This window comes from Protopterus annectens, chromosome 5.part0 (assembly GCF_019279795.1).
Source record: "Protopterus annectens isolate FY-2018-M chromosome 5.part0, PAN1.0, whole genome shotgun sequence".
NCBI classification, from domain to species: Eukaryota; Metazoa; Chordata; order Ceratodontiformes; family Protopteridae; genus Protopterus; species Protopterus annectens.
The window spans coordinates 1,398,996,000-1,399,068,088 of record NC_056735.1 but is presented as its reverse complement, the minus strand read 5'-3'; positions in this window follow the sequence as shown (position 1 = coordinate 1,399,068,088).

Below are 72,089 nucleotides of genomic sequence, written 5' to 3'. Positions count from 1 at the left end.
TTCTTTTGCTCCCTTCTATACATACTTACTACATCTGTAAGCAGATCTTACTCCCCTTGTAAAACTATCTCAAACTGTATCTTTTGTCCTGCAAAATCCAGGTAACTACTGGAAGCCAAACTCTGAAAAAATATTTGTCTAAACCCATTCACTGAACCCTTGTACTATTTCTCAAAACTGCATCTTAGTCTTGCGCTGCAAGTTTAACTATAGTTAACAAAGTAAGAATAACTCTACTTGTAAATACATTTTTCACTACTACCTGTTTTTTATGAATATCTCAAATTGTATAAATATATGTATATCTGTAATTGTATAAATGTCTTTTTAATTGTGGAGCTTTTCTCCCCGGGCCTCCACTGAAAATAGACCTGGTCCCGCTGGATTTTCCCGGTTAACAAATGTAAAATAAAATAAAAAATAAATAAAATAAAGATAAAATGAAAACTAAAATATGTTTTGGACCCTTACTGTGTTGTTATCCCACCTGTTAAAGATATTCCCTGGGATTCATTAAACAAAAATTTCTATGCAGAAACAGTGTAACCGCTCCTGCATGGAATATGGCCGCCGAGCAATTCAGGAAAGAGCTGATCTGATGGGCACGAGCCTGCTGACACTGTTTCTGCATGGAAAGCCATGCAGAATGCTAATTACCTCATTTGCTGGTGAAAACTATCCAAATGAGGTGAATTAGCAGTTTAGGAAGCAGACAGGCATCCATGCAGGAACAGTGCTAGTTGCAGAAATGTGTTCAGTTACTAACCGAACACATTTCTGCAAATAAAACGGAGGCATGACTGCTCAAATAAAAGCATGTATTATACATTTTTGGCATGCCAATGGCCAAATATATGGCCATTGGCATGGGAAAGTGTTTAAGTTAATAAAAAATCAAAGTATTTTATTTTGGCCTATCTTAGCCGTTTAAGCACACAGCAGTGGCTCGCAAACAGGATCTTGCTGAAAATAAAAAAAAAATATTAAAACACAATTTTAGGGTAAATATGCATGTTGCTATTATAGTCAATGGCATGCAGAATCAAAACATTACCAGGGAACACTGGCTGTCAAGGTGAAAGGCTCTATTTCAGAGCAGTAACTATGGACTAAAGCAGTGGGGTACACAAATGAGGAGAAATTTACTGAATCACAAAATATTCTAAGTCCACACACTGTACCTAACCATGTAGGTGCTAGAACAGGATAGTGTAGGCAGGAGGAGCAGTGAACATTAAATGGGGGTGTGACATGCTTGCTGTAAGCACATTGGAGCTCCATTGCCTGGGTATGCACTTAGCTAAGCACAGTTAAGCAAGGGTGTGTTTGAGGATATAATGTCTTACACCATGAAATGAAGTCAGTGTTTGCATCCAGGAGAGGGCCATTTCTGCTAAAATGTGTTTGCCTTAGCTAAATGGGTGTGTGCAGCATGCACTGGGACTTAAAAAAATGGAAATAGCAGCACTGTTTACATTTAGGCAGTGGGTTTGTGTGCCGTGCATTGGGGCTTAAAAGGGGTAGAAATGGGAAGGGGGAAAAGAAAAAAAAGGGAAATAACAAAATACAGCCACTTAAATACAAGTAAAATAGTTGGCAGGTGGAATGTTTCAAAGTCAGCCAATCACACAGGCAGCAGCTGCAGCACACCACTATAAACTATCCAAACACCTTCCAGTCTGTTTTTTTCCGACAAACTCTGCACCATAGGTGTATACATATGGGGGAATTTTAACTGACAAAACTAGCAAAAAATGTTAGGGGTTGCTGTCACTTTGATCTATCAGTATGTGCAAGAAACCAAGGGTGCTGAGGAGGATAATGCTGACCACTGACTCAGACCAAAGAGGAGGAGAAGAGTGATACAAGGTGGATAGGGACATACTTTTGCAACTCATTAAGCTGTGCTGGCCTTGGCTCAGACCCAGGACCAACAGAGGGAAGCTTATCCCAGTGAATATCAAGGTATGTGTAGCTTTAAGTATACTAGCTACAGGTACTTTCCAAAGAAAAACTGGGGGTATCATGGGGGTCTCACAGGCATCTGCATCCAGGATACTGCATGAGTTCCTGGATGCCATGCAACCGCATGCCGCTGAGCACATATACTTCCCTAGCACCCGTGAAGAGAGGACCAGCGATATGCATCTCTTCCACCATTTAGCAGAATACCCAGAGGTAATGGGTGCCATAGACTGCACGCACATCCACATCAAAACACTACCCGGTGACCAGAGTAGGGTCTACCAAAACCACAAGGCATTCCATTCCATCAACTGCCAGGTCATGTGCGATGCCCAGGGCATTACCATGAATGTGTGTGCTGGCAGCCCTGGAAGCTATCATAACTCCCACATCTGGCATTTGTCACAGCTGTACCAGGCATTTGCTAGTGGGGACATCCCATATGGCCATCTGGTGGAGGATGCTGGCTAAGCACTGGAGCCATGGCTGATGACACCCATCAGAAATGCACAAACGCCCACACAAGAATGCCATAATGAGGCACACGCACAAACCAGGATCATTATAGAGCATGTGTTTGGGAAGCTCAAGTCACAGTTCCACTGCCTTGACATATCCGGTGGAGCCTTGCAGTACTCTCCAGCCACATGTGCACACATGTCCATAGTATTTGCCATGCTACACAATATGATCCCGTGAAAACAGCTGCAGCAGGAACAAAATGGGGAAGGGCCACACAGCCCCCCCAACATTGCCAAGGTCTCCACAGGCACAGAGGGACTCGGAGGAGGAACATCCTGAGCCTGCCCCTGTAGGCAGATGGAGGCATGCCCAGTATACCCTGTCCTTAGCAAAGAGGCAATGCATAGCACATACACTGACACTGTAGGGTCTGAGGGACTGATATATCTCTCTGTCTCACACACACAAAGTAAAATGGATGACAGACATCACTCCACCTTTACCTTACCATGTAGAGGCAGTGTACTGCATGCATCCGACATAGTCAGCCATCAAACACTATCCTCACAACTGCCTCAGGCACAAGGTAAGTCAGTCTTCTTAACAATAAATGGAGTAGAATGTTCTGATAGCATAGCTATGGTATTGATGCAAGCATACAAGGAAATGGGGTGGCTTACTGGGATAGCAGCAGACAACTGACAGCTATGTGGGACAGCAGGAAGTGTATGCCCAGTACTGGCTTATCCACACTATGCAGTATCACCCTAGTTGACAAATGCCACTGCAGTATATGTGGTGAACCAAATAACTGGGGGGTCATAGGTCACATGCATGGATGTCAAAATGGGGGTCCCATACTCACCCCTAACCTCACCCAGCTGATTAGCTGTAGAAAACCATACAGAAATGTCTGGCAAAGGCCTCCACATGGCAACATCCATGAAATTCCCACCTACAGACTTACACAGTGATATCACAGCAGGTCTGGTAGTGGCATTATGCCTCTGAGAGGTAAGAAGTCTGAAACTAAAACTGTCTATGTTAGAACAATCTGACCTGTGGCCGATACTGTTATGCCTGTAGTCTCAAAGATAGGGCACACCACTATAATAAATGAGACAAAAATGTTAAGCAAATATCAGCACAGTCTGTGCAAATGTGTATTGTATACAGGTGTGTCACCCCTCACCCATAGTCCCATAGAAATGTAGTAACATGTCCCTAGCCTTAAGCAGAATCCAGCTGTCAACTAGAGTAATGGCTCAACATGAACAGAAAGCAATTGTCAGTAACACCCAGTCAACTCACTGGTGCCATCCCAGGGGTGTCCACTGCCTGGCAGCCTGGGAACATATGATCATCAGAATGCACTGCCTTGCTACAGTTGGCCTGCATTTGTCACAGCTGGCCTATAGGCCTCTGGCAAATGCCCATGGCTCATCCACACTGCCCTGTTAGTGAGTGTCATGGGGTCCATAAGACCAACATAACACAGTGTACAAAATGCAAAGAAAGGCCACACTGCTAACTGCTAGGAGCAAAGCTGCCAAACTCAGAGAGCCAGAAATCTGGACAAAGCCATGAATAATGGGGTGATAAAGGTCCAAAGAGATGGACACCTTTGAAATAGTGCTCTAAGAATGTTAGAAAGTTGATGGAATGTCTGAAGGGTATGAAGTCTGAAACTGCAATATCAACTGTGAGTAATATCGGACTTCAACCCTGAGTTACTTGCAAAACAATTTTCCTTGAAAGCCACACTCATTTGGGTAACCAGCCAGATATATCAGTCATGAATCTGGACATTCTGTGATACTCTGTACAGTTGACAGGCAGGGCTAGGAGGTTAAACATGGGAATGCACTCATTGCAGGCAGTTCAAGATGGTGACATATCTGCACCCACAGAACCCTGGCCCACAGCCATGAGGTGTAACACACCCTTCCATGATCACTCATCCTATGCAACATCCTGACCCCAAACTGTGGCCAGCCAATCCAAATGAGGTGGGCCATACATATATATATATATATAGATATATAGATATATATATATATATATATATATATATGACACACACACACACACACACACACACACACACACACACATACACACACACACACGCACACACACACACACACACACACACCTCCAGGCTGGTCAAACAGTCAGACACATGCAAGACCATCCAAGTGCAGTCAACCTTTGAGAAGACCCCTATGCAAAGTACTGGTAGCTATAGGCCAACATATCTGACCCAGGACACCCACACCCCACATATCTTATCCTCTACAAATCTATCTGGAGTCTGCCTGTCACCCTGATCCTGCCTGACTTATATTACCCAACCATGGACTGGAAATCAGACCATGCCAGAACAGAAATGCACAGAGATTCCATCATTGTAATATATCACCAAGGTGTGAACCATTTTCACAGCTCCAGCAGTCAATTGGTTGTAGGCACACCTTTCAACAGGCTGGATTGTGCAAGAATGCCTAGCATTTGGCCCATAATATCGGTGTGTACATCATCCATCCTGTAGTCCTCTGGTAAATCACTGTGATGATCTGAGGAGGTATGTCATGAGGTACTGAAACAATACATGACAGTGTCAAACATCATATATTTCAGATGTCTGCTAAAACCAACATTGTAACCCTAGCAACCCATACATTACTAAAGACAATAGTCACAATCATCGTATGGCCCATTGTCTCTCCATTTAGATATCCTGCACCAACAGGTTGAGAGGTATGGCTGTAGCACAAAACAAATCAGACTGGAGTACAACAATCCCTGGAATGGAGTCCCACATTTACTATAGAAGGTCACACTGGACATGCTCATACACTTAGAGAATTATCAGTAAGATCTAGGAATTAACAGGCCTTTCCCACCCAGTGCACTTCCCATTGCTCTACTATAGAAGTCTTGAAGATGTCTGTCACCATAGAAGTACCTTTCATTGGGCTTCAGCCCTATAAGCTCTGTGGTGCATGTGATAACTGTGTAACATTATAGTAAAAATAACTAGCTAGGTAGGAGCTCTAATCTGAGTTCTGGCAAATGTAAAAGTGTGTGTGCATGTGTGTCTATAAGTTAAAGATTTTGGGACCATTCGAACCCAGTACACTCCCCATTGCCCTACTTTAGCAGTCCTGAAGATGTCTGTCACCATAGAAGCCCCTTTCATCAAACCTCAGCCTTATACGCTCTGTGGCATGTGCGATAACTGTGTAACGCTATAGTGCAACACTACAATTAACTAGCTAGATAGGAGTTCTAATCTCATTCCTGGTAAATGTCCTCAGCCCTATAAGCTCTGTGGCATGTGTTATAACTGTGTAACACTGTAGCACAAAAAATAGTTAGGTAGGCATTCTAATTTCAATCCTGGCAAATGTAAAAGTGTGTGTGCATTCATAAGTTAAAGTGTTTGGGTCCATTCAAACCCAGTACACTTCCCATTGCCCAACTTTAACAGTCCTGCAGATATCAGTCACCTTAGATGTCCCTTTCATCAGGCCTCAGCCCTGTAAGCTCTGTGGCATGTGTGATAACTGCATAACACTATGCTACCAACATCTACTTAGGTCCTGGCAAATGTAAAAGTGTGTGTGTGTTTATAAGTTAAAGATAGTGGGTCCATTCAAACCCAGTACACTTCCCATTGCCCAACTTTAGCAGTACTGCAGATATCAGTCACCTTAGAAGTCCTTTTCATCAGGCCTCAGCCCTATAAGCTCTATGGTGTGTGCGATAACTGCATAACATTATAGTTATAAGTTACTAGTTAGGTAGGAGTTCTAATCTCAATCCTGGTAAAAGTGTATGTGTTAATAAGTTAAAGATTTTGGATCCATTCAAACCTAGTACACTCTCCATTGCCCTACTTTAGCAGTCCTGCCGATATTAGTCATCTTAGAAGTCCCTTTCCTCAGGTCTCAGCCCTATAAACTCTGTGACATGTGTGATAACTGCATAGTGCTATAGTTATAAGAACTAGTTAGGTAGGAGTTCTAATCCCAGTTCTGGTAAATGTGTGTATATGTGTAGTGTAAAGTATTTTGTGGCCTCTCTCACCCAGTACATCACCCATTGCCATACTTTACAATAGCTGGAGATGTTCCTCACATTAGAAGTACCTTTGGACAGCCTTCACCCTATAAGCTCTGTGGTGCTTGTGATAAATGTATAACACTGTAATAACAATAAATAGACTGGTAGAGGTCCTAATATCAGTCCTAGCAAGTATGTGTGTGTGTGTGTGTGGGTGTGTGGGTGTGTGTGTGTGTGTGTGTGTGTGTGTGTGTGTGTGTGTGTGTGTGTGTGTGTGTGTGTGTATGTGTGTGTGTGTAAGAACAGTATCTGTGGGTGGTTGTTGTGCTTGTGTAAGAACCATATCCATTGAGGCTAGGTTTTGCTACTTTTTTCTATTGCCCACCCTGTACATGTCCCAGTGTCCACATTACAAGGCCCACAGTTGTCATCTGTTGTAGATGTACCTATAGACACTCTGCAGCTCTATAAGCATTGTGCCATGTGCAATAACTATGTGACAGTATGGAATAGATAAGATAGGCAGCCCATCTAATCATTGCATATCACTCTCCACTCAGGAATCATACACAAACCACTCAGGTAGGCAGCCATACCTACTTCAGTAGATGGCCTGCAAACTGGCTAACAGATAGAACCCACAGTGTGAAAGCAGCAGAGTAAATGTCAGACTGCTGAACAGTCACAATTGGAGTTTCACAGGTTGTGGACCTGGGTCCTCTCATGTTTGGGGTCCACACCTCTGAGGACCAGCCCAGTATGAAGGCACCCTGGCTGACATGTTTGCAGATGACTACAAGGTGGGTGCTATTATTACCCCCCCCCCACGTGAGGTTGACATTCTTCACAAAGGCCTCTCTGAGACCTATGACTGTTGTCAGAACCCTGGACATAATCTCAATGCCAGATGATGTGCTGCCATCCCCTTTGGGTATGACATGGTTCCCATAAAGCAATATATTGATGGTAGTCCACTGAACACTGATGTTGGTAGAAGGGAACTGGGAGCACAGGCTGACAGTGAGCTCTCTGATGACCACCACAGTGCCACTGTCTTCTGAAAGTCCTTCCATGTGTCACTTTTCCTGACTAAGAGTGTTGAATCCTGGAAGTAAAAGGACAGTATTTCCCTGTACTATTCCCTCAGTATGCCAATCAATGTGTACTATGGCCAATTTGCCATGTACCCCACTGGACACCTGCAACAACAGGAGAGGCTGCAAATGTACCTCACAAAGAAGATCTTAGTTACTACACACTTGCCCCATATGGACTGACTCCAACAACCCCACCGAATCTCTGTCTCATATTAGCTATTTTGGTGTGATCTCTGCCTGAAATACACAATCATGTCTGACCCAACCCTGTCAGGAATGTGACATCCAAGGACACCAATCTGTCCACACAACATGCCCCGGATACCTCAACCCCATCATCACAATCAACAGGATATGCTGGAGAGACAGGTTCACAACCCAGAGACTGATCATGCTATGGAATAGACATCACATACATGTCAAGCAGACCACATCACTGGCCCTCTTCAAGAGAAATCTGGAGGCGTGGATGGTGAATAGAATACCCACCCTGGGGATCACTTCAGTGACTATACTCAGTAGACACACTGGGGAGTATCGTCAGGTGGCATGATGCCAGTGTATTCCCATTGGCTAGCTTTGTAAAGCCTCCATGGCCATTTGCCAAGTACACATATATGAATCTTTGAACCTATGGATCTGAGTATTGTCAAATGTGTGTGCATTAGTGTATATAAAAGTGTGTGTGAGTGTGTAAACATGTGGGTGAAAGTACTTAGTGCACCGTGTCACCCAGTACAACTACCATTGCCATACCTTACAAGTGCTGTAGATGTTATTCACTATATAGGTATCTTGGGACACTCCCCAACCTATAAGCTCTGTGGTGTGTGCGGTAACTGTATAACACTATAATACCAATAACTACATAGCTAGGGGTTCTAATATGAGTCCTGGTAAATGTGCATGTGTGTATATGTGTAGGTTACAGTAGTTTGTGGCCTCTCTCACCCAGTACATCATCCAGTGTCATAATTTGCAAGGCTTGATGATGTCCCTCACCTTAGAAGTACCTTTGGACAAGTGTCGTACCATAACCTCCGTGGCACATGCGATAAATGTGTAGCAATGTAGTAACAATAAATAGTTGGGTTCTAATCTCAGTTCTGGCAAATGTGTGTGAGAGAAGAGTATCTTGTGTGTGTGTGTGCTTGTGTGAGAATGACATTCATTGGATGGGCATGATTTCATATTTTATGCCATGATACTCACATTACACATTCCTACATCTACTGTATGTGGTCCACTGTTTACATCAACCATAGTGGTATCTGTAGACACTCTTCAGCCCTTTAAGCCTCATGCAACAGTATGAAATGGTATGGTACAAATCAGATAGGTTGGTCTGCTAATGTCAGTACTGACAAGTGTGTGTGTGTGTGTGTGTGTGTGTGTGTGTGTGTGTGTGTGTGTGTGTGTGTGTGTGTGTGTGTGTGTGTGTGTCTATGCATTGGTGTATATAACAGTGGTTGTGAGTGTGTAGACTTGTATGTGACACTATTACGAGTACTCTCACTACCAGTACACCCACCATTGCCATACCTCACAAGGCCAAGTGATGTTATTCACCTTACAGCTACCTTGTAGTACTCATCACACTAGTAGTCTTGTGCCACTTGCAATAACCACATAATAGTGTGGTACCACAACTTGATGAGTAGGGGTTCCAAACACAACACTGGCAGCTATGATCCTGTGTGTGTGTGTGTGTGTGTGTGTGTGTGTGTGTGTGTGTGTGTGTGTGTGTGTGTGTGTGTGTGTGTGTGTGTGTGTGTGTGTGTGTGTGTATGTGTGTGTTTGTGTGTGAAGAGTATTCTCTGTGTGTTTGGTCGATACAATATCCTCTGCGGTAGACGACATTAGCAATCTGAGTTGTGTTCCACCCACCACACTTACCATTGTCCACTCTACAAGATACAACCCCTCAGCCCTATAAGCTGTGAGGCACATACAAAATCTGTTACACACACCAGGGAAATGTGTGCTGATACAGCTGTACCTCAGCTATGACATGGTCGATGTGTTACAACACTGCCATACTCCTCGTTGGTGATGTCTGCAAGACCACATCCTGCTGATACACAGAAGCCTGGAACACAAACAGAATACAGCATGTGAGAACACATTCACTTAGAGTTACTAACACCAATAATGCATCATGGCTGAAAAGGTAGATGCACACTCTGATGTATACCCATTACAAATTCCAGATGACAGCACCTTACACAGTATTAAATAGCTGCACTCTACTAAAGTCATCCTGTGCATCAGACCCATATTAGCATGCCCCTGCATCAATGGTATGGATGGCAGGAATGTGACACAGGTATCATCATAATATGCATAGGGTTTTGTGTGGGTTTGCTAGAAGCCTAGGCTGGGCCATACAGTTGACATCATGTGTGTGTGTTTGGGGGGTGTTGATTAAATGGCTGTGCAGGGGTGGTATGTGAGTGCACGTGTGTGTGTGTGTGTGTGTGTGTGTGTGTGTGTGTGTGTGTGTGTGTGTGTGTGTGTGTGTGGAGATGACTTGACTGATGGTGATGTGTGTGTGTGTTTGTATGCACACAGTCATGTGCCCTACACAGAGGTATTTTAGACAGCTGTGGGGTGTACATGGCAGGCTGTACAGTTCACTATTTTCAGCCACAGATTCAGTAACTGGGCCTGCCAGGGGAATCACTGGCACAACCAGGGCTAAGTCCAGATGCAGTACTACTCACTGATGGTGACTGCTGGATCTGCATCCCTGTTGGGACCAGCCAGGACCACGTGCACATGGCCTGCTGCATCATGGCATGAACAGCACACCCCCCTCAGTATTGCAGGTGGTACTGCCAGTACAGGAATTTGATAGTGCATGGCCACATAGACCCTCAGCTGATCGTGGTGCTGCCCTATGTCTAAGTGGCTGCTGGCCATTGTCCGGCAAATGCTTAAGCACAGATATTCCACAGTTGAGGAGTGCCAAGGTCTCCCTCACCATATATCCATAACTTCAGTACGCTCACAGATTGTCACAGTGAATTCATGAATATCACCAAAGACACCAGGGATGTACTCATCCACAACCCTGCATATATGTCTGGTGTTATATTCATTATGTGCCTGTGCCTCCATGACAGCCCAAGACATGCATCTGGTGACTGGTGCTGTGGCACTTGCAACAGTGGCATGATGGGCTGCAATCTTCCTCTGAGCATCCCTGCCCATCTGCCTGTGTGAGACCTCACCAGCACTCTGGCTATGGCTAGTGTCTGCACCCTCACTTGCCATAGTTACCACAGTAGCCTGTTCCATGCCACCACCTGCCAACTGTCCATTATCTGTGGCCACTGGTGACAGGGTATGTGTGGGTATTGTGACTGTGTGCGGGGATGGGGTTGACAATAGTGGGATGCCAACTGATGGCACAGATTCAGCCCCTGACAACCCCACCTGTGCTTCAATATGAGTATCATCATGGTAAGAGTCTGCAGAGACACTGACATCAGAATCAGAGTGGGAGGGACCGCAGCCACCATGTTCACCTGTGAGGAAAAAACACATATGTAAATTACTACCTGCACAATACAGATTGCTGGTACAGACACACACACACACACACACACACACACACACACACACACACACACACACACACACACACACACACACACACACACAGGTGGGGTGCCTCAAAGGCATTACACAGACCTGACATTAGCCAACTGGGGACAGTCACGACACACAGTCAGACAATAACATACGCACTCTGGACAGACCCTCAGCATCATGCAGTGCAGCCCTTTCCAATTACTGTTACTACTGATATACACATCTGGGAATACATGAGTCATGCTGGTAGGTGATAGCCCTTCACCTAGCACACACTGCACCCATGTAAATTATTGTCATTCATCTGTATAGCACTGTGGCAACTCCTACAGAACATACCTCCGAACTGAACAGGTTTTGCTGAATGTGTAGATGTGTTTGTCTGATACATTACTGGGTTATTTTGTGGATTGGTGCTACTAATTAATGTCTTAATTTGAGGTGCAGACTGTATAGCCTGTAGTACATGTATGTTAAAACAAAGTCAGTTACTCAAACAACCTCCCAAGCTTACATTGGATATAATAAGTGTACACACACCTGTTACCATGCCAGGTTTTGTGATATATCACATGAGACCTCAGAAATCAGGTCATAACACTGCCATCATTTCATATGACATATAACATGCGCAATTGAACTGAAGAACATACACATCAGTTACAGGTAACATATGGTAAATGAAATAGGTACAATAGGATGGTTGCATGAGTGTGCACACCCTAAAAGGAATACTGTTAAAGCACCTTTTGATTTAATCATAGCATTCAGTCCTCTTGGGAAGATGTCTATCAGCATGGCACATCTTGACTTGCCAATGTTTGCACACTGTCCCTTGAAAAACACCTCCAACTATGTCAGATTGCAAGGGCATCCCCTGTGCACTGCCCTCTTCAGGTCACCCTGCATATATCCTATTGGATGTAAGTGTGGGCTCTGGTTGGGCCAGTGACAAAACATTGCATGTGTTCTGGTGAAGCCACCCTTTTGTTGATTTGGATGTATGGATTGGGCCATTCCTCACCATTCACAGCTATGTGGCAGACACCAGAAGGATTGGAGCCACAAGGGACCAGTGTTTGGAACTGTTTATAATCCCCTCCAACTTGGTTACAGCCCCAGTTCCAGCTTGTGAACAGCAACCCCAAAGCAGGACACTGCCGTCAACATGCTTCACAGTGGGGGTGGTGTTGTTGTGGTGATGTGCAGTGGTCTTATTGTGCCAAACAAACCTGTCAGAATTGTGGCCAAAGAGTTCAACCGTGATCCCATATTACCGTAACATATTTTCCCACTTGCTTTTGGAGACCTGATGTATTGTTTTCAGACTTTCTCCAGGCCTGGATATTGTTTGGTGTGAGGAACTGCTGCCATCTTCCAACTCTACCCTATAGGCAAGACATATGGAGATTATGGATTGTTTTGACATGTAGTACACACCCAGCACTTGCTGGAGATTCCTGCTACTCATTCACTGTTGCTGTAAGACTCCTGGCAGCCTCCCTGGCCAGTTATGGTCTTGTATTTTCATATAATTTGGTGGGATGTCCACTCCTTCACAATGTCACTATAGCCCCATATTTTCACCAACGTTTGATGACTGTTTGCACTGTGTTCCATGGTATGTGCAATGCTGTGGAAATGTTTTGGTACCCTTCTCCAGACTGCTACATCTCAAACATGTAGTCCCTTAGCAGCTTTGTCAGCTCTATACAAACCATGGATGTTGCTGTAGCAGGCAACTGGGTATATGTTGTAGTAGTAGAACACCTAACCATTATTTGCTGTTAATCAAAGGGTCTCTGTAATTGATGGCAGGTGTGTACCCAATAAGATGTACTGCTGTAGTTATATCGAAAGCTGCCTCAACACAGTAGTAGCTTCAGGCTGTGCACACATATGCATCTAGGTTGTTGTACTATTGTTATGTGTCATTATTGTTCCCCTAATAAACTGGTGTTACAATTGAATTGTGAAGCACAAAATAAACCAGAATGAAACTGTACAAGCAAAAACAATGTTGCAGGCTCCAAACCTTCTTTAATGATGCACAGTGTAAAAATACTGTTAAAATGCCACGAGCACAATAGTTACAAAGTTAAGCGCTTTCACTTAGGTCAATCCCAAGCTTCATCAGAAGATGTAACAAAGTAAATTAACCATTTTTATACAATTTCAAAAATTGTCATCTCATGCATAATTAATTAAATTGATTACCCTACCATTATTTAAGGCAATAGTAAAACATGTGCTGTAACTAGTCCTAAATGTTTAAAATCAATAACAAGTAAAAAATTGAATATACTTAATCCTTGCCCTTCTAAAGTTTAGCTGCTCCTAATTTAAGGACACTATTAATACTTACATGGTCATTAAGACTCTGTTTTTAGTTTAATCCAGCCTCAGCTGCCAGTAAAGTTCATTGTATTCTAAGTTGGCTTCCCATAAACCACCCCTTATATCTGGTTTCACTTGTTCAAGTACAGAGAACTTGAAAACACCATTCATACAATGTTTCTTGTGTCTAAATAAAGCGTTTGTTTCTTTTTTAGGGCTACCTCTCTCTATAAAAAGCACAGGTAGACCCCAAAAGAAAAGGGGGAACATATAGGTGCGGTTTTTGTTAACAATGCAGTAGTATGCTAGAACAGGAAAGTATTAGCATTCCATCTAGAAAATTTAAAATGAAGTTTAAAGACCACTTCAACTGCAACAGCAAAGGGGTGGTGTATATCAGCATTTGCCAAACATGTCTTAGCTTTTATATAGGCAAGACAGAAAGACTATTGAAAAGAAGAATATATGAACATTTACATGAGATCTCCCAGAAAAAGAAACAAATGGTTTATTTAGACACAAGAAACATTGTATGAATGATGTTTTCAAGTTCACTGTACTTGAACAAGTGAAACCGGATATAAGGGGTGGGTTCTGGGAAGCCCGCTTAGAATACAAAAAACTTTACTGGCAGCTGAGGCTGGATTCAACTAAAAAAAAAATGGGTCTTAATGACCATGTAAGTATTAATAATGGCCTTAAATTAAGGGCAGCTAAACTTTAGAAGGGCAAGGATTAAGTACTTTGATTTTTTTATTTGTTATTGGTTTTAAACATTTAGGACTAGTTACAGCACATGTTTTACTATTGCCTTAAATAATGGTAGGGAAATCAATTAAATTAATTATGCATGAGATGGTACTATTGGCTGACAATTTTTGAAATTGTATAAAAATGGTTAATTGACTTACATGTTCTGATGAAGCTTGGGACTGACCTAAGTGAAAGCGCTTAACTTTGTTTGTAACTATTGTGCTCATGGCATTTTAACAGTATTTTTTACACTGTGCATCATTAAATAAGGTTTGGAGCCTGCAATGGTGTTTTTGCTTTTACAATTGAATTGTACATGTTATAAGTCACATGAAAGGTTGGCAGTATTTCGAAATTGTCTATTGTACTTTCATTTTTGTATATCACAGATACCTGGCATTCTAACAGGTGTGCACACCATTTATATGCACTATATACCACTAATTTATACAATATGACCCTAGGTTTGGCCCATTGTTCCCCCATTTTGTCAGTCTTTGTCCAGATGTCCTGCAGTGACAGGTTGTGAGGTATGCTACAGATATTTGACATCTCCTGCAAATAGGCCCCTGTGATGGCCACCGTGATGCAATGCAGTCAACACCACCACAAGTGAACATGCAGATATTGCCAAATGGCTGAGTGTAACCATTGTGTGCATGGTCAAATGCATTAACTTTAGTTTGCCTGGGGTACTTGTGAGCCACAACACGAAAATCCCATACTTACTGGCTTCAGGTTGCTGTCCCCAGACAGACCAGAGGGACCTATGTAGTTGTGAGAGAGAGGTATTGTCAGCAGATTTACATTAAGCATTGGTACAAGATGAATGCTATGTTTCTGCACAGGTACAGTACACACTATGATATTACACAATTTGCTGTCCTTCACCAGAGATGCGCACTTGTGTGCATTACTAAACCCCAACAACTAATCCATTTTGCACTGACATATGCATCTAGAGACTCTATAGAAGACAGTTTAAATTCTACTTCATTACATTGATGTGCACTTTGGCCATACCTTGATGCTCCTTACCTTTTTCCTGGGTGCCACCCACCTCCATGACTGCTGTTTCCTCTGTTTGAGGTTGTGTGGGGGCTACCCCACGGTTGGCAAGGAGCTCCTCTGTCACTGTAAGTGGGGCCTGTCTGGCTGGCCACCGACCAGTAGCAGTACGGTCCCTCGCTACAGCAGCAGCCCTTTTTAGGGCATGACATATCAGGTCAGTTGCTCTATGCCTGACCTGATTGTATGTGTGTCCATGGTGGCCCAAGATGTTCACACTGTGGACAATCTCATCCCAAAGGGCAGTCCACTCCCATAGATTTTGCCGGCTACGTCAAAAAAGGATGACATAGTTTAAGATTACAGCTTCTGTGATGGCTGCTGTGTCCGCATTGGTGTAAGGTGGTTGCAACTGCATGGCACCTGGAAGATATAAACAGGAAAACACATCACAGGACCTCAGACATTGCCCAGAGTTCTTAACAGAGCCAGCACATGAATATTGACTATCATTAGCCGCCACTTACAACCACATCATACCCCTGTCATCCATCAGCACAGTATGAACCTGCATTATACTCCTAGTCCTGATGTGTCCTGTTCCCCCCAATGAGGGTCTGTACATTGCATAAACCACGATTCATCATTCACGTTTGTGCAGAGGGATGACAGTGGCCATGTTCCTTGCAGATGGGATGTCAATGATGCTCAGGCTTTGCTTGCATACAGTGTGTAATGGAGCTGGAAGCATATGCCTGGGTTCATGTAGGATGCAGACAGGAATGTTATTAGGCCCCAAGGGGACTTTCTTTTTTAACTTTGATTAGACAGTTTGCACCTGATCCATGATAATGAGGGGAGGAATGCATCTTCTGTGCATATCCACCTATACTGATGGTGAGTCAGGGGAATGATGTTTGCCCTAAACCTGTCTGCAGCAAGTTGGCTGTAGCTATGGTGTGTGTATATGTGCTGTGATTGACCACCATTACAGGGTGGGTTAGGTTGTTGCCTCTGAGACTGCAGACATATGGGAAGATGGCCTTGTGATTGCCCTTAGTGGATGTGTCCAATTTGTACTCATAGTTAGCCTTACAGTAATCCACCTGTGACCTAATATGCTCATTCAGATAAAGGTTGACATGCTTGCCAGTTGGTGCATGATCCTACTTTGCCCTGTACAGCCAATATAACATCCCATTATGTGCTTTGTGCATTGCTGCTGTCTAGTGAAGGGGATTACTCTACTTTGGTGGAGACAGGTTTTACAAGTCAGGTATTGCTGAGGCCATACAGCTATGTGGGTCATCATATATCTGTTTGTAGTAGGCATAGACACAAGGTCATAACACTGTAAGACACCTCTCCACTTTCAACATGGTACTCATGAATATTCTAGTACCCATGTCTATGTCAGGGCGATGCAACAAAAATTAGCTGTAGAAGTGTAACTCTGTTGGATGCACAGAAACTAAGATTGCACATGTGTACAACATGTACAGCTTATTTACCTGACGTTTTGCATTCCATGTCAGTTGTTATGAGGCAGCCAGGTACACCTACCCATACATACATATGCACAGGTAACACCTGCTATACATTTCTTTTGTATGTCAGTATGGCACACTGTAATTACAGTCTTGCTGCTCAGTCAGTCATGTCAACCTGTTAGGATATAACATACTAAGGCTTGACCGTACTAAACGCAAAGGTGGTGGAGTTGCAATTCTGTTTAAAAATCACCTCAACATCTCTACCCTGTCTGCCTGTCCAACCCAGGACAGTAAAGTGGAAGCCGTCATTAGTAAACTCCAACTAAATGCAAAAAAAGCCCTTTATATCATCTGTATGTATATACCTCCTGGTAACAATATACCTACCTTAGAAAACTTTCTTAGCTGGGTCTCCATCAACTACCCCCAGGAAACTATAATTCTCGGTGACTTTAATATAGACTGGAATACCATCAACAGTGAAAATCCCTCACATCAACCTAAATGGTTTCACTCAAACCATTACCTCCACTACCAGGCTTAACAAACCAAGTAAAAGCAAACCATTTTAGACTGGATACTAATAAATAAACTTAACATCACATATAATGTAGGTACTTTGCCTGATGACCTCAGTGATCATTGCCTAACCTTTATCACAAGAGAAGACTGACTTTCCTCACCTCCTAATATTAGAAATATCGATCCACCAAACACTTTAAAACAGACCTATTTCAAAAACTCAGAGCTTGTAACTGGAACCCCTTAAAAATACTTCCATAACGAAGCAGTAGCATTCTTCAATTCTACTTTTCTTTCCATTCTGAATAAACATGCTGAGCATCCATTAGAATGAGGTTAAATACAGCCCCATGGCTCTCAAATGAAACTAAAAAAACTTATCCTCTCTAGAAACAAAGTCTGGGCCAAATGGAGGCACCTTAGAATAAACTCTGATTTCCTTCACTTTCGTCAACTAAGAAACTTGACCAAAAAAGCTATATTAAATGACAAAAGAAAGTTTTACTGTGAACTACAAGAAACCCATTTTAATAAACCAAAACAATTTTGGTCTTCCGTCAATAAACTCCTTTCCCCAGGTTCACTCAAAACTCCCTCCCCACTCAATGCTGACCCAGACACCTGACCAAACTGCCAATGCTTTCAACTCCTTCTTTACTGAAACCATTCAATCTCTTGCAAGTCAACTGAACACTAATAACTTCTACCCTCCAAATATTTTATCAAGCCCTCCCTACAACTTCTCTCTACAACCAGTCTCTACCTCCTTCATCCATCGACTTCTCCTCAAACTGAAACCTTGTACACCCTCTGCTGACAAGCTTCCCTCCCTCTTTCTGCAAAAGGCTGCCAAAGAAATTGCCCCAATTTCTATACTTATTAATAGAACCATCCAAGATGGATCTTTCCCTCACATCTGGAAAGTTTCTCTTATTATCCCACTACACAAAGCCGGTAACTCTATCGAGTATTCTAACTTTAGGCCAATTGCACTTCTCTCACCTTTAGCAAAGATTATGGAGAAGTGTATTCATCAACAACTTGTTCAATATCTGTCCCTACACAATATCTTAGCTAACTGTCAACATGGTTTTAGACCCCACCATAGCACTACTGCCCTCCTTTCCTTTGTAGATACTATCAATAGCAATCGCAATAATAACCTTCTCTCTTCTGCACTATTCATTGACCTTTCAAAAGCTTTTGACATGGTTAACCACTCTTCTTTAATTAAGATCCTGGAATCCCTCTCATTTGACAAACTTTCCATAAAATGGTTTAGTTCATATCTCTGCAACAGACAACAAGCCGTTCTCTGGGATAACCACATCTCCTCCTTATTGCCCATATCTATTGGAGTCCCTCAGGGCTCTATTCTTGGCCCACTTCTCTTCTCCTCTTTATTAATGATCTCCACTCTGTTATCCCACAAGCCACCTGCATTCAATACGCTGACTCCACAATTATTTGTTCAGCAACCTCATCTTCCGACCTAATTACACTAACCCAAACTATCTTCAACACAGTAGAAACATGGTTTACTAGACGATACCTCCTCCTTAATGCTAAAAAAACTAAACTTCTTCTCTTCACCCCCACCACACCTCCCACTACATTTTACCATCCTCTCTAACAATAATACTGTCATCTCCAGACTCTACAACTAAACTGCTTGGAATAACCATTGATAACAATCTCTCTTTTGATCAACACATTAACAACACTATCAAATCTGTAAACAGAAAAATGGGATCCTTATACGGATCAAACCATTTCTCACCCCATCAGCAAGAGCCACTATCGCCCACTCTCATCTTATATCCACTCTCTTTTATGCCTCTCCTATCTTCACTAACCTCAAAATCTAACAAACAAACTAGCAACTTGCTACAATAACATTGCCAGCCACTGGCAACCCCTTTAGAACCCATCACTGCCTTAATTTGAAACTTCTAGGCTGGCTAGAACTACAAAACTATCTTACACTGACACAACTCTCTATTGCACACAAAATTTTGTACCAACCCAATAACACTCCAATTCTTTCACAGCTTTTACCCGTTATAACAATCTTACCTCTTCGCTCCTCTTCTAAACTCTTGACCAAACCTATAAAAGCTCACAACTTAGCTGGTGACTCACTATTCACTAATACCACAGGCCAAGTATGGAATTCTCTACCTAGGGATATAACACTAATCACATCCCTACCCCTCTTCAAACAACAAATCAAACTGTACTTCCAAAATCACTGGCTTTGCTCTTGTAATACTCCTGACTAACTTTTACACCTCTCCTGACCTTTAACCTCTCCTGGTGCTTTATATCTAGCATGTACCTTTCCTCTCACTTCAATTCACTCGTTGTTCTGACCTATTTTTCTTACCTTTCCCATATCCTCTTGTTAGTCCCTCTTTTTCTCTCATCTCTTGACTACTATCTCATTCCTTTCCTCTCACATTACTTAATTCCTCCTCCTTCTCTTTCCATTCTTTTTTTATTATTGTAGTAGGAGCCTTATGGTATAGCCTGTATGGAATGTATTAAGTAACCCTTGAAACTGTCCTATCTCTAGTCAGGACTTTTTATTGATAATGTACCTTCTTTTGTTAATTTGATTCGCCTAGTTTATTATTAGCAATTTGTACTCATTCTTGTTTTTCTGATTGTTGTCTTACTTGTATTCTTTGTGTTTATTAAAAGTATGTCTCACTGTTATGTTCTATGTGGAGCTTTTCTCCCCGGGCCTCTACTGAAAATGGAGATATATCCAGCTAGACTAGCCCGGTTAACAAATGTAAAATAAAATAAATAAATAAATAAAATCTGGAGGATACCGCACATACATGGTGGACCATGAAACAAAATGAGTGACACTTTCTTCATATTGCTGTAGCACATGTATGTCATTTGATAGTGCAGTAGCCTTGGCATTCACAGACATACCCTAGAGGATGTTTGACACTCATATGGCAGGCAGAAAGGAGATAGACTAGGAATGTGGTAGTGAGGGTAGGAAATGTTAATGTTGTGAGTAAGACTGGTATGGGGACAGAGCTAGCTGATATGATGGACAAAGGAAAGGTGGATATATTGTGTGTTCCAAAGGCCAGATGGAAGGAGTGTACAGCTGTGTGTATCAGAGTTGGGTACAAATACTTCTATCATGGTGTGTATGGGAGGGGAACTGGTGTAGGGGTTAACCTGAAGAAAAAATTGCCAAGAGTGTTTGTGAAGGTGATAAGACTGTCAGGTAGAGTGATGTTTAGGAGGCTGGGAATTGATGGTGTAATGATGACAGTTGTTAGTGCATATTCTCCGCTAACTGCATGTGTAATGGATGAGACAGATGTACTTTGGTGTGGTTGAATGAAGTGGTGATGAGTGTACCCAAGGGTGAGAGAGTAGTGATTGGAGCAGATTTCAATGGGCATGTTGGTTTAGAGGACAGAGGGGATGCAGAAGTGCTGGGTAGGTATGGTATTAAGCAAAGGAATGGAGAAGGTGAGATGGTGGTGGAGTTTGCAAAAGAGGTTGGACATGGCTGTGGTGAATATGTAGTTTTAGAAGACCGAGGGGCAATAGGGTGACATACAAGAATGGAGGAAGATGCACACAGGTGGATTATCTCCTATGCAGTTGGGCCTGTTTGAAGGGGATTGGTAACTGTAAACTGGTGAAAGGGAAAGTGTAGTTAGGCAGCATGAAATGCTGGTCTGTGGGAAGATGTTGGTGATCAAGAAGAGGAGGAGGAGTGTGAGGGCAGCACCATGGATCAAATGGTGGATAGTGAGAAAGGGTGATTGTGAGGCTGAGTTCAGGGAAGAGTTAAGACAGGCAGTGGGTGGCAGTGAAGTGTTAGCAGATATCTGGGTAACTACATCTGAGCTAGTAAGAGAGATGAGTAGAACAGGTCTTGGTGTGACATCTGCACAGAGGAAGGAGGACAAGGAGACCTGGGGGTGGAATGAGGAAGTACAGGGGAGTATACAGAGAAAGAGGTTGGCCAAGGAGAAGTGTGATTGTCAGTGAGATGAAGAAAGTAGACAAGTGTATAGGGAGATGGGGTGCATGGCAAAGAGAGTAGTGGCAAAGGCTGAAGATGGGGCATCTGAAGGGTTGCATGTAAGGTTGGAAACCAAGGATGGAGAATAGGACCTGTACCAATTGGATAGACAGAGGCACATAGCTAGGAAGGATGTGCAGCAAATAAGGCTGACAAAGGATAATGGTGGAAGTGTACTCACAAGTAAGGAGAGTGTGTCGAGCTGGTGGAAACAGTACTTTGATGGGCTGTTGAATGAAGAGAATGAGAGAGAGAGAAAGTTGCATGATGTGGGTATGGTGAATCAGGATGTACAACAGATTATCAAGGATGAAGAAAGGACAGCTATGAAGTAGTTTAAGAATGGAAAGGCTATTGGTCCAGATGACATACCTGTGGAGGCATGGAGGTGTTTAGGACAAATGGCAGTGGCCTTTTTAACCAGGATTCTTTACTGTAATCTTGGAAAGTGAGAGGATGCATGAGGAGTGGATAAAATGAGTTTGTGTACTGATTATGAGAATAAGTGTGGTGTGCAGAGCTGTAGTAACTACAGAGGGATTACACTGATCAGTCACAGCATAAAGTAATGGTAAAGGGTGGTGGAAGCTAGGTTAAGAAGGGAGGTGAGGATTACTGATCAGCAGTATGGTTTCAGGCCAGGAAGGAGCAGTACAGATGCAATGTTTTCTATGAGAGTGTTGATGGAGACGTACACAGAAGGTTGGAAGTAGCTGAATTGTGTCTTTGTGGACTTTAATGACAGCCTATGACAGGATTCCTAGAGAGGAGTTGTGGTACTGTTTGAGGAGGTCAGGAGTGGCGGAGGAATCCGCAAGAATGCTACAGGATATGTGCAAGGCTAGTGTGACAGTGGTGAATTCTGCACTGGGAGTGACTGGTGGAGGTCGGAGTACATCAGGGATCAGCTATGAGCCCTTCCTTATTTGCAGTGGCGATGGACAGGTTGACAGACATGATCAGACACGTGTCACCATAGACTGTGCTGTTTGCAGATGACATTGTGGTCTGTAGTGAGAGTAGGGAACAGGTTGAGGAGACCCTGGACAGGTGGAGGTATGGTCTAGAAAGGGGAGGAATGATGGCCAGCAGGACTAAGAGAGAATATATATGTGTGTGTGAATGGGCGGGAGGATATAGGAATGGTGAGGATATAGGAAGTACAGTTTGCAAAGGTGAAGATGAACAACAATTCAGAGTAATGGCAAGTGTGGGGGAGAGGTGAAAACAAGAGTACAGGCAGGATGTGGGTGGTAGAGAAGAGTGTCAGGAGTGATTTGTGACAGACGAGTACCATTAAGAGTTATAGGGAAGGTCTAGAAGAGGGTAGTGAGACCAGCTATGATATATGGGTTGGAGACATTAACAATGAAAAAGAAAGGCATGAGTCAGAGCTGGACATAGCAGAGTTAATGATGTTAAAATTTGCACTGGGTGTGATGAGGGTGGATAGAATTAGGAATATGTATGTTAGGGGGTCAGCCCAGGTTGTGCAGCTTAGGTACAAAGCCAGAAAGTGGCAGGATTATGTTGGTTTGGACATGTGATGAGGAGGTTTGCTGAGTATAGTTGGGAAAGGATGAGGCTGCCAGGTAAGAGGAAAAGAGGAACGCCTGAGATAAGGTGTATGTATGTGGTGATAGCGGACATGCAGCTGGTTGGTGTGACAGAGCAAGATGCAGAGGACTGGAAGACATGGAGACAGATGATCTGGTGTGGCGACCCCTAATGGTTACAACCAAAAGAAAAAAGGTGATGTTGTAATGTCAGAGTTCACAGGTTTACAATTATTTGCAAGACATAACACAACTCTTGATGACATATCTCAACTATGAGGCACACATATAGTCAGTGTGCATTACACTGGACAGTTGAATGTTATGAGCTCAGTATATCACATGCAGTTCAACACACACACAGCTGCAACAGTATTTCAGTATGCAAATACCCTGTATAGGTCCATCACATGTCTGATACAAACATGTATATCATATTTGTATTCACAATTAACATGGATATCTGCAACATCCCAATAACTGACCTAGCAGTGTCACAGTCAGAATTGTGAAACACACTCCTGTAGTGATCCTATGCTTTCCTGGGGTGACTCAGGGCTCTGAGCTGTGTTCTATGTAACTGCAGACAGACACAGATGCTATGGCCATAGGTTCTGCTCAGCAATATATCAGTACAGCATGTGTTGTTGAGATATAATATTTTTTGAACTTCCTATTTTACACGTTTACATTCCCCCTTCTACATTCCATTACATGCGTAATTGTTTGACATACCTGTGTTTTTTTTTTTTCGGTTCAGTTGGTATATTCCATCAGTTTCAGTGTGTGTGTGTGTGTGTGTGTGTGTGTGTGTGTGTGTGTGTGTGTGTGTGTGTGTGTGTCTGTTTGTTTGCTTGTTTCTCTCTCTCTCTCTCTCTCCCACTCTCTGAAACAGATATAGGATATACATCTGTTTTGTATATGCAGCAGCTTGCCTTGTGTAGGTAATGCTCATGAGCAGCTGATGGCCTGTGCACCACTTGGAGTCCCCTACTTGCTAATTGCACATAGAACAGTTGTGGTATCATTCCCATACCCAATAGCATGGAAACACACTCCTATAACTGAGTACTTCATGTGGGCATTGCCCCTTTTCCTTGGCTGTGGGGAGGACTTCATGGATGTGTGTGACAAACAGCATGACAGAGAGCAGTTGGAAATACCTCTTACAACAAACACTGGGAAGACAGTCCAACAAACTGGGGGAGAAAGTTCCAGACATAGGGGCAGAATGCAAGTATTGCTGTGACACAGTTGAAGTAATGCTAGTTTGATAGGGTTTGTGTGGATATGGCTGTTCTGCATGAATTTAAATCTGATAGTGTTATGTGGTTGACATAACTTTCAACTGTAGGGATATCTGCAGACTGATCAGAGTTTGGTGTGTTACTCACACATTTTTTGCCCTTGGAAATTCAGTAGCATACTCTGAGGAATGCAGTCAGTAAATGGTAACATCCATGTGTGTTTCTGACTTCATATCCTTAACAGATATGTTACAACAACTCTGTTACACTATCAACTTTCTCAGTTTATAACAGCAATATGTCAATAATGCCCCTGTGTTTGCACGTTTGACCCCCAAGTATGTCAGGCTTTGTCCAGATGTCATACAGTAAGAGGTGGATAAGTATAGTATATCATTATATAGTGACTTAATTCCTGATATCATCCCAGTGATGTATTAGACTGCCAGACATGTTATGTGTAGCAGCCCTTATATATGAGGACAAAGCCTGGACTTTCTGTGGGACTCTATGCAGTTGAGAAGAGTGTCCCCTGGATTTACTAATCTTCTGTGCAGGAGTAGTCCAGTCCTGCATGGAAGCAGCCGTTTAGGAGGAGGATGGCAGCATGCCATGCATATTAATGAAGGCGCTGCCTGAACTCCTAATCCTACACAGAGCATGTACAAGTGCAGGGGGCGTGTCTGAGAGCAGACCTCTCAGAATAAACACTCCCCTGCAAAGTAGAACAGCAGAAAGTGGAGATACATGAGCGAGGCCACTCATAGGTTTCCACATATCCCCACCAACAGTCCACCATGTGTACAACAGCAACAGTACATATAAATACACCGAAGAAAACCTTTAATATTTTTTTTAAATTTGAGTACAGCTAACCATAGGTATGCAGGTGTACCCATGGCTTAGCTACGGTTAAAGCAGTTTAAAAGGCTGAAAAAGATAACAAGGAAGATATATGCAAATGAAGCAGCACAGCGATAGTGTAGTGGGCAGAGCATCTGCCTACTGAGCAGGCATTCCCGGTTCAAGTCCCACTACAGCACATACCATTTTGCATGTGAAATATGAATATGAACATTTGTTTTCATTTATTTGCTGTATAACCTAGTAAATAACATTTAAATGTGAACTGGCGTACTGCATTAAATGCACATGTGAAGCGTCAGTGTCATAATGAATAAGGCACTAGTAAGCAGATTTAAGCACAAATAAGCAGTAGTAAGCACATATAAACACTAGTAAGTGTGTTTAAGTGTGTTTGCATGGCAGTAAGCACTGCCTACACAGATTAAGCAAAGTAGAAGCTAACTGAATGTAAGAAACTGTAACCAGAGGTTAGCAGTGCTTAACTCTGCGCAAACCCGCTCAAACCCACTTACAACTGCCTTAAAGTGCTTTAATCACTCTGTACCCAACAGCTTGTGTTCTGCCAAGCAACAAAATAAACAGCTTCTGCAAGGCTCAAACGCAGGACCCTGTACACTACAGTCACAGTAGTTAACCACTAAGCCATCATAACCATACATATAAATGAGATATCAGCAAACTAATCCTCACCACAGTAAAATCAAACCAAACATCTGAACTGAATCTATGTACAGTGTGATGTTGTATAACCTGCTACAGAACATAAAGGTGTGAACTGGAGTACTGCAGTAGGCATAGATTTGGGGTGTTATCGTAATAAAGTGTAGAAGTCCCCAGGACCTCATACAGTGTATGTACACATGAATCATGGATACCAGACACATATATAACCTGGAATGAATAATAAATCACTGCCAAAAGGCAAATATAGTGCAGATTAAGTATTAAGCAATGCTAACTGCAGCACAGCTCAACTTAGTAAGAATAAGCAATGTGTAGGGGAGCCAATCCAATCTGCCTAGTGGTATACGTCTTTAAGCATTGCCAACCTTAGATAAGCAGGTGTGCCCATAGCTTAGCCATTTCAAAACTGCCCAATCATGGAAAAGTGAAGGAAAATGGCCATATTTAATCCCCACAGGCGGGGATACTTCCCATAACTGGTTGTAGCTTCCTACTGGAGGCAGAATGGCTGGTGTAGGTGAAGGCACTTGATTTAGAGCACAGCGCTGGGGTATCCGGGAGTCAAAAATCATGGTATGGCTCCTGGTAAAACACCATGAGCAGAGACTACTGCAGGGCCAGTACCAGGGCTCAGAGTATAAAAGGGTGGCCTGGGACATTCTCACATGTGACCTCACCAGTGCCACAGATATCCCCCAGACTGGTGAGCAGGTCAGGCACCACCATGCTGACCTGAAGCGGCGGAGGGGGGATGTACTGGAACAGTGGATCCAGGAGTCTCGGCAGATGCCTAATGCCTCAGTACTGACTAAGTACTCATTCTGCTAAGTAGTTAATAATTGCCTAGCTTGTGTATACTATGAACAGGTATGGCTAAATGTCACTGTATTTCTCTGACAGCTGCAGATGAGCGGGCTGTGAACCAGCAAGCCAGTGATGCTAGGTTGCAAAGGCTGCATCGCGAGGCAGGTTAGTAATTATTCTGCATGTACTGTCATAACAAATAAATATAAGAGCCTTATAAAGTGTTGTTCCAGTAGAAATAAATGTGTAATATTCTGTGAATAAAGGTATAACCCTTGGAGTGCATCTGTTTACTCTTCTTTCATATGTTGTTGAACTGTAGCATACTATAAATAGTACTGTTGTATTAAGCAGTGTTACCCATGCTGTGGTATGTAGATAAAATGTGTATGAAGTTCTGTATAACAATGTTGGAAGTGCCATGAGGTCAGTCATATTGTACAAGTGAGGGAGACTTAGACAGAAAACAGTAGAAAGCTTCACATCAATGCCCTGATAGCACAGTGTACTGTGATGTTAGCTACAATTTTTTTGTCACACACAGCAGGGGTTTGAATCCCGGGAGTGCTAGTAAGTTGTATGCATAATCATACCCCACAACTGTACAGATTTTGTTACAATGTTCAGATAGAAAGCTGTATGCATACTTACACCCAACAACTGTACATAATTTGCTAGAATGTTCAGATAGAAAGCTGTATGCATATTCATACCCCACAACTGTTCCAATCTGTCCAGCATGTCCAGATAAATGGCCCACATCACCAGCCTATTCCCCTGTTCCCCTGAAACATCAGTGTGATGATCCAAGAAATGTACGCAGCCGTTAATGACATATAACTGATAGTCAAACGTGTACATAGTCAGAGAATGTATATGAAAACAAATCTGTCATTCTAGCACCTCACCCAAAGTATATGACAGCAATTCTCAACATATGTTGCATTAACACCTGCATCTTGTCACGCCAGTATGTAAGACACAGGTCACGTGTATAATAATCTATAAACATACCAGTGTACAATATAAGGCCATTGGGTAGTGTAATAATATATGTAAGGGACAGATCACTGCAGTGACTAAGAATGTTGTGAAAACTACAAGGATATATTAGTTGCTAATTGAACTCTCTCTCTCACCCCTACCATATGTGCAAAAATAACCCAATGACACACCTCAATCGGTATGTGTGCACTCCAAACTTTTGTTGGGACATATGTCCTCACGGTTTATAAATATTCTCATTTGTTTCTATGCATGTGCCATGTTAAAATACACCCATATTGTTGGCCTGTTGCCATCAATGACACCTGCATGCTGTTGTAATGGCCACTGTTGTTCCATATATGCATGTGTTCTGCTTGCTCTGCAACTGTTTTAAATCTGGTGTTTTTGGGTTAATGGGAATACCTATGCATGCTGTTATAACTAACCCTGACTGCTGTTAACTATTACTAACCCATATCTGTCATAAACCTGCTACAACATAGCTTGTATGGGAAGGCTGGTCCCAGTGGACCCGGCTGTCCCACCTCAGCTGGCCATGGCACTGGGCACCAGCATGTCTATGGCCCAGCCTAGGACCTCCTCCTCCATTGGCCCTGCACCACCTTCGGGTGGAACCACCACAGGGGATGGGGCTCGCCACCCCGGGAGCATGCATGGAGAGGAACCTGTCACCCATCGTTATATCTGGGCCGTGGTGTGTGGGGAGCTTGCTATGGAGTTTCGAGACCGGCCAAGCCAGCTTGAAGGTCAAGTGACACAATTAGAGGGTGAGCCTGCCCCTCCTACACAGCCCCCAACACAGCTACCTTTGGGGCCGTGAAGGTGCAGTGGTGACAGCCCATGGGTGAGAACCTCAGTCCCACTGTTTCAATTTGAGGACTCATGGGCTTGTGACTTCCAAACACCCCTCCCCATCCAAGGTGTTTACCCCCCACATGTCAGATACTGCCCCTGTATGTGTCTTGTTTGTCTTGTCTGTTAACCTGCCCAACCTACCTCCCCAAATATACCTACTACCCCTCCCCAACATCCCACTCTCACCTAAAAAAAAAAAAGGGCAATCTGTTCTCACATAAATATCTCGCTTCATACATAGCTATCCATTTCACACACATGTCCACTGGACACATGTAATCTGGTCTAACTGGCATCACAACTAATTTATGTTGTCCTCACCCCTCTCCCAGGGATTTGAGGGTCCAAATACACCTCCAAAATCAGTGTATATGCACAGCTGTTGCTATAGAAGAAATGGGCAGCTATGGTCCTTCCCAACACCCTTTCTGCACATGCCTAGCTATTTTCCCTACTGTCTTTCCCTCTTTGTGTCCCTTTTTCAGCACTTTCCTATCACCCCTTTTTCCTTTCTTTTAAAGAAATTAGCACAGGGGTAAGTGTGAGTAAGCACTTTTAAGCAGCAGTAAGCATGTTTAACCTTGATTGCGTGGGTGTAAGCAATGCCTACACAGGTTAAGCTATCTAGAAGCTAACTGAGTGTAAGAAACTATAACCAGCAGTTAGCATTGCTTAGATCCATGCAAAACCATGCAAACCCACTTACAACTGCTTAAAAGTGCCTAAATCACTCTGTATCCAACATCCCTTGTTCTGCCCAACAACAAAATAAACAGCCTCTGCAAGGCTTGAACCCAGGAACCTACACACCATACACAAAGGGATTTACTACTAAACCATGGCAGATATACATAACCCTGATATTTTCACAAACATTTCATCCAGCACAATCAGTCAACAGTACAGGAAATGTAGTAATATCATACCACACAACCTGTTAATGCAAGAAGTCTGGACAAAGTGTGCCAAAATGTGAGTACAAATAGGGATATATGTCAAATACTGCTCTAATACACTTAAAACAATGCTAATTACACAGTTATATGTATCAGAACACATATGTAGAAGGAGATGAAGTCTGAAACACAAACGTGGTGACACTAGTTACTCACTTCAATGCTGCTATCATCCATGTCAATTGCCAAGAGTATGAGGTACAGGCAAAAATATGAGCTGAACATACATGGACATATGGACAGATATATATCTGTAAATGTAGACAGATGTATGACCCACAAATATTCATATAACATCAATTGTATATAGAATATATATATATATATATATATATATATATATATATATATATATATATATATATATATTTATATATATATATATATATATATATATATATATATGTTTTACATATATAATTCTGTAGATAATATATATACATATATATATATATATATATATATATATATATATATATATATATATAAGTTTTACATATATAATTCTGTAGATAATATATATATATATATATATATATATATATATATATATATATATATAAGTTTACATATATAATTCTGTAATATATATATATATATGTTTTACATATATAATTCTGTAGATAATATATATATATATATATATATATATATATATATATATAAGTTTTACATATATAATTCTGTAGATATTATATATATATATATATATATATATATATATATATATATATATATAAGTTTTACATATATAATTCTGTAGATAATATATATATATATATGTTTTACATATATAATTCTGTAGATAATATATATATATATATACATATATATATATATATATATATATATACAGATGGATACAGATGGAAATGTGTATAGCAGTTCCACATGTGAACAGAATCCTGAATCACTCACTACAACATAACAGACCATATGCACTGTTAATGGGGGTGGGGGCTCAAATGAGGGATACCTGGTAATTAGTGCTATGTTACCCCCCCAGCACAGCCCTAACAGATTTGCTGTGCAATCCAATATCCAGCACATGCAGTTCTTGATGTCAGGACCCTACACAACACAGCTACAATGCTTTAACAGTAATCCAATTCACCTGAAAATGTCAGGGCAATATCTGTAACATATCGTGCAGAATAGTCATCCTACTGTAGGGAATGTACAAAGTGGAAGGAGTACACATTACAGATGTTCAGATATGCACACACATCTATACATTGACAAATATATGCATATATATATATATATATATATATATATATATATATAGATATATGAGATATATATAGGTACATACACATATACATAGACAAAAGGTATTTTTAGCCATACATATGTAGAAGTAGTGTGGGAGTACTGGGTGCAAAGTATGTCCCTCAGCCACAAGCCCTGTAACTGGCACCTGTGAAATGTGTAGTGTGGCAACCATTCCCACAAATGAGAATACTTACATTAAACATATACCCACTCACAATTCAAAGGACATGACACGACACACAGGTATGCATACACAGAAAACCTTTATTAGTTTCATAGTTTAGTACTAGGCTATCTGCCCTAGGGCATTTATAAGCCTAGCCATAGTGTATGTGGCTTTCGCCACCCCATGTAATGGTACAAAAGTATAGATTTAGTTTACTGTGCCTCTGTCTAGTAGTAACACAGAGATGACCCCCGGGGTAAACCTATGATCTCCCATCCACTCGTCAAGATTTCTCTTGAAGAAAGTCAGTGAGGGCTCTGCCTAACATGAACTGGGATCCTGTTACAGAGTGTGGAAAGCCTCTGAGTTATGAATCTGTCCCTCCAGCATGTCCTATTCGTATTTGTGCTGATGTTTAGATCTTTAGCTCTCGTGGTTCTGATGGATTTGGATCTTTTAAGATGGAGCATGTCCATCAATTCCTGATTGGACATGGCCTTGTATGTCAGGCATAGATCACCTCTGAGTAGGCGGTATGCTACTGAATAGAGCTGGAGTTTCTTTAGTCTGGCAGCATATGACATATGTTAAAGACCCCTGATCCTCTTGGTGAGGTACTTTTGGGGTCTCTCCAGCTGCTGCAGGTGCCGGGTGAGGTACATACCAAATGGGATATTGTACTCAATCATGGGCCTGATAAGGGAGGAGTATAGGGGTACAATGACCTCCTTTGATCTGGATGTGAATCCCTTCATGATAAGGTGGGCAAGGTAGAAGGTCTTTCTAACCACTTTGGCAATGTGGGTGTCGAATGAGAGGTCACTGTCAACTTGGGTCCCCAGGTCTCTGATTACTTTTTCCGTACTCAATGGGTTACTGCCTATGTGATAATTTGTGGGTACTTTGTTTTTCCCAAATGGGATGACTATACATTTTTTGGCATTTATTTTAAGGCCATGAATTCGGCACCAGTTGTTCGTCTCAGTAAGGCCTTTCTGTAGGATGCATGTGTCAGCTGGTGTATCGACTATGGCGCCTAGTTTGCAGTCATCTGCGAACTTTGTCAGCCAGAACCCTCCCATGTTTGCTTTCACATCTGAGAAATAAATGCCGAACAATAGGGGTCCCAGGACAGAGCCCTGTGGGATACCACTTGTGACTGGCTTTGAGTCTGACATAGCCCCAGCAATTTTGACTTTATGGGTTCTGTCCTTTAGCCAGTTTGCAACCCATCTTGTGACATATGGGTTTACATTTAAGCTGTTGAGCTTGTCTATGATGCCTGAGTGGGGTATTGTGTCGAAGGCTTTAGCCAAGTCCAGGTAGGCTGTATGGACTGCTTTGCCCTCATCAATGGCTTTAGTGACTGTTTCAAAAAAGTCAACCAGGTTCAAAAGGCAGGATCTGCTCTTTACAAAGCGGAACTGGATAGGATCAAGTGTCTGTAGGTCCCCAATGTCTCTGTTTATGAGTTCCATAATGATTCTTTCCATAGCTTTGCAGACCAGGCTGGTTAAGCTTATGGGGTGGTAGTTTCCAGGGTCTGTAGAGGAGCCTCCTTTGTGGAGTGGGACCACTGTTGCTGTACGCCAGTGTTCAGGTACATATCCTGTAGTAAGGCTAAGGTTAAACAGCATTTTTATGTGCGGGTTTAGCTCCTCTTGGAGATTATGTAGCACGCAACCCGGGATACCGTCAGGTCCCATAGATGCTGTATTTTTAGCTTTGCTGAGAGCGGCTCTCACCTGGACATCTGAGATGACAGGGAGGTTACATTCAGCTGGGATAACTATTTCTTCTTTTGGGGGTGAGGGAGGGGAGAAGTTTGCACTGAACCTGTCTGCCAGTATGTTGGCAATATCTGTGGGTTTAGTGTATTTTTTGTTGTTATGAACTAACTCTGAGCATATCTGAGGGTTTCCGCCCAGGTTTCTAACATAGCTGAAGAAGGCCTTATGATTATCTTTAGTGCCCTTAGCGATTTTTCACTCAAAGTTGTCCTTGGATGTTTTTATGAGTGAACGTAGTTTTTTGCTAGTGCTGGTCAGAGATGCCTTCCCTTTATGGGATTTTGCTCTGTCTTGCAGTAGCTTCCTTCTTTTTTATACAGTTTGTTTATGGCTGGGGTCCACCAGACAGGACGCCTGCCCTTGGTGGAGAGGGTCTTGGTTTTATTTGGGATTGCATGATCCATGCATTCTTGGAGATGTCCGTAGAAAGCATTTGTGAAGGATTCAGCATTGTGGGATGTGGTTTCTTCTGGCCCATGGGGCTTAAAGAATACCATCTCAGTCTTGAGAAGTGTAAAGTCAGCCTTTGAGAAGTTTCTCACTGTAGTCTTTTGTGCTGGGGGTGGAGGTGGGATATGAATATCCAGGGTGATTAGTTTGTGGTCATATCTCACTAGTGAGGGGTATACTTCCGGTTAGGAGCATTTTGTCCCCATGTTTGTGATGATCAGGTCTAGTATATTTTCTCCCCTTGTGGGAGAGGTGACTAGCTGTTCCATTGCATTCAAGTTAATGAATTTCAGGAACCTTTGGGCTAGGGTGTTAGGGCTAGAATAATGCACCCAGTCTATGTTAGGGCAGTTGAAGTCTCCCAATATGATGGTATTTGGTGAGACATTCATATCCTCCAATGTCTTCAGGAAGGCTGAATGGGGTTCCTGAGATTTTGGGAGGGTGGTCTGTAACATGCTACCAGTTGTATAGCAGTTTTGCCTATGGTTAGTAGCACCCGGATGGTCTCCGATGCTTCATGTGTTGCCACTAACCTGGAGGTGTGGGTGTCCCTGATGAATATAGACACTCCCCCTCCCTTTGTGGTTTGGCCCAAGTTCTGGGGCCGAAATGCATGATACGAGGTATAGCCTGGTAGAGCTGGGGTGCTCTCAGGAACCTTTGAACCAGTTTTCAGTTACTGCACAGACATCGATGGTCTCCATACTGAAGAGTGCTTCGAGAGCCTGCATCTTGAGGTTTAGACTTCTGGCATTGAGCAGCATTACCCTTAGTTTTTTTCCATTTTTGATTTCTAAGGAGGTGGGTTTGTCTTTTGAGCCTTGCCTAAAAAAGGCACTATGGGGGTGGTAAGAGCCTTAGCCAATATCCGGAAGCCCAGTGGTGACAGATGCAAGCCGTCCCTTGCGAAGCAGCATGGCTTGTCCAGCATGTCATCCCAAGCAGACAGACATTGGATCCCCCTAGAATGACACCAGTAATTGAGCCAATTATTAAAGCTGATCATCTTGTCCTTGTATTGTGGCATCATTCTTGGTGAGGGCAAGATGCTGCTCAGGGTCAGGGTCATACCAGCCTGGGCAACATAATCAGAGAGCTCCTGTATGTCTCTTTTCATGTAGTCCAGGGAGGTATGTCTCATGTCATTAATGGCGGCATGGACAATGATGGAGTCATATTTGTACTTGCTTTGGAGTGACCTGAGTGCATGTGTTATGTGGCAGATCCTAGCTCCCGATAGGCAGCTCACCGTTACCCTCTCCTTGTTCAGCCTGGTAAGCGGAACGTCAGTGTGTCTGACTATAGAGTCACCAATTACTAGTGTATCAGGCATGGTGTTTGACCTTAAGGGCTGTGATTGTTTGACACACTGCTTTATTGAAGTATGTGTTTCATGTGTTATGTTTTGAGGTGGTGGATTTTTGGGTGTCTGCTTTGGGAGCCTCTGTTGTTTTGGTAAGTTTCTTATTAGAGCCTCTGCATATGTCTTTGTGTTATTATGTGTTTGGTTTGCAATTGTGGTAGGTCTATGTGGGACTGGATTTGCTGTGTGTGTGGTTACCTTCTCCTCCTGTCTAGTCTTGCCAGTCCTAAGTTGAGAGAGTTCAGCCTCCAGTTTGGCTATATAGTTGCATCTCTCACATGTATTTGTGTTTGTTGGGAGGAGGAGAGGGTTGTCTGTGTACATGAGACAATTGTAGCATTGTCTCAAGATTCCCAGATTAACCAGCTGAACCGGAGAGGATGCCAGTGATCCACCACTCGACATGCTAGAATAGTATAAGGGAGTGCTGTGCCTTTAAGGGAAGTGGGTATTCACAGAGGTGGTAGGTGGATGTAGTGCTTACTTTGGTTTGAGAGTGCTTGTACTATACAATAATGTATGCCAGTACTTACACCACATAAAATTTGAAATATGTAATCAGTGCTGAATGCCAGGCCCACACAAAACAGTAGATGCAAGCAATGTGGATATATAACATACTATGCTGTCCAGGCCAAGGCCTTCAGTTAGTACAACAGTAGACACATGATTTGCCTTCCAGATAAGTAACAATTAACAGTTACAGATGTAGTTCAGCAGCCTCCAATTACACCCTGTAGTCAAGCCCTAGGGGGAAATGTAGCAGTTATGGTAATGTCACAGCATCTTCTGCATAACATTGCTTAACCTAACATCTCACTATCACACTGACTGACTGAACTTTGTGTAACACTGTAAGCTGTAGCCCACCACTGCTGCCATGGAGGAATGTATGAAAGTGTACACCCTTACACCTCAATGTGTCTTAACACTTATATCCCTGAAAAGGTGTCATAGCCTAGGTTAATGGCATTGAACACCCCCCATAAAAGGCTGTACAAGGCCAAGGAACACTGTTTACCACACACTGACCTCTGGAATGTACAAGGGCACATATGTGTTGTCCAGCTGTTTCCCCCATATATATGGACCTTGCCCAACAGTTGGTGTGGAAGTCCATGACATGACTGGGATGACAGCAGTAATGCTAGCAGTAAATAATGATAGACCATTACCTACCAACCCCTTACTATATCACAGCAGGACAAAGACTGGCATATATGTGGAGGACAGAGGTAGAAACACAGGGCCATATTTGCATTATTGCTGCTACACACCCTGGGAATTGCTGGTGTTACAGGATTTGTTGCAACATACCCTTATGCAGGAATACGACATGGAAATACAAATGGATGTAGCCATGTACTGATAGCACTCAACAGACAGAATACAACTGCTATATCTGGGACAATGCCTGTGTGGTGCACAGACAAAATCTAACAGCCAATCCTCTGACTATCATATGGATAGGCCCACAGTTCAGAGCTATGCAGACAGACTACATTCCATGCTAAAGTACCATGTACATAGAAACCCTGTAAGACCAGCAAGATACAATGCACACAACAACACTACTCACACTGTCTGTAGGTCTGGAATCTTAAACAAATTGTTAGATATTATGAATATAAAGCTGAAATTAATTCTGTTGTAAATATGCTGAAAGAAACAGTTTGCTTGAATATATGTATAGAGTTTACAATGTGCATTCATACTATATGTATAACAGACAGGCTTCTCTTCACAGCATCAGAAAATGCCTAAGAAAGCAATACTGGAAAACAAGCATTACATGATTTTCTCATGTTTGTAGAACAAATATCAATTAACAGATATCCTTTTTTATAAATTCAGCAATACGTGATGTTTTTCCAGTAGGAACAGCTTATACAGATGTTTCCCTTCAGAATGCCATCCTCACATCAGCAAAAGTGCTTAAATCACAAAAGGACAATAGAAAAGTCTAAAAACAGACATTATGTGACTTCCCACATAAGGCCAGAAAAACATACCAAGAGGAAATGTGTACGTGACTAGCTCTGTATATAGCTATTGTAGTAATTCAGTTATGTGAGAGAAGGACAGAGAGAGGTATTTTGTAGAAGTCATCATTCATATCTGTAATGAAGGAAAACTTTGTAAATATATGCTACAAATCTGACAGACTACGTGTGGTTTGTTATAAAATAAGTTATCTGTAACTGCTTATAGCTGCAAAATATATTTCTTTATCAGTGTGCAATTTGAAAGGTTTGGTGCTTTAAACAGATTACAGATGGAGTCATGCAGAACTACATGTCTCTGATTCAGCAGTAACAGCACAGCAAGACTGTGTGTCTTAAGAAGACTTCAAATCCCACAGCAAGCACCAAGAAGCAAGCAAGCAGTAAGCAGAGCATCTATATAATTTTTCAATGGTGATCCTTTGACAATGTTCCTAGCCTGTATCCAAAAACAGGGGGAGTGAATGGGTAATGTCATTCCTGTAAAAGCACAGTAATGTTTATGTGAAGTACTTCAGATTTCTACAGTTTTCAACTGTTTGTAGCAATACAGTTTAATAGACGTCTAAATCCGGTGAGACTGCATTGCAGGAAGGTGGAGCAGTTCCATAAATTCTCCAGAAAAGGTACAAGACGAAGTTGTAAGACTGAATCTGCCAGTTTTGCTGTACCAACTTCACAAGTGACTACAGAAACTTTTCAACCATCTACAGTAAAGCAGCTTGGCCATCTGCCTGTCTGTTGACTGGTAAGAAAATTATTATGTGTTGCATACAGTATGAATGCCATAGAGGTAATAATAATAACAGAATAAATGTATATACTGCATATTAGCAAATGTAAAACCTTATTAGGGAAAGTTAATAGTAAGGCATTATGCAAATGGATTGCAATTTGATAGTAAGGCATTTTACGCAAATGGATTATAATATTTGACTGGTATCTGAAATAAAATCATGTGTGGTATAAAAATGTTTATTGTGTGTACAATGTCATAAAAATACAGTGCATGACATTATCCAAAGGTTAGACTGTACAGACAAAAATTGTAAAGATAAAGAACCAAGAAAAGTTAATATGTTGACATTATATTCAAATGTTAGACAGTTATGTTCTGTCACCAGATGTAAAAGGTTTATTTCAGAGTTGCAACAACAGTCAAATCAGTTACTGATAGAAACTCTAGTACATTTTGTTACAAAGAAATGTAATAAACTTCTAAAAAACAGACACAATTAGTTCAGGAAGCTTAGACAAGTTATACACACATCTTTTCAAAAGTGCATAGGAGTTTCAAATTCAGCAGAACAGCTTACTAAAGAATGTCAGAAAGACCATGCACCATCACAGGAAATTCAACAGCAGTTGCAGGATAAAGGAAATAAATTAGCTCAACTGACAAAGACTAGGAATTTCCTGCATACACAGTTAATCTGTGCAAAATAAATATATTTTATAATATGTTTATGTTTTGAAAATGGTTAAGCATGCATGCTAGGATGGTAGGGACATGACATGCTTGTATAAAGATATACAGATACAAGACAGACATGCATGGGTGTTCTTGCCATCTAGAGTACATTTGTTTACAATGCACAAAAGCAAAAGGCAGACAACAGCAAATATAAATAAACATATGTTATAATTGTATAGTAACACCAAACAGTTAACGTTCTGAATTTTAAAAATAAATAAAATCACAGATGGTATTAGTCAAACAGTTTTTGTAAAATTAATGGCAGGACAGTTTAATAGATAAATAAATAAAAAATACTGAAATCCATGTAAGGTAATTGTTAAATAATGTCTATTTATGTTGTATAAATGCATAGTTATGCAAACCACAATCACATTAAAGGAAAAATGCCAAAATAATTAATTATAGTTTATAGAGTATAAAATGTGAGCTCAGACCTTCCTAGACTGAATGAATAGTTACAGGAAATGTTGGAAAGATCAGATAAACAACAAGACTTATTGCCAGACAAGTAGCTTGAGTTTTTCTAAAGCATTATTGTTATTAAAATATAATTGTTAAAATATTTACAGGCAACACTATTTGGTAATTGTAATAAAATGTCACAATTGTGCATAGATGTCACTTATAATCTGTTTGCAAGTAAATGTTAAAAGGACAAAAAAAACTCAGTTGCATCAAGTACAGCCAGCAAATGGGCTATAGTATATATACAGTTCAAATCAATTGTGCAGGAGGGTGTAAATACCTACTAGAGGTAATATACAGTGAAAGCTTTATTTAGTAACCCAATAAAATAAGTGTGTAACCAAAGTGTTGGGCTGACATACATTATATTCTCACAGCATAGGGCAGGTAAACAGTGCTGAAGTACTACAGGGGGAGGAGCACTTTCTCGGTTTTACACTGACTGTATAAGCAGTAGTGCACAAGGGTCTGAAATATAGCTACAGAAAAAATAAACAAGGGTCTGAAATAAAGCTACAGAAAAAATAAAAAACAAGGGTCTGAAATAAAGCTACAGAAAAAATAAACAACAAGGGTCTGAAATAAAGCTACAGAAAAAAATAAACAACAAGGGTCTGAAATAAAGCTACAGAAAAAATAAACAACAAGGGTTTGAAATAAAGCTACAGAAAAAAATAAACAACAAGGGTCTAAAATAAAGCTAGAGGAAGAAATATATCATTCCTTCTTGACAATACTCTTTTATGGGGGGAAAAACAGGTATTAGTGTATTAGAAATACTGGTAAACTGGATTAAACCTGACAGGATAAGATATTTTACAAGTTGTTAATAGCTATCATAATGGTTATTATTGTTTTGTTTAGAATTAAATTGTATTTACAACCTGTTAAATTGTAAAGCTATACAAGAGATGGTTTAAAAAAACAAGAGATGATTTAAAATTGCTTTATTAAAGCTATACAAGAGAGAATAAGGATATGTAAAATGCATAAATGTTTCTAATAGCAAGAATGGTCACTATTTCAATATGTTTTTGGCAAAACAATGTTGGTATAAAAAAGCATGAATATTTTTAATTGCTGAGTATGTAGTTTAAAATAACAGGACATATCAGTATCCGTTCCACTAGATATTTCTAAAGAGACAAACATTTTCCAAGATTTTGCTTAATATTAATGTTATTAAATTTGTAAGATTAGACTAAATGTACTTTACAGTCTTTGTATGTACAAATGTAGAAAATTTCAGTACAAATGAGTCTTTGTATGTACAAATGCAGAAAAATTCAGTACAAATGAAATTAATGTCTAGTAATGAATATGTGTGAAAAAAACATATTTAAAGAAAACAATGGGTCCAGGATACCTACTAGATTGAAATGCATGAACAGCAAACAGTCTATGTAAATACATACTGTACAGAATACATTGTAATAAGTTTGAAAGTAATTTGTCAAGTTGTAATATCACTGGTTTTACCCCAGTAAAATAATTACTTTCAAATATTTATTATCTAAGCCCAGTTCAGTATTTTACCAAGATGTTATTGAGCAGTTCAGAGATATGAACACAATGTGATGGTTAAAATGATATTAAAACTGTATATTTTCAGCAGTGTATAAATGCTTGCAGTAGCACATGGTTCTAGTCTCTTATGGTTAATTCAACAGCTGCAAAGAGTTAATGAAACAATTCTAAGTCCTAAATTAAATTCTGTGATTGCAAAATAATAAATTAATCAAGTAAAATTAAAACAAACACAGCTCATAACTGATAAAATATTTTCACAGAATGGTCTGCAAAAGAAAAAGTTGTTAAATACATTCAGGTTTGGTAGTAATACATGTTTTCATTGTATTAACTATGTAAAATTGCATTTTGACTTGTATCAAAAAAGACTAAAGGTTTTGTTTCTTAATGTGTTTTTTATATATAATGTTTTGAGTAGGTTTAAAAACAGAGGGAATTGTTAGATATTATGAATATAAAGCTGAAATTAATTCTGTTGTAAATATGCTGAAAGAAAAAGTTTGCTTGAATATATGTATAGAGTATACAATGTGCATTCATACTATATGTATAACAGACAGGCTTCTCTTCACAGCATCAGAAAATGCCTAAGAAAGCAATACTGGAAAACAAGCATTACATGATTTTCTCATGTTTGTAGAACAAATATCAATTAACAGATATCCTTTTTTATAAATTCAGCAACACATGATATGTTTCCAGTAGGAACAGCTTATGCAGATGTTTCCTTTCAGAATGGCATCCTCACATCAGCAAAAGTGCTTAAATCACAAAAGGACAAAAGAAAAGTCTAAAAACAGACATTGTGTGACTTCCCACATAAGGCCAGAAAAACATACCAAGAGGAAATGTGTGCGTGACTAGCTCTGTATATAGCTATTGTAGTAATTCAGTTATGTGAGAGAAGGACAGAGAGAGGTATTTTGTAGAAGTCATCATTCATATCTGTAATGAAGGAAAACTTTGTAAATATATGCTACAAATCTGACAGACTACGTGTGGTTTGTTATAAAATAAGTTATCTGTAACTGTGCTTATAGCTGCAAAATATATTTCTTTATCAGTGTGCAATTTGAAAGGCTTGGTGCTTTAAACAGACTACAGATGGAGTCATGCAGAGCTACATGTCTCTGATTCAGCAGTAACAGCACAGCAAGACTATGTGTCTTAAGAAGACTTCAAATCCCACAGCAAGCACCAAGAAGCAAGTAAGCTCCAGTAAGCAGCTCAATATAATTTTTCACAAATGTCTTTTTGGCCTGTGTCTGCAGATTCTGCTGTAAGAGGTATTGCTACCTGCTGTCTGTAACACTGATGTCCACACACAGGAAGGATGTCCTCCATACTGGAAGGGTGAAGGGATAACTCACACAGAATTCAGCAATTTATAGTATTGGGTTGCCATGTGGTGATCTGAAGTACTACACAGCAGGCTGCATGCAATTAGCAACTGGTGGACACTGACTGGTGCAGAGCCCATCACCTGATCATGTGCAATACCTACAAAAGCATGCTGCAATCTATTCAAACCAGCTCAATCACTCTACTGGAGAGACTGAGTGAGAGAGAGAGAGAAAAAAAAAGAAAATTAGAAAAAGCAAACCATAACAAATTAAAAACAAATAACAAAGCTCAGGGATTTGTTACAGTGGAAAAAAAAAACATAAAAGGTATGTGAAACATATATGTATTTATTTGCATGTGGTATTTGGTATGGAATAATAGGATTTATAATGTGAAATGATTTATATGTGCCATCAGTAGTTGTTCCTGTAATGATGTTCTGCTCAACAACTGCTCTGGACAATAATGTCTGTCCCTGTGGGCAGTGGGACATACCTGTCAACTGTGCAGATCAGCAGTGAATGACAAAGATGTGACCTATGCTATCTGTGTTCTGTACATTACTGTGGCCAATGGCTGGTGGTGGTATTAATACTGTCATGATAGACACATGAGTGTGAAAGCACAACACCTGCAGGACAGTCATGTTAATGTGCAGTATAGCATGCTCAACAGCCATAGCTGTATAATATGCTTATCTAAAATCTGTCACCATATATACCCCCTTAATGTAGGCTGTATTCACATGTGACACCTGTCTATGTTGCAGCAAGGCAGAACAGTTCAGCTGTGAAGAAAAGAGAGTTACAAGGGTGTGGACCAGATGTTTGTATGCACCCCACATACTGATGAATATACGTGTAATATATATTCACAGCTGTGTATGTCTACAGAACCTCAGACAGTTAAACATATATATAGACATATAAACAACAGAAAATTAGATCTACACATATATGTACATATGTATATGATATATATATATATATATATATATATATATATATATATATATATATATATATATACACATACACACATATACATAATACTTACACATATAGGTATGCATATATATATATATATATATATATATATATATATATATAAATATATATATATATATATATCAGTACATGTCCCCTGCCATGACATGTGTGAGAGAACATCACACATCAATACACAACATATCTACACACCAGTACATGGCTGCAAAATGGACTGTGGAGTGTGGTGTATACCCCATGTTGGGAACACATCACAATTGTTTGAGAAGGTGGGCTATCTATGTTGGTGAAGGGTAGTAGGCACATATTGGTATGCAGGTTCGTGTGGGTGGCAAACAAGACAGCATACAGGGCTGGTATATGACACATGTGGTGGGGAAACACTGTGGATGGGTAGATTTGTTGAAATGTGGAGGCCATTGAGCCCCCATATGGGAACAAAGGGAACATGGTGCCCAACCATGGACAGTCATGACAGGATCTACATGGTCATAAAAGTGGCTGGGCTGTGGGCTGCGCAAGAGAAGCATGCATGTCTAACCTTGTGTATGTGTACTGCATGCCTCCAGGTGATGTAGCCCATACCCCATGTCTTTGTGGAGCTCCCTATGCACCAGACCCTGGACCTAACTCTGGGTGACAGATATATGTCTGTGTGTGCTCCTTGGGAGGGGACACCATCCCCTGAGGTGATTCCACATGAAGGTAGTGCTGGAACAGTAGATAATGAGGTTCCATGGTGGGTCACAGACATTATTTGGCCTGCTAACATATCCACATTAGGTGGGAGAGGTGTTCCTGCCGGCAAATATCCCCTACACATACTGTTGTGTCACTGTCATGGAACATATGTGGGTTGTTATAGTCCACACAATCCCAGAACATGTCCAACAGCGTGCATAGATATCCTCAATAACACAGAATGGCAGATGTGTAGCAATCACATAGCAAGCATACCACATGCATATGTGGAAACATAGTGGCAGTGACAATGGCATGCAGGCAAAATACTCTGTAACAGCCCAGCAACTCTAGTGTCCCCACAGGGAGCATGTCTATAAACACATAGCAGAAAGTGTTGTACAATACAATATATGTCCAAATGGTAGATAAACTGGAGACATACCACTTGCATTGTGTGAACATTAAGTTGGAGCGGATATGATGGTGGGAGACTGATATGTGTATTGTATTATTGTAACCATGCCATATGAGTTGCTCAGACATATTTCCATCTTTATGTCTTTCAGGGACAATGGTAGACCCAAGGAACCCAGCATGCAGTGCCGCTGAGGATGACATCATACTCATCAGCCTCATCCAGCACTATCAGCTGCTGTTCTCCAGGAGAAGCCATGACCAGCATGAGCGCACTGCTATGTGGAATGATGTGGTCCACAGGGTAAATGAGGTGGGCATGCACAGCCGTACGTATGAGCTGGTCCGTCATCATTGTAGTGACCTGCTCCGCCATGTACGTCGCTGTGCCCATGCCGTTCGGGGTGACAACCTTGCAACAGGGGGAGCATAACATCTATCCCCCGTCACCAGAGTTGAGGAGCTGCTCATAAGCTTGGTGGCATCTGCCTGCCCACAAGAGCTACAGACCTATACAGTCATGGAGGTGGGTGCTACCCAGGTAAGGTTCCAGGGCATTTCTGTAAACCACTATTGTGTATGCATCTGTACAAGTAGGTCATGCATATGTGGGGTGGGAGGATAGCATAATGGTTAAGGTGTTTACCTTAAAGACACAAGGTGCAGAGTTTGACTCTCACATGGGGTAACTGGCTAGGCTTCAAGTGGCCCAAAAGGGCAATTAGCCTAGTACTAATTTATGAACCTATGAACCTTTCAAAGAATTGATTTAAGCATTTCACACTGAGCTTGATCGAAGGAAGGACACTGAGGAAACTCGGAGCTATAATATATAACATTAAGTATCCTGTTTTTTGTTTATTTTGTTCTTTATTTCTTTGTTATTTATAGCACTTTGTGTACTGTGTATTTTTCTAGCTAGTTTCACTGTGTGTGAGGTATTAACTGGAAATTGTCCACTTTTATTAAGCATCTGTTGGGTTGTTTGTTTCTGAAAACTTGTTGCAGTTAAACTCTTTTTTTCTAGAGGCTCCATTAGCTGTTTAAAACTTTCATTTAAAGGCTCACTGCTGCTTTTCAGCTGTGAGAAACATTTCTGAAGTTTGTTCTAAGTAGTGGGGATATTTGTAGCATTTCCATATTCAGGCTTCTATTTGGGCCTAGTGTTTGTGGAAGCTGTTTGTCTGAGCACATATTCAGGGACATCTTGGTTTAGACAAAGCCATCAGGCATTTCAGTGAGAGAGAATTGTTTGAGGTCATTGGCTGACTGAGGTCACCTGGACTACAGCTTAGACTAAGCACCTCATTGGTTCTTTTGAGATTTCTTTCTTAAAAGCTGTCTCAGGTTTCAACTTTCTGTTACCTAAGAAATTCAGTTGTGAGTGTTCTGCCATTTCACACTGAGTTTGATCGAAGGAAGGACACTGAGGAAACTCGGAGCTATAATATATAACATTAAGTATCCTGTCTTTTGTTTATTTTGTTATTTATTTCTTTGTTATTTATAGCACTTTGTGTACTGTGTATTTTTCTAGCTAGTTTCACTGTGTGTGAGGTATTAACTGGAAATGGTCCACTTTTATTAAGCATCTGTTGGGTTGTTTGTTTCTGATAACTTGTTGCAGTTAAACTCTTTTTTCTAGAGGCTCCTTTAGCTGTTTAAAACTTTCATTTAAAGGCTCACTGCTGCTTTTCAGCTGTGAGAAACATTTCTGCAGTTTGTTCTAAGTAGTGGGGATATTTGTAGCATTTCCATATTCAGGCTTGTATTTGGGCCTAATGTTTGTGGAGGCTGTGTGTCTGAGCACATATTCAGGGGCATCTTGTTTTAGCCAAAGCCATCAGGCATTTCAGTGAGAGAGAATTGTTTGAGGTCATTGGCTGACTGAGGTCACCTGGACTACAGCTTAGACTAAGCACCTAATTGGTTCTTTTGAGATTTCTTTCTTAAAAGCTGTCTCAGGTTTCAACTTTCTGTTACCTAAGAAGTTCAGTTGTGAGTGTTCTGCCATTTCACACTGAGCTTGATCGAAGGAAGGACATTGAGGAAACTCAGAGCTATAATATATAACATTAAGTATCCTGTTTTTTTTATTTTGCTCTTTATTTCTTTGTTATTTATAGCACTTTGTGTACTGTGTATTTTCTAGCTAGTTTCACTGTGTGTGTGAGGTATTAACTGGAAATTGTCCACTTTTATTAAGCATCTGTTGGGTTGTTTGTTTCTGATAACTTGTTGCAGTTAAACTCTTTTTTCTAGAGGCTCCTTTAGCTGTTTAAAACTTTCATTTAAAGGCTCACTGCTGCTTTTCAGCTGTGGGAAACATTTTTGCAGTTTGTTTTCCACCCTCCCTACCTGTTGGTATAGTGTTTTTATAGTTGGTGGCTTTGCAGTTGCCCACCCCTAGTGTAAATTTGATCTGGGACCCTCCTCCCAGTCTAGTGTCATTACCTCATTCTATCCAGTACAGGGAGAACATTTGAGAAGGCCAATCAGCTTAGTTTCTGCTACTCCAAAAAAAAATGTATCTGCTTTTATTGTATTTGTGTTTCTTCCTACTTTATTTTGCTTTTGCGTCATTTAAAAAGTACTCAATTGTATTTATTACTGCTGGTGTAACTCATTCTAAACCTTTTAGTTTAAGAACTTGGGTTTCCGACCAGTTGTTTTACATTAAGAAAGTTTGTGGTCTGCACTGTAGTGACAGAACAGGTAGCTTACATCCTTCTAAGTTGAGAACTGCTGATTGAGGGCTCAGTGTCTGTTATTCTAAAAGTGTATTAATTCTGGTTTAAGCACTTGGGCTTCAGGCCAGTTATTTTACATTAAGAGGGTTCGTGGTCTCCACTCTTGTGGGAGGAGAGGCTGGACTCTGCCCTTCTGAGCTGGGAATTTCTGGTTAAAGGCTTATAGTGCCTGCATATTTGAACTGCTTCTTACTGAAATTGGTACACCTTGTTTGCTGTAGCATAGACTAGATCCAGGCCTGCTGAATCTAGCTTTGTTTGTATAACTTGAGCACTAATCCAGGCATTCTTTAAAGTATTCAATTGTATTTATTACTGCTTGGTAGTAACTTGATTAAAGTGTAGCTATCATTCTAAGTCTTTTGGATTAAGCACTTGGGCTTCAGACCAGTTGTTTTACATTAGGAAAGTTTGTGGCCTGCACTGTGGTGGCAGGGCAGGTAGCTTACATCCTTCTAAGTTGGGAACTGCTGACTTGAGGACTCAGTGTCTGTTATTCTAAAAGTGTATTAGTTCTGGTTTAAGCACTTGGGCTTCAGGCCAGTTATTTTACATTAAGAAGGTTTGTGGTCTGCACTCTTGTGGGAGGAGAGGCTGGACTCTGCCCTTCTGAGCTGGGAATTTCTGGTTAAAGGCTTATAGTGCCTGTATATTTGAACTGTTTCTTACTGAAATTGGTACACCTTGTTTGCTGTAGCATAGACTAGATCAAGGCCTGCTGAATCTAGCTTTGTTTGTATGCTTGCTGTTTGTTTGCTTGTTATTTCCCTGAAACGCTAATTCCACCTAAAACATGGCTTTTCAGCGCTTCTGTGGATCCCTAGTGATATCTGCATTGCTTACTGTACTTATTTCCTTGTTTCACTTGAAAGAAAGTTACTGTTTGTCATTTTTGCATTTAAGTTACCTGTAACACATTGAATTTAAGTTACCTGGCACTTGCTCACTAAGTCAGCACTAAAAAATTAAAAGCACTACACCCTCACAAACTCCCCTTGAGTACCTTGTTCCCCACTGGCCGTTTTTTTTCAATTATAAAGGAATTCCCAATACTATTCTAGCATGTCCAAAGGTCAGTTGTCAATCTCCTCTCCGGGCCAGCTGGTGAATCTGGGAATCTTGAGGCCATGTTACAACTGCCTCATGTACACAGACAACCATATCCTCCTCCCAAAAAATTCCAACACATGTGAGAGATGCAACCATATAGTCAAACTGGAGGCTAAGCTCTCTCAACTCAGTACTGGCTTAACCAGTCAGGAGGAGAAGGAAACCACACTCACTACAATTCCAGTCTTACATAGACCTACCACGACAGCGAACCAAACACATAAACACACAAAAACATACTTGGAGGCTCTAAATAAAAATCTGCCTAAGCAGCAGAGGCCTCCAAAGCAGACACCCAAGCAACCACTACCCCAAAACAAAACACGTGCAACACATAGCTCACAAAGCCAGTGTGCCGAACAGTCACAGCCCTTAAGGCTAAACAACACACCTGATACACTTGTAATAGGTGACTCTATCGTCAGGCAAACTGATGTCCCGCTCACCAGGCTGAACAAGGAGAAGGTCACGGTGAGCTGCCTCTTGGGTGCTAGGATCCGCCACATAACACAAGCACTCAGGTCACTCCAAGGCAAGTGCAAATATGACTCAGTCATTGTCCATGCTGGCGTGAATGACCTGAGACGTACCTCCCTGGACTACATGAAAAGAGACATAGAGGAGCTCTCTGAGCATGTAGCCCAGGCCGGAATGACCCTGACCTTGAGTAGCATCTTACCCTCACCAAGAATAATGCCACAATATGAAGACAAGATGATCAATTTCAACAATTGGCTTAAGTATTGGTGTCATTCAAAGGGGAGCCAATGCCTGTCAGCCTGGGATGACATGCTCGACAAGCCACGATGCTTCGCCAGGGACGGCTTGCACCTGTCACCCCTGGGCTTTTGGATATTGGCAAAGGCTCTTGCTACCCCTATAGTGCCTTTTTTAGGGAAGGCTCAAAAGACAAACCCACCTCCATAGGTATCACAAGGGGTAAGAAACTAAGAGTAATGCTACTCAATGCCAGAAGTCTAAACCTCAAGATGCACTCGAAACTCTCCTTAGCATGGAGAACATCGATATCTGTGCAGTAACAGAAACCTGGTTCAAGGCTCCCAAGAGCACCCCAGCACTACAAGGTTATACCTCATACCATGCTTTTTGGCCCCAAAACTTGGACCGAACCACAAAAGGAGGGGGGGGTATCAATATTCGTCAAAGATACCCACACCTCCAGGTTGGTGGCACAGCACGAAGCATCAGAGACTATCCATGTGCAACTAACAGTGGGTAAAACTGCCTTCCAGTTTATAGCCTGCTACAGACCACCCTCCCAAACCCAGGAACCTCACTCGGCCTTCCTGATAACACTGGAAAATATGAAGGACTCTCCAAACACCATTATATTGGGCGACTTCTACTACCCAAACATAGACTGGGAGCATTACTCTAGCTCCAACACCCTAGCCCAAAGGTTCCTAGAATTTATAAACTCAAATGCTATGGAACAACTTGTTACCATTCCCACAAGAGGGGAAAACATACTGGACCTGATCATCACCAACATGGGGACTCTATGCTCCAGACCAGAAGTGTATCCCTCACTGGTAAGATCAGACCATAAACTAATCTCACTGGATATTCACATCCCGACCCCACCCCTGCCCAGAAAACCACAGTGAAAAACTTCTCAAAGCAAATTTCACACTCCTCAAAACCGAGGTGGAATCCTTCAAAGCCCCGGGCCTGTGGAAAATACAGCCCAGACCGCAGAATCCTTTATAAACACATTCTATGAACACCTTCAGGAATGCATGGATCATGCAATCCCAAATAAAACCAAGACCCAATCCTCCAAAGGCAGATGTCCTGTCTGGTGGACCCCAGCCATAAACAAACTATACAATAGAAGGAGGAAGCTACTACATGATAGAGCAAAATCCCAAAACAGGAAGGCATCTCTGATCAGTATTAGCAAAAAAACTATGGGCACTCATAAAATCGCCTAAGGCCAGCTTGAGAAAAGTTGCACAGGACACTAAGGATAATCACAAGGCTTTCTTTAGTTATGTTAGGAACCTGGGTGGGAATTCCCAGATATGCTCAGAATTAATCCAAAAACAAAAAATACACCAAACCCACAGACATTGCCAACATCCTAGCTGACAGGTTCAGCGCAAACTTCTCCCCCCCTCCCCAGCAAAAGGGCAAATATCTATCCCAGCAGAGTGCTGCCCCCCTGACATCTCAGATGCTCAGGTAAGAGCTGCCCTCTCCAAAGCAAAAAACACAGCATCAATGGGACCAGACGGTGTCCCGGGCTGTGTCCTACATTAACTCCAAGAAGAGCTAAACCCAAACCTAAAACTACTGTTCAAGCTTAGCCTTACTACAGGATATGTACCCAAAGAGTGGCGTACAGCAACAGTGGTCCCTATCCACAAAGGTGATGCCTCAATGGATCCTGGAAACTATCGTCCCATAAGTCTGACTAGCTTGGTCTGCAAAGCTATGGAAAGGATCATCATGGACCTCATAAATAAAGATATTGGGGACCTACAGACACTGGATCCTACCCAGTTCGGCTTTGCTAAGGGCAGATCCTGCCTCTTAAACCTGGTCAATTTCTTTGAAACAGTCACCAAGGCCATTGACGAGGGGAAGGTGGTCCACACAGCCTACCTGGACCTCGCAAAAGCCTTCGATAAAATACCCCACTTGGGAATTATAGATAAGCCCACCAGCTTAAATATAAACCCCTATGTCACTAGATGGGTTGCAAACTGGCTCAAGGACAGAACCCACATGGTTAGAATTGCTGGAGCCATGTCAGACCCCAAACCAGTTACAAGTTGCATCCCACAAGGCTCAGTCCTGGGACCTCTCTTGTTTGGTATATATTTCTCAGAGGGACAGGCCAACACGGAAGGACTGTGGCTGACCAAGTTTGCAGATGACTGCAAACTGGGCACCATAATCAACTCTCCAGCCGACACAAGCATCCTCCAAAAGGGCCTCATAGAAACAGACAACTGGTTTCAGAGCCATGGCCTCAAGCTAAATGCCAAAAAGTGTATAGTCATCCCATTTGGCAAAAGGTGGTAATCCATTAAGTACAGAATAAGTAATTAGGGACCTGGGGACCCAAGTTGATCAATCTCTCATTTGACAACCATGGTGGTTAGAAAAACATTTTATATAGCCCACCTAATCATGGGGATTCACATCTAGATCAGGGAGGTTATTGTGCCTCTTTACTCATCCCTCATCAGGCCCATAATTGAGTACAATGCTCAAAGGGCTCAAACAGATGCCATATGCGACATGCTGCACCTCAGAAAATCCAAATTCCATTGAGCGAGACTTGAACCTCAGCACTGAAATAAATAGGACATGCTGGAGGGACAGACTCATAACCCAGAGTCTCCCTTCACTCTGGAATAAAATCCCAGTCCAGGTTAGGGAGAGTCCCTCATTGACTCTCTCTTCAAGAGGAATCTTGATGAGTGGATGGGTATCACTTCTGTGTCACTGTTAGACAGAGGCACAGTATACGCAAAATTAATTTAAAATGGGTGGTGAAAGCCAATAGGGCAGATAGCCTAGTATGAACCTATGAACCTATGTGAGATGTACATTCTGTTGCTGTGTAGTACTGATAATCAGTTGTGCATAATCTGTAGTACTGTGGACTTCAGCTGTTGTCTTACTGTATGTAGCAAACTAACATAAACTCTATCTCATCCAGATGCTGGTGAGTATGGTTTAAGATCATGCTTGGCAATACACTGTGCATGTCATATAATGCATGTACATGTTCACTGACAGAGCACACACCTCACTAATGGGATTACCAGCCTCAAACATATGCAGTACACAGACCCTGTCAGACATCTATGGCTACACTCTGTTGCACATTGCCCAGGCACAACTGACATCTGCCTAACATACACAGCTATGTTCTGCAAACACATGCTCCAGGGTCCTAAACCTCATCAACACATTACACAGAACATACTGGAGGGATAGGGCCCTGTCCTGGGGAATTCCCACTCTCTGGATCAGCCTACCCATTCATGTCAGGCAATGCTACTCATTGGCCCTCTTTACAAAAACACTTGACAACTGGATGGGAAATGGAGAATTCACCAATAACATTACTGAGTGGTGAGGTATGCTGCACAGTACATGCAAGGGTGCTGAACAGATGTACAGGAATGCTGTGGACATGGTTGCAGTGTGTTCTAGGGGGAGGGCTATCACCTACTAACAGAAGCCATGCATCACAGCCATGTATAATGTTGGTAACGGAGACTGACTACTGTTGCACTGCATGCTGTTGAGCACCACATGTCCTGCATGCTGACATGTGTGTAATTACAACTATGTGTGTGATAATGTACTGCACCATCACCTGCTATTGTGTGTGTTATGGGGGTGCTGGAGTTGTCTGTAGGTGCTGTCTGGTGGAGTACTGCATGTGTGTATGTCTGTGTGTGTGGCCAGTGTGTGTGTGTGTGTGTGTGTGTGTGTGTGTGTGTGTGTGTGTGTGTGTGTGTGTATGTACTGTTTAGCGGTGATGTACAGGTGTTACAGTCTGTTCCTTGTTTTCCCCTCACAGGTGGTGAGGTGGGGCTGGGTCCCTCCTGCAGGGAATCTGATGTCACTGATACAGACAGTGACCATGACGATAGGTGTGTTGAGGCACAGGCAGGGTCATCAGGGGCTGCTGCTGGGCTACTAATTGACATCCCACTAGTATCCACCCTATCCATGCACACAGTCACACTGCCTCTATATACCTCATCACTGTTAGCCTTAGCTGAGGGACAGTCTACAGCTGGCATTGGCCAGGACAGTGTGGTATCTATGGCACGTGTGTCAGGACACAGTAGCCATAGCTGGATGTCCAGCGGGGTACCACATAGGCAGATGTTTAAGGGTGCTCGTTGGAGCACTGCTGGTCGTCATGCCCCTGGCAGACGTGCCACATGTATATCTACCACACGCATGTTCCAGGCTGTCACAGAGGCACAAGCATGAATGAAATGGTACACCAGACAGGATCTAAGGGTGCAGAGGGCTCATCATACCTCTGTAAATGACAGCATCTGTGACCTAGTAGGTGCCATTCATATTTACACCGAGGTCATGGATAGACGATGGGTTGAGACATTGGATCTCATCAACAATGTCATGTCCATGTGTCAGGACAGGGCAGGACGGTTGTGACTGACACATGGACGTATGCCAGCAACATCAGCTACTGGAGGTTGCTGTGGACGTCCCACCAGTCAAAGCCGCTCCAGTAGTGGCAGTACCAGCCCCAGCACTGTGGGGGGGTGCTGTCCACAGACCATCGTAGCAGACCATGTGCACGTGGCCCTGGCCAGTCCCAGGAGGGACCTGGATCCAGTGGACGTTTGTCAACCTCAGGGGACAGTACCCTATCTGGCTTTGTACCTGATACTACCTGTGGCACCACTGCCAGGCAGAGGTCTGTGTCCATGTCCATAGACGGTGAACTGCAAACCCTGTCAGGTACAGTTTACAGCTGTCTCACAAATCCCCGTATAGGGCAGCCACATGGTGGAACTGTGTGTATGCAGGCACACACACAAACAACAAACATAGGGCAACCACATACCTGCACACAGGACATCACCATTGGCTCATAACACTACTCATCCCCCTTACACACACAAACACACATTGGCAATTGTATGGCTCAGCCTAGGCCTCTGGCAAACCAACAACACACCCTGTGCATATGATGATACCTGTGCCATATCCTGTCATCCATAACATCAATGCAGGGACGGGCTAACATGGTGCTGATGTACAGGGTGACTGTACAACAGTGTAGCAATGGAATGCTGTGTAGCATGTTGTCAGCAGTAAAGTGAAATGCTAACATCCTGGAAGGTGTAGCTGTGCAGCCATGATGCATTATAGCTGTAATTAACAATGTTGTATTGTTGTCACCATTATCTAGTCCGATTGTGTTTTGGTTGTCCATGTGCCACATGCCTGATGGGTGTAGGGATGTCAGCAGGCCTTCTATAGTGGACACCAGTAAGTGTAGTGGGTGGTACACATGACATGGCTGGGTACAACACACAGAACCTTTGCTTTGGATGCAGTACAGATACAAGACTGTACACATGGAGGTTTGTTCCCATGCAGGTAGCGCATCTGTTGCCCATGTAATCCCACCAAGACAGGATAGGCAGAACCACACATTGGTATATATGAAGTCTGCTATTTGAATGACACTGAACATGCTAACAGCAGGGTGTATGTCCCTTTCCCCACTCTACTGCGATCCTCAACTCAGTAACATGGGTGTGCCAATGCCAGTGGCATAGCTCTACCCTTAGGAGGGTGTGATGTGCTCTACTACTGTGAATGGTGTAAACAACAACTAACCAACCTGATAACATGCACTGTACAGTATTACGGACTGCTATGTGGGGGGATAGATGCAACAGTAACTGCAATGATGGTGGACGTGTCCACAACAGCCACACCCTGTGAGTTATAGCAACCCCAGTATTACTGCACACTTCTACAGTGTGGAGGAGAGCATTAACGCATCTATGACCTGTGAAGGACTGTATGTCCATGGGATGGCACCTGTGAAATGTTGGCATTTGCCAAGCAGTCCTGGGAGAAACATACTCTGTGAACGCAGGTAGATCCCTTAACATCTACACACATTCCTACATGTGTGATGGTGTACAAAAGCCTGCTATGATCTACATAGGCTATGAGCACCTCCTAACCATCATCTACACCTGTCATGATTGCGTCAAGGAGGTATACCAAGTTCAGGTTGTATTCTCTGCCTTTGACAAGTCCAACATAGGTGGGGTCCAGGGTTTAAAGATTCCCAGTGACATTGGCCATTTGGCCATAGGTTCATTGTTAATATGTTCCATGTCCCTGCAGACCAGGCTCATCAGGCTACTGGGTGGTAGTTCCCAGCTGACCTGGTGGATTTGTGATTGTCCTTGCCAACATTGGTGAATCCATTGTCAGGTGTAAGCCTGTTGGATCGTATGAGGGATCCCAGCTACTTACTGTGCCTGCCTAGGGGGTTCCCCCAAGCATGACACTTCACTTGACTGTACTGCATGATATGTTAGTAATGCCAGCCTGACATCCTACAGGTGGGATGGAGTACTGTTAGCATGTACTGCCCTTGTCGTGTAGGTCCTGGTTATGGGATCTGCTAAGGTTGGTAGTGTATTGCAGGCCAGCTGTGTTTGGCTGTGGGGGGGGGTACCTATTCATGCCAGATGAATATTGTTTGGGTCTCTCAAACCCATTAATGGTGCATGTGGACATATATGTTTTGGTTATGTTCCCAATTCATCTTCAGATGTATGTCCATATATACCTATATAGATATATATGGGTTTACCTTTGAAAGGGAGACAATTATTTCACTGCACGGCCCTTTCTGCAGACCGAAAGGATGAATCAGTCATTTCAAATTGCACCGAAGTTCAAAACTCAGCAAATCGAAAAGCAGATTCACTGATTTTCGAACTACAAGTTGGAGTACATATCATAATGCAGGGGGGGCAAGCACGCCACTATAGTGCAAATCGCAGACAAATGCCGAATCTGCAGTGAGCGAATGCATTGTGTCATTCGCTCATTGCACATTCATTGCATCTATACCAAGATTGTGCAATGTTGAAAACCTACTTTCGACCTAACAGCTTTCGGAGAAATGATTTTCTCTTGCTAATATATATATATATATATATATATATATATATATATATATATATATATATATATTGCTGTATATATGTGGACATATGGATGTATACATGTATATCTATAGATGTATGCATATCTATGTATATATGTATATATTGGCATACATATATGTATATATTCCTATATCAATATCTACATATATAGATATGTTGTATTCATTTAAATATAAATATATATACACACACAAACATACATCTACATGTTGGAATACATTCCCTGTAGTGTTGAATACCTGGGCTGGATGATATGTTTGTGAAAACATCATGATTATGCATATCTGCCATGTCTTAGTGGTAAATTACTTTGTGCATGGTGTGCAAGGTCTTGGTTTTGAGCCTTGTAGGAGCTGTTCATTTTGTTGCTGGGCAAAACACAAGCCATTGGATACAGAGTGATTAAGGCACTTTAAAGTGGGTTTGCATGTACCTAAGCAGAGCCAACTGCAGGTTATAGTAACTTACAGTCAGTTACCTTCTATATTGCATAACCTGTGTAGTCAGTGCTTACCGCCACGCAGACTCGCTTACAACTGCTACAAATTGCCTTAAGCTGTCTGTATCTTATGCACCATGTTCTGCCCAGCAACAAACCAAACAGCTCCTGCAAGGCTCAAACCAAGGATTCTGCCAACCATATATAAAGTGATTTACCACTAAGCCATGGCAGATATGCATAATCTTGATGTTTTCACAAACATATCGTCCAGTCCAGTAATGCAGCAGTACAGAGAATGTATACCATCATCTAAATGTATGTGTGGAAATATATTAATCTGTAAACAGATACAACATATCTATATATGACATGTATATATATATATATATATATATATATATATATATATATATATATATATATATATATATCTGTATATAGACATGTGTGTATGGCCGTATGAACATGTACAGCAATACGGTACCATGCTGTGGGACAGCATGTAACATCAGATAGGAGGGGAGCTAGAACAATGACATCTACCACAATCTATACACAGGCTAAAGTACATATTAACAATACACACACTGCAGACATTCAGCTTAAGAACACAGACCTCAGTACTGTACAATAATCCACAGAATGTCCAGGTTATGTCATGAAATATAACCCCTTCTGTACATAACATGTGTAGTAGTCTGATAAATCACTGGCTTGTTATCAGATATGATGACATTAATTATGTTGTATGGCACATATGCACCACTTCATGCACAACATATCTGCAAAGGTTGACAGAGGTGTGGCTGGAAGCACATACACAGGGCAAATATTGACATGTTGCTGTGATACCCTCATACATTTACTGTTGTAACAGGGTTTGTTGCAACATATGTCCTATGAGGGATATGATGTCATTAACTGTCATGGCCTTCACCATCTACAAACTGCAATCCTCACACTACCTTCTGCAGTCCACAGATAGATTCTCTCTGGCTAACACATGAAACCAAAGACACAACACTGGCCAGTCTGCAGATGACCCTGCAGATGGGGATTCCTCATAAACATGGAACTGACATGGCAGGTATTGCAACATGTACAACAGCCATATCCAGACAAACACTGTTAAACCAACATTACTACAAATGCAGTATAGCAGCACTTACAGTCTGTAGTCAGGTCAGGCACATCCCCCTCCTGTTTGTTGCCCTCTTTCCACAGTATATGTTGTTATAAGTAAATCTCCATCCATCTGAGATGCTGTTTGCCAAACAACAGATCTAGTTCCAGTTCTCAGAGAATGAAAAGGGCCAACACCACCATGATGTTCCTAGATATTTGAGTATGTTTCCATGCAATTGGCTATGGGGATGTTACCACAGCTGTCCCACATGCAATCAGCTAGGGGAGGGCTGCAAGTCATGCAGAGACCATTAGCTGATCATGAGCATCACTTAAAATACACATGCTGCTGCCTAAGCATAGCAGGTGTGTGTCTCCACATCCACCAGAGAGGGGATGGGGGAGGCAGACAGTGGCAAATACCTGTCAGGGAGGGGTAGGAGAGTAAAACTGTAGCATGTTTGTGTCACACACCTACCAGCACAGGGTATCAAACCCCCGACAACTATGTAGTGCTATCACAGTTAGATGCAGTTATTAGAAGTGCAACATGGGTTACATGTTGTGGAGCACTCAGGACATATATGTGATGGTGAGTGACATCTGCAACAGGGATACGGTACATATAAGGTAAGTGATGTACATGTGCCTTTCTGCATGAACAGGTGCCAGCATCACCATGGCCACAGTCTCACAGGGATGCACACACACTGACACACTTGGCAGGGCCAGGAGTACAACTCAGCAGTAGTGGGATTGCCACAACACATCACTGTGCAGGTATCACATGCACCACACAGGTCATATGGAGGTCGGAAGGGCAAAGAGTATGAGGAGGTGTCAGACATTGGACAGCATGCTTCCGTATGCCCATGGGGGTTGTAGTGAGTGCGGATGTGGTCATACACACCATACAACACACACACACAAACACACTGGGTGCCAGTACTGACATGCATGGGTGCATGTCTGCATGGGTGTGTGGTGGTCAACTGTGCCAGCAGGCTATACAAGGGTAGGTGATGGGTATACCTTGGAATCAGGCCACATGATAATGGTCTGCATTATGGCTCAGGGCTGTAGTTTATGCATTTTGCCACACAGGTGGATATTGTATCCCCCATCCAGTCACCTGGGTGACTATTGTGTGTGGCCAATGCTGTGCATCGTCTGCCATGTATGTGTTCCTTAGTCCATGACATGGATGGTGTCTAGGATGTGCACACCTCCCACATGCATGTACAGTGACATGTGGAACTGTACCTGGGGTGTCTGGCCCATGTTGTGAACACGGATTATCATCAAATGTGCCAGTCTTGCCCACCTGTGGCAGGAAATGGTAATGGGCAGCAGGTTTACCCTGCACCTACATTGATAGCATGCTAACAGCATTCCCTAGTGTCAGTGACATCTGTCCATGCAGGACATGTTGTCAGGCATAGTATGTCCATTGTGGGTCACATGTGAAGGTGGTGCAGGTGTCCATTGGGAAACATGGGGGAGGTGCACTGTCTGCATGTTCGTGCATATTGGACAGATGGGCAAGGTGACATGCCCTCTGTAGCCCACTGCCATCACTCCATAGTTGCTATCAGTGGTCAATATGCAGTGTACTACCCACATACTGGCTGTTGTCCAGGATTGTGTGTGTATGAGACATGGGTAGAGAGTGTGATCTGGGTAGTACTGGGGTTGCTAACTGTCATTGCCTGGCCTTGATGTCACGTGTATGGGTATGGCTTTGCACCCCAGCCTCTCAGCTATTTTACATCTGTTATCTCAGTATGGTTGACATTGTGATATATAGTAGGGCCACCATATAAGAAATATGCAAAACCCTCTCCACATTGGCCACGGGTGTCACACACTCACACCAACCTCTACACAGGATATGAGTTACCCACACACTCACACACTCACACCTGTCAGGTCTTGGAGTAGAACCCCTACCTAACTAGTTTACTACACTACAGCACTACGCAGTTATAGTATGCACCATGGACATTACTGGAGTATTTCTTCCCCAAAGGTGTATTTCACAATGGATGACATCAGCAGGATTACCAAAGTAAGGCATTTCAAATGTACTGCGTGTGACTAGCCTATACTGCATTGCTCCATACACAGTCATTGGAACACACACAAAACATCCTGAACTGTCACACTCCAGCAGTATGCAGTTACCGGATGCACTACAGGGATTACTGGGCTACAACCTTCCCAGTGGTGTATTTCTAGGTTGGTGACATCAGCAGCCTTGGCAAAGTTGAGTATACGAATTGTAAGGAGTGTGAGTACCCTAAAAAGCATTTTTCTCTACACAGTCAGAGAGACACACACAGTTGCCTTGTTGGGGGTTAGAACACCAACCTAACTACTTTATCACACAACAGCAGTACGCAGTTACAAAACACACTTCGGCAATTTCTGGACTACGACTTTCCCAGAAGTGTATTTCTAGGTTGTTGACATCAGCAGCCTTGGCAAAGTTGAGTATATGAATTGTAAGTAGTGTGAGTACCCTAAAAAGCATTGCTCTCTACACAGTCAGAGCCAGACACACACACTTGCCATGTCTGGGGTTAGAACACCTATCTAACTATTTTATCACACTACAGCATTACATAGTTATAGCACACGCCATGGAGTTTATTGGGATATTTTTTCCCCAACAGTATTTTTTACAGTTGATGATGTCGGCAGACATGCCAAAGTAGAGCAATGGAGACTGTATTGCCTGTGAATGGCCTCAAACCATTGCTCCATACTCTGATAAAGGAACACACACAAACATGCACACTTACAATGTCTGGGGATAGAACTCCTACCTAACTAGTTTATTATACTACAGCACTACACAGTTATAGCATGCACCATGGAGATTACTGGAGTACTCTTTCCCTAAAGGTGTACATCACATTGGATGGCATCAGCAGCCTTGCCAAAGTTGAGTATATTTATTGTAAGGTGTGTGAGTACCCAAAAAGCATTGCCCACTGCACAGTCAGACAGACATGCACACAAACACACACACTCATCAAGTCTGGGGTTAGAGCTCCTATTTAAGTACTTTATCACACTACATCAGTATGCAGTTACAGGACACGTTACAGAGATTACTGGGCTATTACTCTCCCAAAGGTGTATTTCACATTGGATGACCTCAGCAGGCTTGTCATAGTAGGGCTATGGGGAGGGTGGTGTGTGCATGGGCCCTAACCCATTCATCTAGGGGTTGACATGCAACATGTGGGCACACACAGAGTCATATGTCACAGGTACGTGTATACAGCTGCTAGATGACTACTTCCATGTACAGTCATATTGCACAGCTAGCATGTGCACCACATAGTCTGTAATGCTGACAGATACTGGTGGCTATTATCTGCAGTGAGTGACATCTGCACCTTATGTGTTTGGGGTCATCTGGCTGTGTGCTGGGTGGGACAGGCCTGGATGGCTCCTTGTCACAGTCACACTCTTCCACACATCTATGCACATCTACCTTTGGTTTATTATAGGGTGTTGTCCTGACATATATGTCTGTATTCCTATCCACTGTGTGTGCAAGGCATGAGTGGTGCATACTGATGAGTGTCCGCACTAACAACTGTAGCTGCCAGATATGTCTGGTCCACTGATGTTTACAGTCATGGCCTTCATGTGTTTGTGTGTGAGTATGCCCAGTATGACCTTTCAGTATGTTGTTGACTGACATTGCCTTCATCATTTCTTTAAGTGTGTGAGCATGCCCAGTATGGCTATCTTTATTGAATGTGTGGATCGTGTCCAGGTAATTTGTGCTGCAGTGGTCACTTTTGTGTTGCACACCGAAAGGTCGCATGCTGTCTCTGCAGGGTATCCATCTATCATTTGGCTATGACTGTTACTACATTTCTGCATAGTGAGGGGCACACCTGACTGTTTCTACATTTCTACACAGGGTTGGGGGGCACACCTGACTATTATTACATTACTATGTAGGATGTGGAGGGCACACGTGACACTTGTACACATTTGCTATGACCTTACTGGTATGTCAGGTACTCCATGTCATTCTGTATTGCTAACTATCATGCTGACTAGAGGCATACCAGTGTACTACAGATAGTGAATTTGGTTGCCCTACATATTATTGCCTGACTTCTGTCTGTGTAGGCCTGGGGGGGGTTAACCATAGCCATCATTCTGGGGCCATGGCACAGGCTCTGTTTGGGTTTGTCTACACCGGTCCTGCTGGCTGAGACTGTTGTTGGGTATGTGAACCTTCCTGACTGGCATGTGTGGGTCTTATGGACACACATGTCACTCAGCCCATTTCCTGCAGTGGGCTTTGTCACCCTGTGTAGTACTGGCTACTATGGTGACTCCAGTATGTGTTACAGATGTCATGATGCCACTATGAGTGTCTACTGTCTGCTGCCATAACATTCAGCCACCCAATTCTCTTGCATGCTCACATCCATACCATAACTACAGGTAACAACACATTCTACTCCAATTGGCAATTGGTAGGTTGATTGACTTACCTTAAGGGTGTGCCAGACTTGTGGATGGTGCTGGAAGGCTGCCTATGTTGAATGCACATAGTACACTCCCTATACATGGTTGAGCACAGGTAGTGTCATGTTTGGCATCCCTTTTACTGTATGTGCAAGTCAGAGAGTGGTGTCATTCCCTGGGTCCCTACTGTGTCAGTGCATGTGATATGCATTGTCTCTTTGCCAAGGCCAGGGCATACTGGGAATGCCTCCTTCTGCCTACTGGGGCAGACTCAGGTTGTTCCTCCTCCGAGTCACTCTGTACCTGTGCAGGCTTTGGAAATTGTGGGGGGCTGTGTGGCCCTGCCCCATGCTGTTCCTGCTGCAGCTGTTTCCACAGGATTATATTGTGTAGCATAGCACATACCATAAAATATGGGTACATGTAGCTGGTGAATACTGCAAGGCTCCACCGGATGTGTCCAGACACCAGAACCGTGACCTGAGCATCCCAAACAGATGCTCTGTTATATGTCTGGTCTTTGCATGTGCCTCATTATGGCGTTGTTGTTCAGATGTGTGTGCATTTCTGATGGGTGTCATCAGCCACGGTTCCAGTGTGTACCCAGCATCCCCCACTAGGTAACCGTAAGGGATGTCCACAGTGGCAAATCTCTGGTACAGCTGCATCAGATGCCATATGTGTGAATTGTCATAGCTTCCAAGGCAGCCAGCACACACATTCATTATAATGCCCTGGGCATCACATACAAACTGGCACTTGATGGAGGGGATGCCCCTGCGGTTGATGTAGGCCCTACCTTGCTCACTGGGTGGTGCTTTGATGCGTATGTGCGTGCAGTCTATAGCACCCACTACCCCAGGATATTCTGCTATTTGGTGGAAGAGACGCATATTGCTGGTCAACACCTCACGTGTGTTGAGGAAATATACGTGCTCACTGGCATGTGCTGACATGGCATCCAGGAACTGGTGGAATACTCTGGATGCTGATGCCTGTGAGATCCCCATGATATCCCCAGTTAAGCTTTGGGAGGTACCTGTGGCTAGTATACCTAGGCCTACCACATACCTTGGTATCCACTAGGATGGGTTCCCCTTGGTCGGTTTGGTGTGTCAGGTGTGGCCAGCACAGCTCAACAATTTGCTGTAGGAGGTCTCTGCCCACCCTATAGCACTCCACTGTCTCCAGCTCATGTAGCCCCTGGTAGGTTACCCTGGGTCTGTACACTCTTCTCCATCTCCTCACTGTGGGTTGTTCGGCAGCATTCACATCCTCACCACCCTCAGCCTCTTGCACATGTTGCTCTATGTTGCCTGCTGCAGCCCTTCTCATTTTGTAGGTTTGTTTGTTAAAATTTCCCCTCTTGTATACACTGGTGGTGTAGAGTGTGGGAAAAAAACAGAGGGGAAGGTGTTTGCTTAGTTTATAGTGGTGTTCTGGGCTGGGTTGGTCTGCTGCCTGTGTAATTGGCTGATTCTGATACATTTCACCTACCAGCTAAGCTAGCTCTCCTTGATTACCTTCCTACTGCTGTTTTCCCTTCCAATTGCCTTCATGTTTAAGGTCAGGGGTGCGCTGCAAAAACAGAGTGCTCAAATGTGCACAGAGCTGCTATTTCCTGTTTACTTTTTTGTTTTTCTTTAAAGCACAGTGCGTGGCGTGCACACCCACTTAGGTTTTGTGAAGAGTGCTAAGCAGGTTTAGACACACCCCCTAACTTAGCTATGCTAAGCTAGGAGCAATCCCGAGCCACAGGGCTACAATCCACTTACAGTATGCCTGACACAACCCCATGATGTCACCTATATCTTAGTCTTTCACCCAGCTATTCATACTCTTACACTGTTGGGACCTGCCTCACATGCTGGGGAAAACTGGGACTCACTATCCTTCATCTCATTTGCATAGGATTGCTTGCTAATGCATAGTTACATGTCTCACACTGAGCCTCCCCTCTTGGCAACCATTACTCACCGGCCAGGTTGTCTTCTGTCTGCCACTGACTTGCATGGCAGAATACTGATTTTAGTTAGAATGCTTATTTTAGGTTTATTTTATTATTTTCCCCCTGATCCTGTTTGCGTGCCGCTGCACTATGCTTAAACAGCCGAGATCGGCAAAAAAAATAAAAGTTGTTTTTTTTTTTTTATTGTTTTCAATGCCAATGGCCTTATACTTGGTCACTGGCAAGCTTCCTCAAGGATATGCAGCCTTTATTTGGAGCTGTCATAGCTCCGTTTCAGATTTTGCAGTAATGTACTTGGTTACTAACCGAGTACATTTCTGCAGATAGCACTTGTCTTGCATGGACTATTGCAAGCTTCCTGGATTGCAAAATCACCTCATTTGCATAGATTTCTCCTGCAAATTAGGTGATTTGCATACTAGAGCTTATTCCATGCATGATTAGTGCAGGAGCTCTCGTGCACGCCCCTGCAGGCTGTCCTGGATCACACAGCAGACTTATTGCCTGCTAGGGCTCCTGCACTAATCATGCACGCCATGCAGGGCATCGAGAATCTGGGGGCTTATCTAAAACTGTAGCTTGTAAGCCCTTGGGATTTCCCTCATGATGTTGATTAAAATGTATAGCCACTGGACTGATTTGTTTAGTATTTTTATATCCCTCACATGCTCTTTTAATCTAGTGGAAAAGGCTCTCTTACTTTCCCCCACATAAAATTTCCTACTTATGGGCATTTAAGACCACAAACAATGCATTGACTTTGACAACTATACACACTATTTACTTGAAAGTTTTTTTTTCCTTTATATCCCTAAATTTCTTAGTAATATATTTACATATCCCACATTTACCACATGGGTATGTACCTTTCCTATGAATTTCTTTATGCCTTTCCACTAGTGGCATCTGAAACTTTCCATGTACCAAAAAGTCCCTAATACTTGTTCCCCTCCTATATGAAAAACTGACTTTTTTCCTTTTTAAAACTTCCACCCTTTCTTCCAACATGCCCCACATGTACTTAAACAATTCTGACAACCTTTCGGAGAAAAATGAATATGTAGATACAAAATAAATATTTTCTTGCCCCTGCTGAAAAGAGAGGTGCTGTCGTGTTCTCCATACATTTTAAAATATGTCCTTTTGTTAGTCTTAAAAACTCTATCCATAATCTCTTGTACCTCTTTTTCATTTAACCCTCTACTACAAATCTTTTTATAAATCTCATTAACTTCCTTCCTCCCATCTTCAGAATTTTTACATAATCTCTTAACCCTCATGAATTCCCTGTAGGGTACAAATTTAATGCTGTGTGGTGGGTGACAATTATCCCCATGTAATATATGACTAGATTCACAGAATTTTCTATGTATAACAGTTCTCAAATTTTTTCTATTATTCCCTCCAGCACAACATCTAAATAATTAACTCTGTTTCCTATCTGTAAGCTATCAAAGCTTATTCCATAATCATTATCATGCAACTTGTCCAAATATTCTTTTACTTCCTTTTTGCCACCCTTGCAGATGAAAATTGAATCATCAATATAAAGGAAATAGTTCCCCACTTACTGTTTAAAGAATTTTTTCATATATGTATATATATATATATATATATATATATATATATATATATATATTTTTTTTTTTTCTCTTTCAAAAAAAAAAAACATAAATATATTGCTGTACATGGGGGCAAAACCTGCCCCCATTGCTGTACCCCTCAATTTTCAATATGGGCTGCCACTGAACTCAAAAATATTATTCTTCAAACAATACATCGCCATTCTGCATGGAGTCAGCCCCTGTATGCAAATTACCCTATTTGCAGGAGAAATACATGCAATTGAGGTGAATTTGTGATCCTGGAAGCTGGAAACTGGCCGTGCAGGACAAGTGCAATCTGCAGAAATGTACTCGGTTAGTAACCGAGAACATTTCTGCAAATGCCAAAAAAGAGCCGTGACAGCTCCAAATAAAGGGTGCATATCAATCAGGAAGCATGCCAATGACCAACTATAAGGCCATTGGCATTGAAAACAGTGTAAAAAATAAAAAAATCAGCTTTTATTTTTTTAGCCGATCTCGGCTCTTTGAGGGTAGGGTAGCGGAGCCCAAACGGGATGGGGGGGAAATAAGAAAATAAACCTAAAATAAGCATTCTGACTAAAATCACTATTTTGCCATTATACTCAATGGCAGGCAGAAGACAACCTGGCCAGTGAGTAGAGGTTGCTAAGGGGGGAGGCTCAGTGTGAGACATGTAACTAAGCATTAGCAGGCAATCCTATGTAAATGAGGGGAATGATTGTGAATCCCAGATTTCCCCAGCATGCTAGTCAGCTCCCAACAGTGTAAGAGCAGGAATAGCTTGGTGCAAGCCTAGGAGTTAGCTGACATTATAGGAGGGGGGTGCAGGCATACTGTAAGCAGATTGGAGCACTGTGGCTTGAGATTGCCCTTAGCTTAGCAGAGCTAAGCAAGGGGGTGGGTCTGAGGCTGCCTAGCACTCTTTACATTGTCTAAGTGGGTGTGCACACTGAGTTTTAAAGGAAAAAAAATAATTAAACCAGGAAATAGCAGCTCTGTGCACATTTGAGCACTGTGTTTGCACAGCATGCCTCCGGGCTTAAACAGGAAGGCAGTGGGAAGGGAAAACAGCAGTAAGAAGGTAATCTAGAAGAATTAGCATAGCTGGCAGGTGAAGTGTATCAGAATCAACCAATTACACAGGCAGCAGACCATCCCAGCCTAGAACACTACTATAAACTATGCCAACACCTTCCCATCTGGTTTTATCCACACTCTACACCACCGGTGTATACAAGCGGGGAACTTTTAACAAACAAAACAACAAAATTATAGGGGCTGCAATAGCTGTCATACAACAACTTGTGAAAGAGGCTGAGGGTGGTGAGGATGTGAATGCTGTCAACCAACCCACAGTGAGGAGATGGAATAGTGTGTACAGACCCTGGATAACCTACCAGGGGCTGCATGAGTTGAAAATAGTGGAGCACTATAGAGTGGACAGGGACCTCCTACAGCAAATTGTTGAGCTGTGCCAGCCATGCCTGACACACAGAACTAACAGAGGGAAACCCATCCTAGTGGATACCAAGGTATGTGTAGGCCTAAGAATACTAGCTACAGGTACCTTCCAAAGGCCAACTGGGGATATGATGGGGATCTCACAGGCATCAGGATCCAGGGTACTACACCAGTTCCTGGATGCCATGTCCAGAAATGCCGGTAAGCATGTATATTTCCCCAACAACCGTGAGGCGTTGGCCAGCAATACACAACTATTCCACCAAATAGCAGAATACCCTGAGGTAGTGGGTACTATAGACTGCACACACATATGCATCAAAGCACCACCTGGTGAGCGGGGTAGGGTCTACGTCAAGCACAAGGGCTTCCCCTCCATCAACTGCCAGGTCATGTGCGATGCCCAGGGCATAATAATGTATGTATGTGCTGGCTGCCCTGGAATCTATCACAATTCCCACATCTGGCATCTGACGCAGCTGTAACAGAGATTTGCCAATGGGGATATCCCTCATGATCACCTAGTGTGGGATGCTGGATACACAATGGAGCTGTGGCTGATGACACCCATCAGAAATGCACACACACCTGAACAAGAGCTCCATAATGAGGCACACGCACAGACCAGAATCATAGTAGAGCATGTGTTTGGGATGCTCAAGTCACAGTTCAGGTGCCTGGACACATCCGGTGGACCCTTGCAGTACTCACCAGCTACATGTACCCAAATTGTCATCATGTTTGCCATGCTACACAATATGATACTGTGGAAACAGCTGCAGCAGGAACAGCATGGGGCAGGGCCACACAGCCCTCTACCATTGCCAAGGCCTGCGCAGACACAGAGTTCCTCAGAGGAAGAACAACCTGAGCCGGCCCCAGTAGGCAGAAGGAGGTGCACCCAGTATGCCCTGGCCTTGGCAAAGAGGCAATGCATAGCACACACACTGACACAGGAGGGACACAGGGAATAACACCTTTCTCTGACTCTCACATACAGTAAAAGGGATGCCAAACATGACACTACCTGTGATCAACCATTTGTAGGGAGTGTACTATGTGCATCCAACATAGGCAGCCCTGCAGCACCACCCTCAATACTGGGACACCCACAAAGTAAGTGACTCACACATGCCAGTCAGGAGGGTTCACATACCCAACAACAGTCACAGCCAGCAGGACAGGTATAGACGAACACAAACAAAGGCTGTGCTATGGCCTAAGAATGATGCCTATGGGTAACCCCCCCCAGGCCTACACTGACAGACTACAGCAGCTCAGGCAGTAGAATGTTAGTTTTGAAGGGTAGAAAGTCAGAAACTAATATGTTCGTCAATCAAAGCTAAGACCTGTAGTACACTGATATGCCTCTAATCAGCATGATAGGTTAGAATACAGAATGAAATGGAGTACCTGACATACCAGTACAGTCATAGCAAATGTGTACAAGTGTCAGGTGTGCCCCCTATCCTACGTAGAAATGTTGTAGCAGTCAGGTGTGCCCCCCCAATCCTCTGTAGAAATGTAGAAATAGTCAGGTGTGCCCCCCAATCCTGTGTAGAAATGTAGAAACAGTCAGGTGTGCTCCCCCAACCCTACTTATTTATGTAGTAATGGTCTGGCGTGCCTCCCCAATCTAATGTACACACGTCGTAACAGTCAGATGTGCCCCCCACAACCCTATGTAGAAATGTAGTAACATGTATATGTAGGTATAATACCAGTGGAGCACAGATGCTCAGAGGTGGCCAAGGTAGCAGGATAGGTTGTAGCATCTGCACAATATGCAGTTATGTGTGTGTTATGTTGGTGTGTGTCCCATATTGTGTGAGAGTGGTCGGTATGTATGCATGTTGAGGTAAGACCTAGTGGCCATTGCCCACTACTGCTGATGACAGGGACAAGTCCTCACAACTGCAGTGCCATACACAATACCTATCAGTATAACACAAGCTAGCAGCAAGCCATTGCAAATGTATGGTGGTAATATGTGTCACCATCTGAAAGACTGACATGGCATGGCTGTTGGGCTAGATATACAAGCAGTACACAGGGGAAAGTACCCCAGACATACAGTATATATTGTGTCACTGTGAAATGGACACACCCTTGGAAAAGTACATACAGGTATGAATCACATTATCTGGTTCTGTAGTAGGGGATACTGGTGTTGTCTGCCCAAACACTAGCAGATCACAAAGGAGGTATGACAGATGTACTGGGAAACAGCTGATGTACCTACATATGCAAGCATAACTGGAATGCCCAATGCATTTCTGTGTGCCAGATGCAAGTAGTGTCCATAGCACACATGCACCCAGCTCATGCAAACACAACCCACAGGCACCACTCTGGTCATATCCCTGCGGTGGGGAATGGGTACAGTAAGACCCCACCTGTATATTGTTATAGTGGAAGACTGCAGCATGCAGTTCAGGTGTCCCTTGCAGGTGTGTCCCTAGCTATAGGTAGCACCCTGCCAGCATCCACACCACCTGAGCAAGAATGTTAGAAGGTATTGGCATGAACACCTATCACACCTACCCTGTCACCCCAGGGGAATTTACTGTATGGTGGTCTGGGACTGTAGGACTGACAGAATGCAATGGCCTGCCACATCTAGCATGCAGCAACACCTAATGCCCCACAGGCATCTGCCAAAGGCCTGTGTCTCACACGTACTGCCAATGCATATTATGTCATGGGCACCCAAATAACAACATAACACACTCCACATAAGCCATTTGCAAGGCCATGTGGACAAACCACAGTAACATGTCCACCATGTCCCACTGCATGAACTGTGGACCAACACTAACACACACCTGTGATGGGGTGATATCCTTAGGGAAAGTATCATAGAATTCATGCATAATGTATGGAAGAGGTTAGAATAACAGGGGGGTGGGAGCATGGGCAGCATGAAATGTGCAGGGTCTGACACCAACCTGTGTGCACACACTATCTCTGACTGCAAACTCATACATGGGTGGCTACACACCTGCCAGTACACCACAATAGGGTAAATGTCCTGACCCATGGCCCCTGCCCCAGGCTAACCTGTGCGAATCTGTACAGCTGTGAGGCACTGCCACCGCAAGATAAGCCCATACTTTCATCTTGATGGGCGTACAAGTATGGGATCCCCTGCCAGTACTGTACCAATGAGCTGAACCGGATACATAAACCCAGCACCAAGTGTCTGCAGCTCCCCCTCCAGAATGGCATAACTTACCATGAATACGTAGGTGTCTGCCCATGATACTGGACACAGCTGCAATCACCCCTGTCTCTCAAGTCATCACTGTGAGCAAGAATGTCCACATGACAGTACATGAGGACAGAAAACATCACTGTGTATAATGGTACACATGTCTGAATATCTCTGCTAACACAGTACCATGCAGCTGAAGCAGCACAGACACGATCACCTACAGTACACACTATCCCCTGCACAGTTTGTCCCCATATTGCCAAATGATTGACGGATACCCTGCAGAAACAGTATGCTACCTGTAGGTGTACAACACAAAGGTCTGCACTACAGTACAAACTACCTGGACTCGATCCACACATTCAATACAGATGGGCATACTGGGCATGCTCACACACTTAGAGAAATGAAGGCAATGTCAGTCAACAACATACTGAAAGGTCATACTGGGCATGCTCACACACTTAAACAAATGAAGGCCATGTTACCAAACAACAGTGGACCAGACATATCTGGCAGTCACAGATGTTAGTGCAGACACTCCTCAGTATGCACCACTCATGCTTTGCACACACAGTGGATAGGAATACAGACATATATCCAAGGACAACACACTATAATAAGCCAAAAGTAGACGTACATAGATGTGTGGAAGTGGGTGACAGTGACAAGGAGCCAATCAGGCCTGTCCCACCCGGCACACAGCCAAAGGGCTACAACCACATGAGGTTCAGATGTCACTCACTTTAGATATTAGCCAACGGTATCTGTCAGCAGTACCGACTATCTGGTGCAAGTGCTAGATGTGCAGCAAGAATGTACAAGGAAGTAGTCATCTAGCAGCTGTATGCACATACCTGTGGAATATGACCCTGCGTGTGCCCGTATGTGGTGTGTCAACCACTAGATGAATGGGTTATGGCCCATGCACACACACTGCCCTCCACATAGCCCCACTATGACAAGCCTGCTGATTTTATCCACTGTAAAATACACCTTTGGGAAAGTTGTACCCCAGTAATCTCCATGGCATGACCTATAACTGCGTACTACTATAATGTGATAAACTAGTTAAGTAGGAATTCCACTCCCAGATGGGACAACAGTGTGTGTGTGCGTGTGTGTGTGTGCGTGTATGTGTGTGTGTGTGTGTGTGTGTGTGTGTGTGTGTGTGTGTGTGTGTGTTTGTGTGTGTGAGTCTGTCTGTCTCTGTCTGCATAGAGAGCAATGCTTTTTAGGCTAGTCACACTCCCTACAATTCAAATGCCCTACTTTGGCAAGGCTGCTGATGTCATCCACCTTGAAATACACCCTTGGGAAATTTGTAGCCCAGTGATCTCTGTGCCGCGTCCTATAACTGTGTGCTGTAGTGTGATAAAATAGTTAGGTAAGAGTTCTAATCCCAGTCATGGCAGCTGTGTTTGTGTGTGTCTCTGTCTGTGTAGAGAGCAATGCTTCTTAGGCTAGTCACACTCCCTACACACCAAATGCCCTACTTTGGCAAGGCTGCTGATGTCATCTACCTTGAAATACACCTTTGGGAAATTTGTAGCCCAGTGATCTCTGGCGAGTCCTATAACTGTGTACTGCTGTTGTGTGATAAAATAATTAGGTAAGAGTTCTAATCCCAGACATGGCAGCTGCGTTTGTGTGTGTCTCTGTGCAGAGACCAATGCTTTTTAGGCTAGTCACACTGACTACAATTCAAATGCCCTACATTGGCAAGGCTGCTGATGTCATCCACTATGAAATACACCTTTCAGGAAGCTGTAGCCCAGTAATCTCTCTAGTGCATCCTATAACTGTGTACTGTTGTAGTGTGAAAAACTAGTTAGGTAGGAATTCAAATCCCAGACATAGCGACTGCGTGTGTGTCTCTCTGTCTGTGTAAGGAGCAATGTCTTTTAGGCTAGTCACACTCAATACATTCAAATGCCCTACTTTGGCTATCCTGCCTATGTCATACACTATGAAATACATCTTTGAAGAAAGGGCACTCCAGCAATCCCTGTGGTGTGTCCTATAACAGCCTCATGTTGTAGTGTGATATAGAACTCTGGTAGGAGTACTATCCTCACACATGGCAGTTGTGGATGTTTTGTGTGTGTTTCTATGTCTGTGTAGGGAGCAATGCATTTTAGGCTACTCACACTCAGTACAATTCAAATTCCATACTTTGGCAATACTGCTGATGTCATTCACTGTGAAATACACCTTTGGGGAAAGGGCACTCCAAAAATCCCTGTGATGCATCCTAGAATAGCATCATGTTGTAGTGTGATATAGAATTCTGGTGGGGGTTCTATCCCCACACATGGCAGTTGTGGATGTTTTGTGTGTGTTTCTATGTCTGTGTAGGGAGCAATGTATTTTAGGCTACTCACACTCAGTACAATTCAAATGCCCTACTTTGGCAATCCTGCTGATGTCATTCGCTGTGAAATACACCTTTGGGGAAGGAATATTCCAATAATCTCCGTGGTGCGTCCTATAACTGTGTAGTGTTGTAGTGTAATATACTAGTTAGGTAGGAGTTTTAATCCCAGACATGACAGGTGTGTGTGTGTGTGTGTGTGTGTGTGTGTGTGTGTGTGTGTGTGTGTGTGTGTGTGTGTGTGTGTGGGTGTGTATGGGTGTGTGTGGGTGTGTGTGTGTGTGTGTGTGTGTGTGTGTGTGTGTGTGTGTGTGTGTGTGTGTGTGTGTGTGTGTGTGTGTGTGTGTGTGTGTGTGTGTGTGTGTGTGTGTGTGTGTGTGTGTGTGTGTGTGTGTGTGTGTGTTGCAAACTTCATATATGGTGGCCCAGGTATATATCACAATGTCCACTGTACAGGGATAACAGATGTGAAATAGCCGAGAGGCTGGGGATCCATACCC